This window comes from Diadema antillarum, unplaced genomic scaffold (assembly GCF_040938485.1).
Source record: "Diadema antillarum isolate AM-2024a unplaced genomic scaffold, OU_Dant_1.0 seq00000845_RagTag, whole genome shotgun sequence".
NCBI lineage: Eukaryota > Metazoa > Echinodermata > Echinoidea > Diadematoida > Diadematidae > Diadema > Diadema antillarum.
The window spans coordinates 341,308-409,666 of NW_027271719.1; the positions used below are offsets into that span (position 1 = coordinate 341,308).

The 68,359-nt window shown below is 37.9% G+C and overlaps 3 protein-coding genes across 3 annotated transcripts; 2 read left to right on the forward strand and 1 right to left on the reverse strand.

Moving 5' to 3' along the window:
• Positions 1-8,945: 8,945 nt before the first annotated feature.
• LOC139740240 (30 kDa spicule matrix protein-like) lies at positions 8,946-13,232 on the forward strand. Its single transcript, XM_071650822.1, has 2 exons — positions 8,946-8,964; positions 12,502-13,232. The coding sequence occupies exons 1-2, from the start codon at positions 8,946-8,948 to the stop codon at positions 13,230-13,232; spliced, it is 750 nt and encodes a 249-aa protein (XP_071506923.1).
• An 11,609-nt stretch (positions 13,233-24,841) lies between these two features.
• Positions 24,842-28,284, forward strand: LOC139740241 (30 kDa spicule matrix protein-like). Its single transcript, XM_071650823.1, has 2 exons — positions 24,842-25,072; positions 27,546-28,284. The coding sequence occupies exons 1-2, from the start codon at positions 24,954-24,956 to the stop codon at positions 28,282-28,284; spliced, it is 858 nt and encodes a 285-aa protein (XP_071506924.1). The 5' UTR covers positions 24,842-24,953.
• Positions 28,285-55,269: 26,985 nt separating this feature from the next.
• On the reverse strand, positions 55,270-56,471 carry LOC139740242 (trace amine-associated receptor 1-like). The gene has a single exon (XM_071650824.1). It carries the CDS (start codon positions 56,469-56,471, stop codon positions 55,338-55,340), a length of 1,134 nt encoding a protein of 377 aa, XP_071506925.1. The 3' UTR covers positions 55,270-55,337.
• Positions 56,472-68,359: the final 11,888 nt, after the last annotated feature.

Genomic DNA, 68,359 nt, shown 5'->3' on the forward strand with positions numbered 1-68,359 from the left:
GGTGGGGTGTCAGTGTGTGTGTGTGTGTGTGGGTGAGTGCGTGTGTGTGTTAGGTGACTTGTTTCTTGACAGGCGGAATCTTCAAAAAAAAAAATCCAGATAAGACGCGTTTTATTTCTACCAAAATTACACTTTCGACCCCTTACAATCTTGTATCAATTATAATTGAATTAATAATTGACTGTATTGTTGGAAAAATCATATAATATCATTTCCAACGCCCGCTCTACAGATATGCGGGCATATATAGAATATCACTAAAGGCTTTATGTCGCATAAAGAGAGATATCAGCCTATAAAAGATGCCTGTGCTTAATAAAAGTAATAACCACCGGAACGTTGCTGCTAAGATTTTACGTGCTTACACGTATTTACATGGACAGGCACGTTTATAAATCATTCAACCACCTTCGGTAATACTCTATTAAAAAAAAATCCTTGACCTAAAAGTAATCTCTTCTCGGGTCACACATCCGCCTTCGGCAACTTTTAATTAGATGCTACGTTTATAGGCAGGTCGCATTAATTATGAAATGATACAAAGAAATCACAGGGTTGACGAAGTTAGGCTAGACAATTATTCCTGATCATTAAACTTTCACGAGGATGTAACCACAAACGGACAAACACGAGCATCGCACTTGAAATCCGAAAGGGACAATGCCATAATAAGCGATGTATCCATGTGAAAAAAGGGAAAAAATTGTAGTAAAAATGCACAACATTTGAAAAAGAATATTGAAATACTTCAGCGGTTATGGAGAGTTATCTAAAACGAAAAACCACTGTGCTTTGCTAGGAACTCTGTTGTTCACGTCACAAGTAGTAATTAATGTCATTATGTGAACAAAATGTGCTACATTTTGATATTGTCATGAAGATTTGAGCAACAGTTTCAAAAACACACCAAACTACTATTCTGCTGATATCAACTCCACGCACATTTTGCTTTGGAGGTTCTTGTCAACAAATCAAAGAACGAAAAAATATTAATAGAAATGAAATCAGCAATGGAGGCGTATTTATAAGAGGTTTAAATTGACAAAGTTTTAGAATTATCGACTACCATGGGCGTAGACGGGGACACAATGAGTCCCGCCCCCTCCCCTTTGATTAAGAGCTAAAATAAGATACTTTGTTTACATCCTCTACTTTTCCAATACCGAGTTCATGATCATTGATGTTTAAAGTCCATTTGGAAGCGCATGAAGTCCAAGGTGAAACTGCAATGTTGACTAAACATACTACAGAAACTACATTACGCTATACACTCATACTCATGGTCAGGTAAACAATAAACGTTGGTACGCAGTATTCCATCACATGTCACGTGATGGAAAGTAGCATTTTGACGATGCAAATTGTGTTCCAGCAGCTGAGTCAACATCTACACCAGATCAGTACAGGCACGTCCTCTCAGCGCACCCACACAGACTGACAGAGAGCAATGGACTCGCACGCACAGCGCGCGACCGGCGAGCTGTGTGCGTGCGAGTCCACTACTTGCTGTATGCGAGTCCATTGCGAGCTGCCTTTGCAAAGGGCTATCTCAGTTGTGACATACATAAGTATAAGTGATAAGTGAAATGACGTTAAATCTCGTGGTGTAATGAATAATAGATATATAATGTGGGCTTACTAAGGAAGCCTTTCCCTCAATTTCTTTTGTAAACATGACGTGTAACTGACTCTCATGCTGCTATTGCTTGATCATGAATCAGGGTGATATCTTTAGTTTTTCAACTGCTGTTGCCAAGATAGCATCAGTCTGTGAATATTGTTCATTACTAAAGATTGTCACCAGTTTTGCAATTGTTGAATTGCTTTGAGAATTCTTACCAGCGACAAAGGATCAAATGGCTTGCAATTAAATCTTGGTGAGAGATTAAGAGTTGGTTTGTTGTGGTTAAGAGATATCTGATGTTCAAAGTCATCAATAGAAAACTAGATGCAAAAAACATCTCCACTGAAATTCAGTGTAGGTCTTCTTCTTTTTTCTTGGTTTTTTTTTGTACTTTATTGATCAGAACAAAACATTGTCTTTTTCATGTCATATGGTATCTGGAGTCTTGACATCACAAAAATAAACATTCTACAAAGCAGTCAATGACAGTAAAAATACAAGACGCCTGGTCCCTTTTTGGACTATGCTCTCTAACATCGATACACTTTAGCAACATATACAACAGAAAAAAAAGCCTTTAGTGCAGAAATGAAATATCACCAAAAACAAAACAAGACAAAACAAAACAAAAGCCTAAAAGCACACACTTCAATTTAATAAGAAAAAAAAATCAAAGATGTTATTCAACGAGCTCATTGACGCAAGCTCCGTTACTTTAATAGATCATGATATTTCATTGTATAAAATGCAAAGATACGGTATCCTTGGCCAAACTTTAAACTGGTGTCAAGATTATTTACATATTAAAAACAGAAAGCAATATGTGTTTTAACGATCGACTGAATCTATTAGTCTTCCAAAAGTCTTCTTTTTTTTCATAAGTTATGATAGATTATGATAACAAACAAAAATAAGTCTACTCGTGATAATGGTGGTGACGATAATTATGATGATGATAATGATGACGACGACAACGGTGAGGATGAAAAGAAATAGAGAAAGAATTCACGCATTAGATAGCAGTATACTATCTACAGCAGCTTGATAGTGGACACAGGATTTTCCAGCCAGAGGTAAGGCATTAAAGGAACAATGCGATGCAAAATGTATAGTTGGCGTGTATTGATCCATAATACCCTTATCACCACCAATGTGGCCGAAAAAAATTATCTAGATTAATGCTTTTACATATTTTAATGATATTTCTACTATTTTTCTTCAGATTATTTGGATATGGGCGAAAATGAAATTTACAAACTAAACAACAACTTCCAAACCAAGATTCTGCAAGTGATATCATTTCTCAATCATTGCTACAAAGTAATATGATTAAGGAAAGATAATTGGAATACACCTTCTCTTAGACAAAGCATAACTTGCATGTTTCCGTGCAATTTCTTTTGTTAATCATATTAGAACGTTAGCAATAATTTACAGTTGATGCCACGTGCAAAATTTTGATTTAGAATTTTCTTGTTGTGGGTACAGGACGGTGTATCAAAGTAATCTTACGCAGAATAGTGGAAATGTTATCATATTGAAATAATATACATGGTACATGTTACGGTATTTATTTGGCCACATAAGTGATATTAAGGGACTAGTATCATGAATCAATATGACTTTAAGGGATGGTAAAATATTGACTGAGGTGAGAATTCTGCTTTTAACTTTTTGCGAGATATTTAGAAACTACTTTATGAAAATGTTAAGAAGCCTATACTGAGTATACAGTTCTAAGAGAACTTAAAAGTCTAATGAAAATCGGTTTTGAAATGGCTGAGACATCCAAAAATAAGTCAAACGAAGGGATCCTATAATAACAGGTGGGTCCAACCTTTTATTAGGATCCCTTTGTTTCGGATAGCTCAGCCATTTTGAAACTGAAAACAAATTTTCATGAAATAAACTCTGAATTCCTCTCAGAATTATCTACTCTTTTATATTTCATGAGAGATTTCTCATTATCTGAAAAATATCATCATCAAAAAACGTTGGAAACCTCAAACCCCGTCTCGATCGAAACTGTACCATTCCTTTAACATGTATTTGCATTTTATAGTTCCTTTGATTATCTTGAAAGGTACGCAGATCTTTAGCATGTGAAAATGAGGCGTGAGATCGAAGCCACGATCAATCTCTTATGACTGTCTATCTAACCCACATCAGTCATCTAGTTTGGCGCCAATGTGTTCAATACACATACGTTCAAAGCCACACATACCACAAGAATATTACCACATTTTACGTCCCCGGTTGTTGATTTTTTCTTGCCACGTCTTTGTAGACTACATGCAACACAATCTTTAAAAAAGAGAGAGAGAGACTTTTCTTTGCAGAGATAATGGGAATATGCCAATAGCAATTTGATAGCAATAATTATGTCCATACCAATGCACTCAATAATTCACACCTCCCCAAAAACATTGCAAAAAGAAAACCCTCGATAAACTCTTTGACAAGATGTTAACATGTTCTACACACACGCGCGCACACACACACACACACACACACACCCACAAACACACGCGCGCACTCGAAGTAACTCCCCCATCAAAATACTGCAACGTTTTAACGAAGAAAAAACACGATTTTAGCAAAATAATATAGAAGGGATAATTCATGGCTCGACACTAACTTTTTTGTTTGGTGGCCCGATGGAGCCACCAAAATCCTAAATTTCAAATTTTTGGTGGCCCGAGAGAAAAATTTGGTGTCCCCAAAAAACAATAAAAAACATTAAAAGTCCTTTTTTTTTAAATGAATCAAATATTTAAGTTTTATGATAGTGAGAATTAGAAGTTGGACATATCTACTCATAAATAAACTTCAACAAACTTGCAACACTCACTCTCAGGCACTCATTCAGTCCTTTTCATCCATCCTTTAAACAAATTTAACTGCTAATTTCCGGCGCAAAAAGTTACGAATTTATTGACATACTTTTCAAAAAATTTTGGTGGCCCGAGGCGGGCCACCAAATTTGCCCTTTTTTAAAATTTGGTGGCCCGACTTTCATTTTTGGTGGCCCCGGGCCACCGGGCCACCGTTAGTGTCGAGCCCTGGATAATTGTACATAATATATTTCTTAACTTCTGTGTAAATGACAATGGTCTGTTCATTAATGCATTTGTGAGAGCGCACATTCAAAACAAAACGGTCACTTTTTAACATCCACCGTTATTTTTTTTTCTTTGGGGGGGGGGGGGGAGGAGTGGATGGGGGTCTTTGAAACATTCGTTTTCTGATGTCTTGCTTGTGTTTTATCATTCATCCTTAGACCCTCTCCCCTGTACCTTTCCTGACACTTTTCATGTCGTTGTTGGGTTTTTTAAAGTATGGTGAACACAATTTTAGGGGAATGTTCAACTCTCCTATAACTGCAAAATACATTCAGTTTATTGAAAGAATTGATATCACAAGTTGTTACCAGCATTTAACAGCACATGTTGTGAACGAAAGTGGGATTCGTTGTGTTATGGTTGAGTGAGCCCGCTGTAAAGATGAAGGCAAGAAGTGTGTGCAGTGTTTAAGAATATTAAAGGGGGTCAGCCAATGGATAATCTAAAATAACCGTACTTAAATATTCACCCTCTGTTTTATATAGACCCCAAACATGTTTTGTGACTTTTGAAAAGTGACCGTGTTACATTTCATGTGTGCTAACTCATGCATGACTCAACAGATAACTTACATTTCCTACAGAAGTAAGTAAATAGGTGTAGAAATACCCTTGCTATATTATTTTTCTCGAAACCTGTTCTTTCAGAAGTTACGCCATTTGTACGCAGTTGCTTACTTTGTTGTTGTATATATTAGAACCTTTGTGATACAAACACATGAAAAGATGCACAAATGGGAATATGGGAATAAGAGTTAAACTACAGGAGTGGTCGCTAAGGTCAGCTTACCAGATCAACGAGGACTTGCAGTGGAGCACATTTGTAGATAAACATCCCCACAGCTTTCTTTTAGTACAAATCAATTAACACACACACTCCATGATACACACGGTGCAACTCAGTTTAGCAAGGCTAAATCATCAGATAATTATTCAAAAGGGAATTTGACCTTTTCTTATTCTTTTAAACAGATTCATATTCGGGCATTTTTTAATGAAATTATTTCATGATAATTTCATATGAGATAGGAGGAGAATGACAGGCATTTATACAACCTACATTATCAATCACATCGGTTGTACATGTTTTCCGAAGTTCACCCATCCCCTCATTCCTGTCAACGTGATAGGAAGAAATCAACTGCTGTTCTTGAGTTTGTCACGTTGACAATTAGTAATATCACGACATCCTTCAAGGTCATGACTTACAAAGTGCATGCGGGCTTTTTAAAGACCGGACGCCATCCCTTGTTCTTTGCGTCCTGCAATTTTTCACCTTTTTTGGAAGTGCGAATTATTGACAAGTCAATCTCAATTTCCCGTGTTCTCGTCAGACAGCTTGCTTTACAATCCTCGGTCCTACTCACACGACTTTCGGAAGCACGTATCAAATCATAATAATACTTTCCTATCATGGCTGCAAAAACGTTTGTGGATCGGTTCCATAGTGTATTGTAGCTGAAATATCACAACCCAAAGTGGCAAAATGGCTGTGTGACTATAGTCACCACAGTCACGCATAAAAACGTGAATAGCTGATGCATTTATTAGCATTTATCTATTTCTGGACATTCCCGAACTGAGTGCTCCCGATGGAATTAAAAAGCAAAAGACAGAATGAAACAAAGAAAGCAAACTCCATGGGGATTTCTTTACTGCATTTTAAACACAATTGTAATAAATACATGCTCACAATGTGTGTGTGTGTGTGTGTGCGTGTGTGTCTGTGTATGTGTGTGTTTTGTTCTTTTATTTTCCAATGTGTCAAACAACAACGTAAAAAAAAATGATGCCAACCTAACAGTCTCTCATGTCAGCGGAAAGAAAAAAACAAAACAAAAGCAAAAACAAAACCACGATTAAATGAATATAGTTTTCTCGTTATCTTTTAGGAATTTTGCCAGGGAGTAAAATGAGGTTTATTAGTGTGTGTGTGTGTGTGTTTTGGTTTTTTTTTCTTAATGTTATAGCCATTGCAACATAGGGCTACCATGAGATTGGCTGTTGGGTCAAGGGCAGCCAAAAGTGAATCACACTTATGAACCATTGCCCAGGTGCTGGAAACTTCACGGGTCGGGCACTTTATGACGTCATTGATTGGGACAGATTCCAGGGTAAGTAATCTACCCCTACAAAGTTGCCCTAGGCAGGGGTAAGAATGGGATGAGCATTCCGCCATACAAGCTCTCCCCAGGAAACTGTCCCCAGTTAAACAATGTTTTTTTTTTTTTAATTTACAAGAATTATACACGTCATATATGAGAAACTTCGTAACTTAACGTGCGTGTGTTTTTTTTTTGTTTTGTGTGTGTGTGGGGGGGGGGGGGGGGCGGTGACTGGGTGTGTATGAATTGGTGTGTGGGCGTTTGTCTGTACCTTCAAAATGTAAAAACGAAGCATATTTTGGTACCAAACACTTGGCAATTGATTGCAGGAAGGAGAAACTATCACAAGGACATCTAAAGGGGCCTCCATTATTAGCGAAACAAAACAAATAGAGTCTGAGCTATCATGGAAAGTGCCATCTTTCATAATATCTCTGTTTTGGGTAATAACCTTAAAGTACATCGACTGACAAATACAATGCAGCTGAAAACTTTCCCAAGAACTATCAGTGAAACTCCGTACTATATCCTGAACGAAGAAAAAAAAAATGGTTTCAAATAATTACCTCATCGCTGGATCAGAATGTCACTGTCCAGCTGAGGGTGGAAAAATTCTTAATATCTGGGGACGGTCTTTATACCCATTGAAGACAGATGTACGTTGACACACATATTTTTTCCCCATCTTCGACAGAAATAAAACAATGAATACTCGTATCAAAAACTTTGGCAGCGAAAGCATTGTTATCAAAGCAATCAAAAGATTACTGCAGTACAACAGTCACCAGTTCGGTTTTCTGATGCCAACAATGAGGCCAATATTTGATGAAGCATTACCATTGGGTTGAAGCATTGGAGAACCTTGTCGGTGATAACAATCAAGGCTAGGTTAAGAATACAGGATTATTATTAAAATATAGCGACAAAATAATAGAGCGTTGTGATCACTTTGCCAAACGCTCCAAATTACCATATTGCCATAACAGATTATTATGTCTCGTCACATTTAAGGAAATAATACGCATCATAGAGCAGAATTGTTTTGCATACAGCCATTTTCCACCTGGGAGCGAAAACAAAAAATGCAGGTCATTTTCCTTAAACAAAAGTGATTTCTTTTTCTGTCGAGTTCACAAGTTCGAGTTAAACTCTGAATAATTGGTAAATAATATATATCTGCCCTTCGAAAAATACGACAGGTGTATGAAATATAATTTGTGTTGATGAACTTGCGTGTATTATGTTTTCCTGAATTTTGCCACCTCGTGTGTATTTGTGATGTCTTCATATACTGTGGTTGTTTTTATATGAGCATGAGCATGAAAAATACAATATGGATATATCACAATCAAATAAGATTAGTTGAAATGTATATACACAAATAATCTTAAAAGGGGAACTGACATTTCACAAGTCACAACGAATCAGGCTTCATTCACGGAAAACGATTATTTCAAACTATTTTCAAGTTTAGACACCTCAGAGAATACAAACTCTTAAAATCAGGATACAAGTCAGTGCCTTTAAAAGGCATAAAGGGGAAAAGCAGATCCCTTGATGAACTTGGACAAATGGTAATTCTGTGATCACACCTGTCACATCTTAGGGTGAGCATGCGCACGTAGCATAGCAACAACTGAAAATGGGCTATACTGAATCACGAGAACGTGCCATTCCCCCTTACGGGACCTGGCTTCATTAAAATTAGGAGACGTTTGCTTCTGGCAACGCCAAGGATGTATATAACAGGCTGTGCTAAAAAGTATCATGGCGTCAACATAACGCCTGGGTTTTGAAGGCTAAGAGAGGAAAAATTGTGGGGGTGTGTTGTTGTTTTTTTCCCTGTCTTGGAGTCATATAAGAGCTGGTTTTAAGTTTATCCTCAGACAGTCTGACACCATTGGTGACACAAGCACGGTGATATATTTTGGTGTTCTTTTCGCTTGGAATTGTACTCCTGAAACTTGGATAGCTTAAAGCTCTAAAGTATCGGTTACTCCAGGAAACATGAAGTGCCTTGTCCTCGCCGGGCTCCTAGCCCTCTGTTCTCTTGTTAATGGGCAAGCCCAATCCTGTCCGGCGTTTTTCACACAAAATGGCAATAGCTGTTACCGGTAAGTAATTCTGTCACCATACATTTGAATTTTTAGTGAATTAATCCGTTTGTGAATGGTCCGACCTTTACATAATACCTTACTCTATTCTGACGCAATCAAGGAAACAAATCGACTCTGGTGGCATATTGCGGTATAGATTGTGTCATTACTATGAAATACAACTGTCAAAGATAAAACTATTCTTCCCACGAAACACATTGTATGTGTGTTTGTTATAAAAGTGTGTCGTGGATGAAACTTTCTGATTCATGCTACCCAGAAACACTTCAGCTCAGAATTTATGGTAGCATAGTGACAGGCTACATAGCAAAGTACACTCCAAGATATATCGATAACAAGTCCACAAAGTATAACATACGTAAACTGGTGCGACTGACGACATCAAGATATCTCCTGACTTATATGAGGGTGAACTGAAACATGTTTGCTTTGCACATTTTGAAATAAAATTGGTCCCCTGAAGAAATTATGAGCTGATTTCTGTTCCAGGATTGGTTGTTATTCTTCTTTTCTTCCCATATCAATGACCATCAATTCTCCCCTATTGAGTAAAACAAAAATTGATTTGGCATGAATCAAATGACTAATGATTGAATCTATCGCACATGGTGCCAGTCAAAATGAGCTGTAAACTGAAATCAAAATCGTTCGAAAATGTGGTTTTCAACTAAATAAGACTTGGTTATTGATTGATCAACTGAATTATCTTACCACCTTTTTTTATTCAGTGGGAATTGTTATCTCTTCATTTATCTTTATATTCTTATGGTCTATAAGGTCTGTTCTGGCCGGGCTAGCATTTACAAAAACAAAAGAAAAGCTGCAGACGAATTTTTCATTAAACACACAGCTGTGTTGCAGCTCATAAATCAAAATCGTTCGAAAATGTGGTTTTCAACTAAATAAGACTTGGTTATTGATTGATCAACTGAATTATCTTACCACCTTTTTTTATTCAGTGGGAATTGTTATCTCTTCATTTATCTTTATATTCTTATGGTCTATAAGGTCTGTTCTGGCCGGGCTAGCATTTACAAAAACAAAAGAAAAGCTGCAGACGAATTTTTCATTAAACACACAGCTGTGTTGCAGCTCATTGTGTTTATGATGAGGACGTTCACAATTACTACAGTATAGATGCTGACTCTTGCTCTCTTTACCGGTTATTGTGGTCGCGCTTAGGATGAATACAGATTACTCTTACTCACGTGAATGATCATTAAAGTGTACCAATATTCCCGAAATCAAATGTATTTACAGCTTTAGTACAGAAAAAAACAGCCATAATTCAACTGTACGTGATAGTCCCTGAAAGTAGACATATTATATCTCTACAAAACTAGTTGGCACTTGCGCTCCGCGCGTTTAATTTCTGCTCCGTAAGCGCCGGTAATGATGTGTGCGCGTTCTAGCTACACGGACACGTTTTACGAATGATGGAGATTCCATATCAATAGGTTATTGATTGAAGTACATTCACATATTGCATATCAATATCGTTCAAACGTACCAGGAAAAAAATATTGATAGTGCCGTCGTTTGATGGGGGAATCAACTTTACATTTTCTGTTTAAACCCCAAGAAACAAGACTCGGAGTGACAAAAAGAGTCCAATATTTTGCAGAAGGCAAGTTTCGAGTATGTATTACAAATACAACAAACATAATAACCAGGATGTTGGTACACTAAGCTTTTATTCATGACAGTCACGCTTTCCTCGTGCTCACATTGTAAATCTCGCCATAATCTTTTAATCATTGTTTTACTGTATTTATGGTTTTGTTCGTTTTGTTTTTGTCAAAAGTATTGCGAGCACAACTTTACAAATAAAAAAGATAATAACCGATGATAACTGTTGGTGAAAGGCCTCCGAAAGATAGAAGAAAAGAATTGGATTTTCGGAGAGGATGTTTACAAGAGTGCGCGTCATGAGACCGACACCAGCGAGTCATACAGCCTACGAGTTATACAGCCCACGAGTCATACAGCTCATGAGATCGTCACTAAGCAACCGAGACCCACGAGACCGGCACATTAAATACTTCGTTGTATCTGTCGAACTCGTGGTTTTTTTTTTTTTACCTAGTGTCGGTCTCATGGGATTTATTTGCCTAGTGTCGAACTCGTGGGCTGTAGGACTCGTGGGCTGCGAGACTCAAGGGTGTCGGTCTTGTGGGATGACCCCGTTTACAACTGCCATACTTTAGAGCTTCTTATCAAAGCAAGCCGCGTTACTTTTCGAACCACACCCCGCTGTAATTTTCTTCCCATTTCCTTGATCCAACGATTCTATAGTGACATCCTTCAACAATGTTTCCACTTTGTCACGTTTCAGCTGTGTTTTTCTACAGGATGTGGTTTCTAGCATTGTCGGAAATGAATCTATGGAGAAAAAAAAAAGTTTAGAAAAAGTTGCTTATTACTTCAGTTAGACAAAAATATCTGTGTGGTAGTGTTATACCACACAAATTTGCCCGAAAGAAGTAATGCCGGAATAAATCATTTGGAAACGAATTGCTGTCATGGTGCTATTTGCACGAAAAACTTGTGTATTCTCCAATGTCTGTTCATCCAAACGAAAATCATTAATACGGTTGGACGATACGAAGAATTGAGCCACAAACGTATTAGACATTGTTTTATTTCATAGTAATATCCAGCTATATATGAAAACTGTAAGTCAGTATTTTTATTACTACATGTTGTTGTTGTTGTTTTGTGTTTAGTGGCGTTTTCCATTCTCTTTAGAATATTTACGCCAAACACTGCTCTATAAATTTCTTTTCCTTTATCACGTTTTTTCCTTTCACAAAAAAAGAAAATATTACAATGAGTATCCTTGGTTAGCTGTCGGTACGTCTATTTGCCTGCTTACATATCTGGTTGTAGCTAGTCTTGTTGCATGCCAAGTTGAACTCTTGGCACATATTGCATGCTCTACAGCATACATGAGACTTATAAATATAAAGCGTACGAAAACATTATTTTCGAACGCTGTCGGGAATTATGTCTTTCCTGCAGTGAAATGAGAGGCAACATCAATAAGCAAACAATGACCAAAAACAAGAAAGACAATAAAAAACAGAGAGAATCGAAGAAGGTAAAAATGAGTACCGAAGAAGGTTACGTTGTTTTTCTCATATTTTTACGTACACACACGGCAATTATATTATCAGAGCAATATATGGTGTTTTGAATTGTGTAGACTCTATTCTTTTTTAATAGTGTATGGATAAACCATCTTTTAATCAGACTGCTGGTCATTTGGGCATTTGTTGGTACAGAAAATTGCTGATTGTCAATCGTGGAAGTACACACTTATACACCTAAAACGAAGACGATACTCAAAAAGCTAGTCAACATTTATTGAATCTCATACCCTGTACCTGTCGTATCCTTTCAAAATGAAAGTATTTATTTTGCTACACTATCCATGACCACTAACAATTCCAATTAATACGCTTAAGATTAGTAAATTATATCATACATTTTATGACTTCTACCTCTTTTTCACGTCTTTCAGATCTGCTACAGGTCGATTCGTCGACCCCACTACCGGAACGACCACCCTTCTAGAGGGAATGACCTTCCATGCAGCTAACGCTTATTGCAAAACCCTACACCCTAACGCGCACCTGGTCGTTATCAACGACGAAGTGGAGCATAAGTTCCTCTTCAGTTGGATGCTAGGTATAGAGCCCGTAGAGATGTGGATCGGTCTGTTCTACAACGTAACCGCCATGGCATTCCAGTGGGTGAACGGCGACCCATTACTGTACACCGCTTGGGAGCCCTTCTACGGAGAGCCACTGATCAGGAACGGTGGGGCCGCTTTGATGTTCATGAGCGAGGTTTTCACACCCCAGTTCACTCAGATGTTTGGCTATGGTTACGAGGTCAGTCATTTCTGGAACACGGAAGCCATCGACGAACCATTTCCGTTCATCTGCGAATGTAACATCGGGACGACGAACATTCCAACCACTACCGCAGCCCCGACAGCAAACACCACGGTGGACACCAATAGCACCACCGCCGCCAGTGGCCCCGCGACCATGGCACCTCAGGTTCTCTTCCAGCGAGAGCCACGGCCGATCCGTCTATCGGACTATCTCGGTTTCGGAGGACTGCGTGAGAGGAAGATTGATAACTCGCGGCAAAGTGGCAACCGTAACCGTCTCGCTCCTCAGGCCTACAAAAAGCTCGGTAACTACATGGGCAGCAGGTCACGGTACTACGGCTATGGTTACCCAGTGATGCCATAGGCTTTTGGCGTCTAAACTGGTTCAATTTCAATACTGTTCAATACCAGGGACATTAAAGCGGTTTAGATATGTTTATCTTACATCTTTTTTTTAAATAATCTTTCTGCATGATGAAAACTTTTTGAAACTTTCTCAGGAGACAATGTAAGAAGTGCTAGATTGCACCGTTTACATTGGCCAGGTACGGCAAAAACACACATGAGGGATATCATCTAGAATTACGCACTGCGCGGAGATGGACAGTTAATCCATTGATATCGAAGAAGACCGTCAATGTGTCCCTACTGCTTCAATGTAATTTTTGTCAAGTTTCTCTTTTTCAAGAAACTACAAAGTTATCGGGGTATATTGCAGAATTGTACATGTATTTGATCTTATGTTAATGCGAAGCTGTTCCCGAATAACATGCCTCTCATGCCATAGAAACCAGATTCGTTTTAATGTCAACATTTGTAATGTATGAACACTTATTTGACATTGGCTCTTTAGAGAATGTATTTTCTAAGAACTGTGAAGATGTCTTATATGTATATACCAACAGGCGATATTTTTTTAATCTATGCTGCTTGTGAATGATTAAACCGAAATATATATTGTTGAAAATACCATAAAAGTCATGATGACCAATAAATTGTTCACGATCGTGACTGTCCATCTTTTCGTTGTTTTTCTGCTTTTTTGACCAGGCGTTTACCACGGTATTGCACTTAGACTAAAGCACACAAATACAAACATACACACTCATACGCCCCCCCCCCCCCCCCCCCCATCGGACGCCTAGGATTTGGGCATATCTTTCAATAAACGTCTTTTCTTGTACATTATTCTATGCATTGGCAGTATACATATGAATTTCACTTCTGCTGTTGCGATTTAGTCTCGGTAACCTCAGCCATCAGCATGAACAGTAAAGGATCATTTTTAATACACTTTCATACATCACAGAGAGATTTAGTCTCGGTAACCTCAGCCATTAGCATGAACAGTAAAGGATCTTTTTAATACATTTTCATACATCACAGAGAGAGAGAGAGAGAGAGAGAATGCAAGCAAATGATTACACAAAATATATTTTCACCTTTTTGAGACTGTACTAACTACTTGCACTACAGAGAAGAATACGATCAAAATCTTACCTCACTTTATCCTCTTTCAGTGCTTTTTGATACAGTTAGTCACAAAATTCGTTGATTTTTTTTTTCAGTATCCTCGAAATAAATGTAATATTTGATTGCACGGACTTAAATGCAGTTTACTGGTATGATGTAATTATGTAGCTTCAAAGACCTATGCCATGCAAATGCATGTTGACTTGCATTGATTCATAAGATTGTATATTTGAGGTAAATTTCGTTTAAGAAAAGAACAGCGCACAAAATCATACGATTGCTTTCTTTCTCTCGTAGAATTGAGGGTATCAGTGGGAGTTGGATGAAGATGTTTACACGAGATGATTGGCTCAGTGTAGGCCTACTTTGTTATAGCTACCCAAGTTATACAAATACTGAAACAATGATCGTATCACGCCAACACATTTGTCAGTAAAAGTCATTGCACTTTAAAATCAATACATGTGTTTAGTGATGCGAAAAATTAAGCAAATACATATGAAGAATTTGAGGGAAATGTAGAGGACTATAAAGATAAAATGTTTTGCCGAAATGATTTTTTTCACTCATGAAATTGCCTTGTTTTGAGGCATTTGTAATAAAAATATCGTCTTTTGACCTTCACCTTCAATTAAAACAATACAGCAGTTTAAGAATTAGACATAGCCCAAACACTAAGACATGACATTTGAAAAAAATCTCAATTGATGACTTAGTGGATTGAATTACTGAGACTTTATGGCATCCAGACTCCATATTAAAGTAAAACAGCGCCAGCATAAGGAGTAAGAAAGAGTAACGGTAACAAACGTACGTGCATACATACATACTTCCAATACAGCACAATGCAATACAATACGATAAAATGCAATGCAATGCAATACAATACAATACAATATAGTACAGTACAATAGAAATCATACTCGGCAATACAATACAATACAAGTCATACGCGGCAATACAATATAATAAAATGCAATACACTCGACCATTCTGATTAAATGGGGCGTTTTCAAATTGGAAGCAGTTGGTTGCAAAGCTTCTGAGAGAGACAACTAAATGCGTTGGAATGTGAGAAATCACGAAGGTTTTATCCAAGTGTAATGGCGTGTGGGGTGCGTATGAGGCCAAAATGCTGTGGTGAATGCAGATGTCAGAATGGTTGGTACTCTGTCTCACCTCTTTGAAGATACGCGGTTAAATCATTATGCTCATATGCTTTGACGTATCAAATATGTTGCTGAAAGAATGCAAATAGGGGAAAAACGATCTTTAGAACGTGAAAAAGTATGTATAGTGTATTACTCTATATATACATATCATATATAATTATATATACATATATGTATTATGTATGTATACACGTATGTGCTTATTGTATATAAATATACATATATACATATATACATATATATATATATATATATATATATATATATATATGAATATACTCCATGTGAGATAATTGTACTGTGGAGAATGGCTTTAAAGGTAAACCACCGTGCGAGACATTAGATGGTTATAATTTAATTGTTTGTGATTAAATAGATTGAACAGGACGCATGGTTGGGTAGCGTTTTATTTGTCTTATGAATTCGACTTCAAAGTTTGCGATGAATTGAATTCAAGGAATGATCTCATAGAGTCTCTGTTTTTGGAAATATCCGTTCCACAAAGTAAGAACATTATAATTGGTATTGTTCATAGACCCCCCCCCCCCCTAGTTCTAGTTCAAATGATTTTTTTAATTATATTATGAATTTATGAAAAAGTTCTTATTCTAAAATACGGATATTTTTATAATGGGTGATTTTGATATTGATTTGATAAAAGTGATAACATGTCACAAGAGTTTATGAAACATTTTGTCACCCTCATTTTTGCCAATAATCATGAAAGCCACACGTGTTATAAATCATTCCGCCACCGTCCTTGATAATATCTTGGGTAATTCATTTAGATTTTTAGAATCTTCAATAATGTCATCTCATATGACTGATCATTTCCCAATTATGACTTGTTTTAATCTTAAGCATACGGTTAATAAGTTTCATGTTCCTTTAACCGGACGAAGAGTCACACCAGGACATTTAGCTAGCCTTGGTGCCAGCTTAGAAAGGGCTGATTGAACTGGTATTTGTGACAACGATGATGTAAATGTATCATTTGATAATTTTGTTAGAGGTAATTAATAGATATTTAGAAGGATATATTCCCAAATGAAAAAAGCAAGTCAGTTAATCATAAAACATCCCCCAAGCTTTCATGGATTTCAAAATCCCTTCTTATCTTGATAGTAAAAACAGGTTAAATTATAACTTGAAAATAAGTAAAAAAAAAACGAATAAAATGACTAGAATGAAGAATAGAAAAACGTACATCGTATACAAATGTTTTAACTAATGTAATACGATTTGAAAATAGGAAATATTATGCGATTTAGTTAGAAAAATACAAACATGACATAAAGAATACATGGAAGGTATTGAAGCAGGCCATGCGTATATCAACAAAAAATCAAGTGTTACAAAAATTCGATTTGATCATGAAATTTTTAAAGATTCCAGTCACATGGCCAATATTTTTAATTCTTAATTTGCAATAATTGGAGAGAATCTGACAAAAAAGTACCACAGTGTGATACACATTTTTCAATATCTTTATGTCAATCGAATTCTGGTTCTTTTTTTGTTTGTTTCAACTACGAAATATGAAATAATGGATATCGTCACTGCAATGAATGATGAATGCAGTCCAGGTTATGATGATTTAAGTAATTCTATTTCAAAGGGCATTATATCTTCAATTGCGGATCAACTCGTACATACCTCTATTTTCAATAAGTCTATATAATATGGTAATTTTCCTGATCAAATGAAAATTGCCAAGGGTGTCCCTTTATTCAAAAAGGAGATGATCTTGATATAAGTAATTATAAACCCATTTCTTTACTTTCATCCTTATCTAAAATTAGAAACATTAATATTGACAAGAACAATTAATTTTCTTAATTTTCATGTTTTCGCAAATTTTCAGTTTGGGTTTCGTCGGAAACACAGCACCATTCACGCTCTTTTGAAGTTTATTGATAACGCCGCGCATGCTATAGATAATCATTCACATCTTGTTGGTATCTTCCCAGACTTCGCCAAGGCCTTCGATACAATCAATCATGAAATTTTACTTCATAAATTGTCTCATTATGGCATACGGAGACGGCCTTGGGATGGTTCAGGAGTTACCTGCAAAACTGAAAACAATATGTATCTCTGAACAAGATTAACTCAAGTCTCAAATTTATTCGTAGTTCCCCTCAAGGTAGTTTATCAAGACCTTTACTTTTAATAATTATATTAGTGTCTTTTGCAGATCATCTGACATACTCTCATTTACTAGTATACGTTTTGCTGATGATTCAAATGTTTTCTTTTCCCATCAAAACCCAGTTACCCTCGTAGACATCGTCAACTCTGAATTGAAAAACGTGACTCAGTGGATACGAGCTAATAAATTATCACTCAATCTTCAGAAAACTAAGTAGGCCTACATGCTTTTTAGCAATTCCATAGAAACATTAAGCACGGATCTTATTTTGATGCCACTCGATTAGAACGTGTATCCCATATAAGATTTCTCGGTATTACAGTGGATGATAAACTTTCGTGGCAACTTTCAAATAATTAACATAAGTAAAAAAAAAAAAAAAAATCAGATGATATTGGTACTATTAAAGGACTTAAGTTTCACATTCCGTCTTCTTTTTAATGTTGTATTTTTCTTTGATGTATCAATTACGGAATTTTAGCGTGGGGTAGCACCTATCAAACTTTATTGAATAAATCATTGTCATTGCAAGAAAGTACTTCGCTTTGTGCGGTTCCGCCATGTTCCCATGCAGATTCACTATTTACGAAATATGAGATTTTAGAAATTAAAGATTTGTTATTTTTTTTAACTGGGTCAGTTCATATTTAACTACAACACAAATGCTCTTCCCAGTATCTTTAATTCAATGTTTCCACGAACTCAATCTTTTCATGATCATCCCAATAGACGTTCTAATGAGTTCCATTTATACCCCTCCTGAGAACCTTATTAGCTCAGAAAACGTTTGTATACACCGACCCTAAATTTTGGAATTCATTAAGTTCTGAAATAAGAAATCATCCGTCGTTATATATTTTTAAGCGTATTTTTTTTTAAATTCTCGCTGAGATATTTATTTTCATTACCTATACGGGTTACAGCAAACATAAAGGTTCATCATCAGTCGTTAAATTCATCATTAAAGCATAGGAAAACGGCATTACTACGCAATGAAATGCGGCATCTTATTTGCATAATTCCTGCACAGCTGCGTGCAGTCATCAGCTGTCCGAAGTACCTCCTAAATCCCCTCCTCCGTTTCTCTTGTTCAGCGTAAAGACATTCTCTCTCTTTCTTTCTTTCTTTCCTTTCTTCCTTTCATGTTGTTTTTGTCCCATTCCTTTCATTCGTATCCCCCTCAGTTTAGTCATGTCATATTGTTGTGTCTCTGCTGTTTGTTCCATTTGTTCTCTATTATTTTGGTATTTTCTAATTGCAATTACAGGAAGTATTTTTGAAAAAAAGTTCTTGAGTGGTTCACATTTTACAAACATTGCTTTTTATTGGACCTCTTAGTTTTCTTTCCCCAGTAAACATAACTTAGTATTTTCCAATATGGATGCACATCTCTATTTGTTGACTATCGCTTTTTTCATGCTTTCTTATAATGTATATAATATGCTCATGATATTCCTGCTTAACTCTGTGTTATGTTTCGTTGGAAGAAAAATGAGAATGAAATAAATAAATTGAATTGCACTGAATCGAATTCAATTGACTTGATTTCGATATTTCACACATTCATCATTCATATAGTTAATCGATCCACAACTTGTTGAAGTTGTGGTAGTTGTTATTGTTGTTGTTGTTGTTATTGTTGTTGTTGTTTTATTTTTTTAGGTGTGGGAGGGGTAGATAATAAACGGTTTTGAGCATATTATATTGGACATATTTATGTCCTTCTACTTTCCCTACCACCACCATGAACTCTTACTTTCATCATGTCCAATGCATATCCCAATCTCCATTTTAAGATCATTACGAGTATACTAAACACTGGTAAACACTACATAAAATCACAATGAAATGCTATGTTGTTATAGTCAATGTAGGCCTAAATCAAATCACCATTAATATCTCATTGACTTGAGTTTATTTGACTTCTCTTTTCTCGTTTGGGGGGGGGATAAAACTGTCTTAAAGGGGATGGCTAGTAACTGATCAGTGAGATTCAGTGGGAATGCTGGGGGATGATTGTTTCAGTTTTGGGGATTCATTTAAAAGTACGTTATGTATCTATTGTTATGTGAAAATGTTTGCTTTTAAATGCAGTTTAATGTTTCCAGGTTTATAGCATGCCTGTATACAGTGACAGGGCATTATACTGCACATTACTTGAATATGAGACCATGCTGAAGCAAATAATTTTCACACGAGAATAGATATATAATGTACTCTTAAAATGAATCCCACAAGGATTGGAACAATCATCCCCCAGCATTCCCACTGATTCCCACTGATCAGTTACTAGCCATTCCCTTTAAAATCTGAATCTGGGACTGAAACAAAAATGTGCAAGTGGCATTCTTGGAAGAGTGTGTTTCTCTCGTGTGTTTGTGCATTGGAGTTAAAATCCGAGTATATAGTGAGATATAGGCCTATTGTATACAGTAATTGTCAGGAAAGGAATATATTTGTCTCGAGTGTTTATATAACCATTGATTTTGTACAAAAGTTCGTTAGGTCAATGACACCTCTGTTGGTTAGGGTATTCCAAACAATTATACAAAAAGAAAATAAGTTGTTTGGATTCAGTTATGCCATACGACATCATTGTGTAAGGCCGTGTCACACCTTTCCGGGCAAGCTACTCGGGCTTGTTGCGAGGAGGGATTTTCCAGCACGCAGGAGAATTTCCCCGGGCGAACAAAAATGTTTGCGAGTTTCGTACTTGTTTCTTACCTACTAGACGCGTGCTACTTATCTTCTACTTGCGTGTATTCCGTGGAGTTGCCTGAGAGGTGCTGCTGGTAAGGGTCACCTACTGGTGTTCTGCGTGTACCTCTGAGAGCTAACCCCCACGACTCACTCGGAACAAGTTTTGAGCATGCTCAAGGCTTTGTCATACCGTATTTGGGGAAGTTTCGCTACCCTGAGCTCTCCGCAGTTGGTCCATACCTGACAGTACATAGCGAGTATCTCGCCTGTAGTTGCTCGGAGGTGCGCACGCAAGTCCCATTTAACCGCAGCCAAGCTTTGAGCATGACCAAAACTTTTTTCCGAGTGAGTCGCGGGGATGCCCGGAGAGGTCCACGCAGAACGCCAGTAGGAGGCCCTCAGCAGCAGCACCTCGCAGGCAACTCCCACGCAGGTACTTCGCAGTCCCCGTATGCATCCAAGATAATGACATTCTGTGGGACTTCTGCCATTCCTTCACAAGAATTCCTTCACTGAGTTGTCAGCACCTACGCGACTTGTACACAGTAGAATGTAAGTAGAACGCATCCAGAAAGTAAGACACATGCTCTGACTCGCCCAAATCCTTGTCCGCCCTCAGAAATTGTCTGGTATGCTGGAAAATCCCCACAAACAACAAGCCCGGAAAGGTGTGACAGGGCCTAAACATGGCTTGGGGGACAAAGATTTGCGTGCGCACCTCCGGGCGACTACGAGTGAGATACGTGCTAGGTACTGTTATGTGCGGGTCATCTGCGGGGACCTCCGAGTAGTAAAGATTGTTCTTCATAAGGTTCTTCATAAGGCTTGCCCGGAAAGGTGTGACATGGCCTTGGTTCAGGCGAGCTTATCTGGCTGTGATGTAATAGGTTAATGATATTCAGGAATATGATTAGGTGCTAGAGAAGTCTTAATTTCGTAAGTAGAAATAGTTTGCTTTGTGAGGAGAATTTTTGAGGCATACTTCTGTCTGAGCCATATGTTAACTGATTTTTGTAGGTTGTGCATATGTACTGACGTTAGGGAATGATTAAGGAGAGGAACATTTTGGTTAGCACATAAAACACATCAGTACGGGTTGCAGTCAAAATCCACAAAGCTTGAATCAACGTTGGCGAGCAAAACTGTCATGCTGGGGCGACTACCGGAACGAGGAACGAGCGTCGCTATCTGAGCCACACCTACTGAGCCGCACCTGCTGAGCCACACCTGCTGAGCCACACCTGCTGATGACTTGCGGTCTACCGGACACGACGCCGGCGCTATACCAACTACTGATTGGGGGGGGGGGGGGGGGGGGGGACACGAACCCGGAACCCAGAGCAGCAAAGCCAAAAGTTTCATGTTTATTTATATCTTATATTGTATTTGATATTTTCATATAAAAACTCCAACCTTGTACCAGCAACCAAAACTCGATTACTAAAAGTGTTGATTTAAATCTACTTGATTGTTTCGATTTGAATGTCTACGTGTCAAAAGAGCAGAGTAAATAACAACAACAAAAAAGAGGATCGCCCATGTGACAGTCACATATAGAGTGTAATGAGGGTTTTTAGTGGTTCCTTTGTATTTGATATATAGTCAAAACGGATGTGATTGGAATTTGAGTTGTGATTGTGCAAGAAAGAAAGAAAATCGAGCACCACAGCTGTCACCTTAATGTCATGAAAAAAAAAAGAGTTTTGTCCAGTAGGGAAGCATGATGTATAGCGTATCATTCCGTTGCTTATTCTGTGCTTATTTACGTCGATGTGACGCAATTTGTGAAACTGTTGCAATAAGAGCAACTCAGCCCATGAATTTCATGAAGTTGAATAATTACGGAGTACCCACTGCATGTTACAAGGATTAGAACCAGCACTGGCTCTCGAGCGGAAGCTCTCTGCTTTAGTGGATAAGACGGTCCTGTCCGATGATCTGGAGGTCGTAGATTCGATTCCTGCCTGAGTATGTATGCCCATGATTTTTATCATGGCTTCTGCTTAACACTTTACTAACTTGGAGATAGAGAAATTTGTCAATTCTGAAAGCTGCAATAAAAACTTCAAGCTGGGCTACCTCACATTTTGGTGGGTACAGTTTCGTTTCCAAGCTTTGAAAACGTTTGAAGCAGGCAGTTGAAAGTGAATTAATGAAAGATTAAAAAAAAGAACATCTGATGAAATGAAAAAAATCATCTTCAATTATTGGATGGCCAATAGAAGCATTTTCGCAAATGCACACAATGTGCAAAAGAAACATGTTGGGAACAAAAATGACAAATCAGGCAATTATCAAGGAATGTCTAAGATGTATGGCTTATTGAGTATCCGTGATATTATATAAGCATATAGAAGAGATTCCAAAATGATTTGCGAGTGGTTATGTCAGTAAGTCCAAATTGTATTTTGTTTTCTCGAAAAATGTAGCCTCTCCTTTACTGATTGAGCCTTCGATATAGTAATTCAGTTGATCGTGACTGAATTCATTCCAAAGAATATTTGAAAAAGAAAATCCAAAGCCTGGTGGAATATTGCGTAAGACAACATAACTTGTATTTAGCTGTGTTCAGAAGAAAAAAAAAACAAAAAACATTGCACTTCATTTGTCTAAGACAGAGAGTCGCACAGACTTACCACTCAGCAGTGAAAATAATGATACCGAAATCACTCTTGTAAAATATAGAAAAGTTCCCAAGATCGTAGAAAAATTGACAAATGTAGTGCGTAGGCCGAGATAATCACGTCAACTGAATGAATCATTGGGCATGGAATCAGTAATATTAACATTACAAAATGATAATTACCCTGTATTTTTTCTAAATCATTGCTGCCGTGTATTCACAAATAAATCTTCATCAAAATAAACAACATCAAGGTATTAATGATATTTGACATCTACAGGAAGTACTGGATGACGCTGCCTCTTGAAGTCAGATTTGATACAAAGTCAACGCTTAAACGGGGATCGTTATAGGAAGGGCATGCGTTTAATGAGGAAGTGTCCAATTAAGAATAATATATTATTGCAAACAATTGCTAACCTACCACCACGGACCTTGTCTTATCGTTTGGCTGTTTGAATTAAGAGGTCCTAAACAATGACTCCTTCGGTCCCTTTCAAGTGTGGCCAGATTTTCAGGAAAGTCCGATTCAGTTTGTCGGAAGATTGCTCACTGGTGGCTGGTCAGTATATAGCTTCACCTGCTACATGTTACGCCACGTTTACAAATAAGATATCTATGATGTCATATCATTTCGATTGATACCAACTTGTTTAGCATTTCCACACATGAGTTTATGTGGTTGGTTTTTTTTTTTCATCGGAGTGTAGAGTTTACTCTACACCCAGGGCCCCGTTTCACAAAACCTGTTATCAGTGATCACAAAACCTGTTATCAGTGACAACTGCCACATATCTATGACAAATTTGCTCTCAGCCAGTCAGATGCAAGGATTTCAGTAGCTTGTCACGACTATGACATCTTGTCACTGATAACAAGTTTTATGAAACGGGGCCCAGGATTACACATAAAATAAGTGTTGTGATGAAGATCCGATTCGTGGTACACCGTGTTGACTTTATGCTCATCCTTCTCAATCATAACCTATCCTGTGGCTTTGTATCCTAAGCAACCCCCAAATCACGAAAGGAAGAAAGAATCTATAGAAAAAGGGTGTTTACTAGTTTTTTATCATTAGGTCAATTTTTTTTTTTGTATAAATACCCTCATTAATTCCTGTGCCTAAGTCATTGGTTTCATTAATATCTACAATGTTATGTTATCATCATACCTTATATGCAAGAGCGTTGTTAGATATCAAATAAAGTGAAAAGAAAGGAAAAAAGCAATTTAACGATTTGACGGAACAATTAAATCATTTTTTTTTTATTAGGTAGAGTATTAGAAGATGAAATAAAAATCGCACGGAAATCAGCTTTTGTTTGTTTGTTTATTTTTGTGTGTTTTTTAAACACTTTTGGAAAACTCCATATTAAGTTTTGATATACAGATTGTACCTTTTTCCTTAGACTTTTGATTTACTATGTTTTTGATAAACTTGGATAAAATGGGATAAGGACTTCATAGGTTGATAATTGCCTCTCATTTTTCTGTGTCATCTGTGATGCACAATTTGACTTGTTAGACGGCCTATTATTCGATTATGGCCATCGGAAGTCATCAAACCGAGTTAATGGTCACGTGTTTGAAACGAGCATGCTTAAGTTGGAGAGTAACCAAGAAAGGAAGGACCACAATGAGTCACCAAGACGTGAGCCTTGCTGACGCGCGTAAAGATCCCGCACACCCTGTCTGAGACGTTTCGCTTCAATTGCACTTCAGAAGACTTAACTTTCAGCCATAAACAGTTGTCTGGTGAGGACATAGCGCCTGGTTTGAAAGCCTAGAGGAAAGTGGGGGTTTCCCGAGTTGCGGCGTATAAAAAGGCTCGTTCTAACTTTCTCTGTAGACAGTCTGCATCCGTGAGTAGCACTAGAACAGAGATAATTTTGTTTGCCTTCTGCGTTGGATCTTAAGTAATTTGGATAGCTTAAAGCTGTAAAAGTTTCGCTGACTTGTGGAACGATGAAGTGCCTTCTTCTTGCCGGGCTCCTAGCCCTCTGCTCTCTTGCCAGTGCCCATATGCACGCAGGGGAAACGTCGTGCCAAGATTACTTCACATATTTCAATGGCAGCTGCTACAGGTAAGTATTATTTCACCATAAATGAGCATGTGAACTTGAGGTCTCGTCTACTGAGTTTTAGAAGAAAGAATTTGTTCCTGTCGGGATTCTTCATAAATATTTTGTGCTGTATGTTAAATACAAATCTGATCAATAATACAAGTAGGCGTAACTGCTTTGACAGAGGTAAATGAGAACCTTTCTTTCTTTCTTCATGCAATTCGCGAAAAAGCGAAAAGCGGCGGAAAACAGCCATCCAGCGGAAGAGAGAAAGAAAATGTAAGAGTGAACGCTTGTTGATGGTTCAGAATTTATCTTCTAACTTTAGTTACCCACTCTTAAGGCAATTTGGGCACTCCTGAATAAAGAAAAAAAAGTACATTTTGCATGCTTCTGCGTATTTCAGTTCAATTAATTTCTGAAGATTACACTTACGCCCGAATTTAGTGAAGTGCAGATCGTTCAGAAAACGGCACTGAAAACACGTTGTTCTATCATTTGTGGTCCGCCGACCAGACACACGGGAGGGCTTGTGCACTGACTCAAATTAGACATAATTAGGACATAATCATGTTTGGAGTCCCTATATGCATTAACGTCGAGACCTCGTCACAAAGAAAACCCAAATACCATGCAGTGCTGTCCAACCTCATATAGAATTTTACTATTTAGCTGTTTCTGTTTTTGATTTGTGTCGTTGAAAAAAGAATAATATAAAGTAATATGATAATCGGGATTCTACGAGATAAATCCGCTTCGGGCAGATCTATAACGATTTCTATCTTGTTTAGTCCCTTTTCATAATCAAAAGCAAAAAGACATATAATATGTAATTGTGGATCTACTGGCCATCACCCTTACTTGCTCTATTTGTTTAAAAAAAGTTAATTGTATTTACTCATTGTCTACATAGTGTGTTGATATGATTGTTAGAATTTTTAAAAAAATAAGATGGTAGAGATGGATCAGATTCTTTTCCCCTTTTGTAGAACTCCTCCTGAAAGAAATAAAGAAGACGTTTAAGATTTCGTTCTCCGTTCCAATTAAACGAAAGACGCAAATGTTAACATTTCGAGTATGTTGCTGTGCAGTTATCATTAGTTATATTTGCTGTATGTAAGAGGAAGTATGTCCTGAGTTCTATCAATTTTCCTCCCCCGAATTTCAGCAACGCGGTAACTCTGCATTCTCTTTCCCATGTGTGGCCAAACTTTGATTGTGTGCTCCGTATTAGCGCTTGAAACGTATGTCTTGGAAACTGCGCTACTTTATGGATATTTGCACGTAATCGTTTTTGACAAAATGTTCTCCTTTGAAACACAGACTATATCCTAAGAAACTACGTACTTGAAGTATGTTGCACTCCTGCAATTTTATTTTTGATAGTCCCTGCGATCCAAATGAATGTTGACCTCTAGTGATTCCTTTCGTTCCGTACATAACAAAATCACGAAATACTTCATGAGCAGACATATGTATTTTCTTAATTTTTTTCTGCACCATGTTAAGCCCCACCTAAAAAAAAAAAAAAAAAAGGTCCAGATCATCTTTATCCTCATTTTTCAGTGCTGATCATCTTCCCGTAACGTGTAAACATGAGCTGAACAAAATAGACACTTATAGATGTTTTTATCTTCATTATCTCCGTCGCTATTTACTTTACTAACATCAGCATCACATCACGCCTTTTTTTTTTGCAATTGTTTCCGGACAACTATTTTCATATGGTAAATATATGATGCATTTTTGAAGTATTCAATAATTTGGTTACACCTATGTACAGACGAAAAGACACAACATGATAAGTCAGCATGTAATTGGATTGCAGGGACGTACACTGCGAGAGTTTCGTTTTGTCATTCAAAAAGACAAAACATTTATTTCAGCCAAAATGGATATTGAATTTCTATGCGCAGTAATTTCACTTTCTTTTGATATAGGTCCGCAATATCGAGTCATTCTTATATCATGAATGTGGAATAATCTTTGTGCAAATTGATGAACTATTTAACAATCTGCGATTTGGCTGACCGACGTTGCGTTACTATTCACGATCTATATATAATTTTTATGCATACTCCTCGTTTTGTCATATAGAGATTATTATGAGCTCTGTAATGCCTCGAAAAATCAAGTATCCTTAATAAGTCTAATACAATGCAATCAAATGTTTGTCGACTAGTGTGGCATATATCTAATGTCCAACATGGAAGAATCAACTTGGAAAGCACAATGAGACATGCAGATAATTGTATGTCAAGTTACATTAGATATGTCAAGATCTGTTGTGATCTAAACGGTAAAGTTAGGTAGTGTCACAATTTTATACAAGATATAACACGCCGACATTCCAAACATTTGATTTATACGAATATGGGCCTTGACATGTATGATTGTATGTATATAAAAAAAGCTTTAGAAATGATGAGCTGGTAGCTTAATTCATCTTACTGTTTACTCGTTTGTATTCTTGTCTTCTCGATCCCATTAATAGACTAACCCAAGGCGAGTACTACGATCCCGCAACTCGCTTCCGCACTCGTCTTGAAGGAATGAGCTTCCACTTGGCTAATCGTCACTGTCAGACCCTCCACCCAGACGCGCATCTTCTCGTCATCAACGACCAGCCGGAGCATGAATTCGTCTTTAATTGGGTCCCAAGTATAGACCCTCTTGAGATATGGATCGGTCTCTTCTTCAACGCAACCACCATGCAGTACGAGTGGGTGAACGGTGACCCAGTACTGTACACCGCTTGGGAGCCGTACTACGGAGAACCGCTGATCAGGCAAGGTGGTGCAGCCATGATGTTCGTGAGTGAGGTCTTCACACCCCAGGTCACCAGGTTGTTTGGTTACGGTCTCGAAGTCAGCCCCTTCTGGATCTCGGAAATGGCCGACGAGCCTCTGCCGTTCATCTGCGAATACTCCCTCCTGGAGGCCACCGAAGCACCAACAACGAACACCACTGACTTCAACAGCACCGCCATGCCACCTATCACCGGCACCAGTGGTCCCCAGACCATGGCGCCACAGGTTCTCTTCCAGCAAGAGCCACGGCCAATTCGCCTATCGGATTACCTTGGCTTCGGTGCACTACACGAGAGGAAGATTGATAACTCAAAACGAGGTCGCAACCGTAATGTTGGAGCCCCCCAGGCCTACAAAAAGCGTGGCAACTACATGGACAACAGGAGACGAAACTACGGCTACGGTTACCCAGTGCTCCCATAAGCTTTGGCGCCTAACTGGTTTTATGTCAGTGCTTATATCAGGAACAATCAGAGATTTTAAGATGATTTTTTCTCATGTTTTGTATTCGTCATCTCTGCTGCAGTGGAAAAGAATATTTTACATTCTGATCAAAGACTGTCGCTGACATGATTCCATTAACTCTCTTCATTAGCCTATGCACACTGTGCACAGACCATCCTCTTGAGATCGAGTCGCAAAGATTCTACAGGAAATTGGGACTATCAAGTTGATTTTGTTTTTCTTTTCAATATTGGAGAAGGAAATGTTTTAAAGATTTTCTCATGAAGGAAATATGTTAACAGGAAGGCCTTTAATATGATTTTGTTATGTGTATAGAATACAAATAGCTATTCAATTGTGTTACTATAAATATTCTTTTATTTTTGGAATACTATGCCAATTTTGATGACTAATAAACGTGTTGTACCGTTGTAACAATCTGCCTATAATATTGTGTGTATCTGTTTTAACTTTGCAAAATATGCATTTGCTGAGTCGGTGCCGGGGGTTTGATGTGTGTGTTATGTATTTAGAATTTAAGATATTACAATCAGGGATTTGATGGCTTAGGTACAAAACCGGCTTGTTTTTCTCGAAAAGATGAAATAAGATATATTTCTATCTTTTTAATATTTTTCTGTGTCGACGTGCAATCGGATTAAGCTTTGTAGTCTTCTATGTCACCAAATAATACAACTGGTTGTAATGGTTATCTTTTCGTATGATTTTCTTGAATGGCTCCTAATTTTGAAAGGGTTATATTTTCATGAAATCAGTTTTAGAAAAGTGGAATATGGATGTGGGCCTTACTCAGAACAGTATTGTACCAGTGTGTGTGTGTTTGTGCATATATATATATATATATATATATATGTATATATATATACATATATGTGTGTGTGTGTGTGTGTGTGTGTGTGTGTGGGTGTGTATGTGTGTGTATATAATTACATTATATATCCTGCCTTTTTCGAGCTTAACATTTACGTACATGCTTGGTCATCCTTTTCTTGATATTTACACTAGAAATTTTAATTTCCGCTTTCTCAAGGCACAACAACCAAATTAATCATCCTTCATTGTGCTGTACATTGTTTGAGAAAAAACAAACATGTTGTAATCATTCATATCACTTTGTCATTTGCGTAGATAATATTCAAACTGCTACAATCATGAGAGGTGCATAAGACCAAAATAGTTGACTGAGCGGCTCGCTTTGATCATAGGGAAGTCTCGTATTGTCCTACCAGGCCTCCTTTTACAAATAGTTATAGCATCATGTGAAGATTGTTGATTTTGTTTGCGTACAGGCCTGATGCAGTCAACTTCAGTATCAAATCTGATATGTTGAATCAACATGATTATTGACTGATCTCACAACAAAGGCAAAAGATATATCTGTGTTACAAACTTATTCCCTGAGCATGGTGGTATATACATCTACTTGCGACAGGCTCGTAGTGTATATACATTTTAGATATACAAGGATAGAAACAGAGAGTAATATGAAGATATATATTATATATATATGTTCATATAACTCTGTTTCTATCCTTCTATATCTAAAATTCGTATCATACAGAACATAGTCAAGACAATCATTTAATAAGATGGATAGAATTCTCTTGCCTCTCAAATGGGATGCAAAATGCGGAAAGAAATGCAGACAAAGTTTTTAAATCATTTCAAGCATTGGAAGATTGCAAGAACTAAAGGTTGGTATAAAACACTTTCCATTTTCCCTTTGAAAGAGACCAGCATATATAGCAAGCAAGCTTCGAGTTTTGAAATACATGGGAAAGGGAAAGAAAATTGAAAATTTGTTAGGTTAGTGCAGTCTGAATATGTTGTATAACATCAAATTCGAAATGTGGCAGTGGTTGCACGCAAAATCTCCGGACTTTTAATGACACACACCTTTTGTTTTGGGGTGTTTTTTTTTTCAAAGAAACTATCTCGAAAAAGTAGTAGGAGAATGACGTAATAGTTGTTTTTGAAATATCGGCTTTGAAGTCTGGAAGTTTCTATTGTAGAGAGACATTCAATTATGGATTTCAAAGCCCAGAGGAAATTTTTCATGTTAACCAAACAAAAAAAAAAATGCTGAAAGTTTATAACTTTTATGAAATTTGGACATGAGGCAATTCAAGTATCAAACTTCCGATTTTGTCAAAAGTATAAAATATCTTGATTCCGACCAAATAACCTCATATTGAAGATTTCTCAACTTATGAGCTTTAGACACATCCTAGCAAAAGGATGACGGGTTACAATAACTCGAATGATTTCCTTCGTCAATGTCTGGGTGAGTCAATGGGTTTTCAGCGGCTTGAGATTCGTCTTTGCAATAATGTGTTAATTTTTTATTGACACGTCATTGCAGGGAGTACATTAATTGTGTCATGGGAAGATTGGGCAAAGATTTGTCAAATTTGTCTATACTAAAGAGCAGAAGTTTATGAACATTACAACCCGCAGCCGAGACTTAATACGCAAAATCTATGCAAAAAGCTTTTAATTACTGGTGATGTTAGGCGGCAGGCCGCGTATATCCCAGCATCTGACAAAGTACAACTACCGTCAGTTGCCCGTCGCAGATGAGTATCGTGGCTATGTGGTTTTCCTCACTCAAACGCAACGCCCCGTCAAGCCACCACGTGATCCCATGACGTCATATCAATCATCTTTCATCTTCTTTCCTTTATCCCTCCAAAATTAGTCGCTCTACCATATTATTTCCTGAAATATCCTGACCACATCAGGAACGCTTGGGTTGTCAAATATCAAACGTCTTTGCTCATCTCATCAACTTTAGCTCAACTCAGCTGAGTCATTAACTTCTTGTCTTCAATTTCCGTTCTCGAGAAATAAACGGAAGTCACACTGAAGAAATGGATGACAAAAGGTTCTTTCTGTTCAGATTTTCACCGTTTGTATGCCATGGGCTATTAAGGTGGGGTCAACCTGCACCCGATCGGCACCTAACATTCCTTACTGTTTCCATGTTGCCCTTGGTATGGAGGATCGGAAAGTGATGATAAAAGAAAGAGAAAAGTTGGGTCTCAGGCCTCATGTGCCTCTTTAAGTGACCTTTAGTGACGTCATTTCCGGAACGATCTTGTAGCGAAATGGGGGAAGAAATGATATTGGTACTATCGTAATAAAGTCGTGTCCATGCCTTTATAATTCATTGATAACCCAACATTTTGATATTTAAAGTTTCCTCAGAATATGGGAAATATAATGCAAAACAAAGTTTGGCAATATGACCCCTTAGGTTTATATTTGCGATATCATAGTGAGGCGACTGAGTCTATGAATACGTATTAATGATGGTCCTGTGCAGGTTGTATTTGAACCAGTTTGAACCTGTTCATAGTCAAGACTATAATACACCAAATACTGTAGCTATCGAATAGAACAGAAAGAGTTATAAGAGCTCCACATATCGATATGTTGCAATGTTGTAATATACCGAGATTTTAACCGAATTATTGAACCCATGGTACCTCCTATAAAACATGCAGGGCGCATCCACGTCTTGATAATGTAGACGAAAGGATTAGAATTTAAAGCCGTTCCCGTCCTGAAAATAGAGGGCTAAACTGGAGTAGAATCAATCATTATGATACATCGCGCGCGCCTGATAGGATTAGCATGAACGACTGAGCAAAGTTTAATCTCTTTCTTTCGATAAGGATTACAGCCATGTTTCCTAAATGTTACCGGCTTACTCATTAAAACGGGAAGGAGAGAATTTGCCTCGCCAGAGAAGAACATTTCTCCAAAATGTCTCTGTGTGTACGTATCTGTCTGTCTGTCTGTCTGTGTTTATCACATTTTTTTTTCAACCAAGCGTGTGTATAAGCCATAAGGAATATTCATAATCATACAACAAGCACGCAGACAAGATTTATTGTATCTTTAAAAGTGCGTACTCTAACCATTGACATCTGTAATGGCAAATCAAGGAGCCAGATATAAGCCGACCATTAAATCCTGGGTAGAGTGCATATACCATTTCATATGCCGGTATGATACACTATACATGTATGTACGGAAAATTGTTGGTATCGGTAGCGTCTGCAATGCTTCTTGACGATTAGAGTTTGAATCTATCTGTCAGAATCACACACAAAAGACACAACAAGCAGACTGGCTTAAAAGACCTTATTACGTCTTATGTCTTTCCTGATCCTTTGTTTTCAGTTTGAATAAGCTGAGCTGCTCTTCAAACAAAATGTCTTTATTGCATTAAAGTGAGGCTTTAAAACAATGAGGCTTTAACAAATAATGAGATTGAAAAGAAATGTAAAAGCTAGTAAGGAAAAAAAATAAAACCTGTAAGTTATCGAATTCGTCAAACTCATTTTCTTCCGTATACTGTAGAATCACAATGAACAAACTATTTCGGGAACCAACTTACAAACATGGTCATAGAAGACATTTATTGCATTTAGATTCATATTATAAAAGACCTGACATTTGTTGAATTTCAGTTCACAATGAATTTCCTGGATTACAATTTTTGTACGCATGAGTATTCAAACGGTTATTAGAAATGTAGCATTAGAAATTTATCAAGATTAAATCACATCAAATTGAATTAAATCAAATTCGATGGTGAGAATTGTTTACATTATATCGATAAATGCATAATTCAAGCGCCTGTTTGCACCACTTTTACAGTTTAGACGGCAAAATTTCGAAAAAAAATTAGCCAATCAAAAAGTTAAGAAGTCTCTTTAACCTGGTACACTGCAAATCAAAATGTTTTTTTTTTTTTTTTTTTTTTTTTTTTTTACCTGTCGAATGTTGGATAGGTAAGAATGAAACGACCTCTGTATTCACTTCACAGGGATAAAAGGCAATTAATGGCATGCAAGGGCCCCATCGTTAATAAGCCCGAAATAGAAACACGGAAATCTATTGCCTGTCTCACCGAGAGAGAATGTTCGAACCCACCATGCGGGGCAGTGATCAATTGAATGAAGAGAGCATTGGAGAGAGAGAGAAAAGAGAGCAAGAAAGAAAATGAGAGAGATAGAAAAGAAAGAGAGAGAGAGAGAGGGTGAACTTTCAGACAAAATATCAGATATTATTTAAGGAACTCCCAGAAGTATGACTCGCAACAGAAACAGGTTCTTCTTATTGAATTTTTGCAGTGAATCATACATCTTCACTCGGGGGCAAATCGCCGGATGGTTTGACTGAAGTGCCTAGATGTCATCATTAGAGTAAAATTCCATACCATGAGTAAAAGAATTTCGAGCTTTACGTATTTTCATACAACAGTAAAATTGAAGAGAGGCAAAAAGAGTGGACCGAATTGAACGTGTGCGCTTATCAACCCTTATGCATTTATTGATAGATTATTATTACTTCTCTAAACATCCTCTTGGTCACATTTTGCTCCATGAGTGCTTACTCTCGTTTTCTAGACATAGATGATCTAAAATTGATTTATTTGATGTATAAATGACAGACTAACTGACTTGCTGACTGATTGACTAACTGACAGACAGACTGACTGACTGACTGATTGAGTAACTGATTCATTGACTATCTGACTGACAGACTGATTGACTATTGACTAACTGACAGACAGACTGACTGACTGACTGGCTGACTGATTGACTATCTGACTGACTGATTGACTGATTGACTAACTGACTGACAGACTGATTGACTATTGACTAACTGACAGACTGACTGACTGGCTGACTGATTGACTATCTGACTGACTGATTGACTGATTGACTAACTGACTGACTGACTGATTGATTGACTGACTGACTGACTGATTGACTATCTGACTGACTGATTGACTGATTGACTAACTGACTGACAGACTGATTGAATAACTGACAAAAAGACGGACAGACTGGCTGATTGATTAACTGACTCATTGACTAACTGACTGACTGAACGAATGAATGAATGAACAAATGAATGAATAATTGAATGGATGAATGAATGAATAAAGGGATGAATGAATGAATGAATGAGTGAATGAATAAATGAATGAATGACACACATTATCATGGATATTACACGTTATCTATATCTGTGCGCAAATTTTCCGGACATTTCGATATGCGGGAAAAAGGGGTGGTTAGAAAAAGTTCTACTCCCTGGTCTGGAATACCTACTAGTATTCTTTAGTATAGACGAGAAGGGACTTAACAAATAACTTCACCCAAAATACATAGCACAGGTCAGCGATATTTATAGTAATGTGCCTGTAGGTTTTCCAAGTGATTTGACAGACTCAATCTAAACGAGTATGATTCTGAATAAGTAATTCATCGTGATAGATTTAACATGGACTTAAAACTGCACAGGCTTCAGATAAAAACTGATATGAAATTATTCTTAATGTTAAAAAATAACTTGTAGTATATCTTTCTTACGCCACTATGATTATATTGGGTCAAATCTACACTTCACTGTTTAATCGTATAACTTTCATAACTTTGAGAATGCAGAGGATATCTTTTATACACTTGTACGCATGATAAATATATATATTTAAAAGTCGCATTGTTGAAATCTGTTAGCAAGATGCTGCCGAGCAGATGTGGGGTATATCCTGGCAACTTCTTCAGACTTCAGGCTATTTTTAACTCCCCTTATCCCTCTTGCCAACCTCATTCGGAGCAATTCAGAGCGATCAGATATGGTATTTTAAAGTAGAACTATCATGAGCTGCCAGTAGAGATCTCGATCGTAGCAGGGAGGCCCTGATCGTAGTAATCCAAGGAGGAAATGTAGTCCTTTAATTAAAGATATTCACACACTTCGCTTTTGGCAAATGTTGGCTATTACCATGATCACCGAAGAACCCTCCTTAAAACTGATGACATGTGTGTCTACCGGGTTTGGTTCTGTTTTTTTTTTCCTCTCACAGGGGTGGCAGAATAATCTTATCTGATCAAATACTACGAAAGATAATAAGTTGATAAGCGTGACCTTATCTCCTGGAAAATAATATGATCATTTAGATTCTAGAAAGAGTGGCCGTGTTCTTGTTGATGGGATTTTTTAAGTTCGATCTCAAGGAAGAAGGAGAATTTTGATAAAGGCAATACGGAAGTCCGTATCATTTTGGTTGACAGCGAAGGTTAATAGAAAATGAAATGTTAATGGTCAACATTCTGACGTTGTATAATGTAATTATGATAATAATTAGCATTATTATTATTATTATTATTATCATTATCATTATTATCATTATAAGCATTGCTATTATGATTAGCATTAACATTTGCATATTCATTATCATCATCATTATCACTATCAACATAAAGTTTGTTGTTAAAGGGATAGTACAGTTTTGGTGGAGATGAGAATTAGGTTTTTAACTTTTTGCGAGATACCAAGAAAACACTTATGATATAGTACAGAACATACCATTTTAAGAGGAATTAAAAGTTTATTTGATGAAAATCGGGTTTGGAATGACTGAAACATCAAAAAACAAAGTAAAACAAAGCGATCCTAATAAAGTGTGGGTCCCACACTTTATTAGAATCATAATTCTTTTTTGATATCTCAGCCATTTCAAAACCAATTTTCATCAAATAAACGTTGAATTCCTCATAAAATTACATGCTATTTCACATTTTATAAGAGGTTTCTCATTATATCACCTAAAAATGTTAGAAACCTGAAATTAGGTCTCAACCATAACTGTACAATCCCTTTAAGGTACGTATTGAAATATTCGTTAAGTTTGATTTGGGCATTCGGGCTTTAGTCGAAGATTAGTTTGTCTGCTTTTTTTATATCTGCTATGGTAATGTAATTTGCCCTTTTTCTTTTTTCCCCTCAGAAGGGGACTGCACACTACAAACTCTGCTTTTTAGAGGTCCCCTCCATTCCCAGCAATTTTTTTTTCTGTCTTTACCATAATGATACAACATATATTTGTATCTTTGTTGATAATTTTCCTGCGTATTTATTACACGTCATCATGTTCATGGATTTGTTGTACTGATTTCCTGACATCTGTATATACGAACATTTCATTGTGTTCCTAATTATTTGTTTGTTGGAAATGAAATAAATCAACTTGAATCTGAATGCCCGACTGCTTCGAGAACGATTTAATCATCTTTTTTTATTTCTTATTTTTGTTGTACTCATAACATACTTTCAAATCAAATGATAACCCGAGTTGTTATGCATTGCAGATTGGCAACGCTTTGCATAAAATGGGAAGAACAAAATCATCAAAAAATTAACGTAGTTGTTGATTGAAACAGCAAACCTTCCCGCACGCAGACGCAAACCAAACGTTCGTGGTTTCCTACAAGCATGATATGCTCATTTTACACGGATGTGTGTAAAGTGTAATTACATAATCAATCTCCGCTAAGATATTGTTGATACGTACTATATCAACCGTTTGACGCACTCGTTGCCCATTCTAATATCGCGCTGAATAGTCTAGGCAAGGTAAGGCGGGGCACGTCGTGCAGCGGACACGAGGGTGCCAAACCTTGCAAAGTGTTTCCAATACATGTACAGCTAGCCTCCGTCTAAGGCCTCTTGTGAGATCGTCGACTTTAAAGGAAACCAAAACCCAGAGAGAAATATGGATTGAGTGAAAGCAGCAGCAGCATTATAGTAGAATATATCAGCGAAAGTTCGAGGAAAATCGGACAATTGATGCAAGATTATGAAATATAGAAGTTTTGTTGGTTGGAACCACTGGATAAGGAGACGACTTGAGTTCGTGACATCATGTGTGGACAACAATGTAAAGAAAATTCAACATGCTTTCACTTCCCTAGGACTGCCTAGAGTAATGAAAGAGCACTTGACTAACCGTTTTTAGAAAGCAAGGGGAATAATTACTACCCTTAACATAATAACTGTCAGTATCAAGTTGATGGAATGATTAAATTTCATTAACAAATTAATTTTCGTGGATTTCTCTTTATATTTTTGTTATAAGCTATTGTTGTCCGCACATGATGTCAGGAAGTCTAGTAGTCTCCTTATCCAGTCATTACAACACCAAAACTTTAAAAATTAATATCTTTTGCATCGACTGTCCGATTTTCCTCAAACTTTCTCTGATGTGTTCTTAAATAATATTGCTGCTATCACTCAATTCACATACCTCTTTGGGGTTTGGTTTCCTTTAATGGGGCACAACGTTGAAACGTATGTAACATTGCCCCCTCCTTCTTCTCTCGGTCTTTTCCCCCGTCTTTTCCCTGCCCGTCAAATTTGATTTCCTCTCAATCGCGTGCACAGCCTTCACTGACAGACCTTTGGGGAACAGAGCAGTTTCTGCTGTAAGCTCGAGGGCGGTGGAGTCCGTAAAGGATTAACCTTTTCTTCGGGATTTCCACTAATTCCTCGGAAAATGGCTCATCAAAGGGAAGATACAGCGCGGAATTCCGAGCACCTAATTCTCTGCGGCATTGTGCTTCCGTCAAAAATTGTGCCGGATAGAACGCCATCTCGTGGCGGGTTAATCGACCGCTCTGGGTTCTCTCATTTTCATGTCATTTCATAGTCGAGTCGTCAAAAAAAGTTTTCACGATTAAATCAAGGCAAATTTCCGCAGACAATTCAATGTACTTACGTTTTATTTTCCAATCTAAGTATTAAGCTTTGTATCTGATACATTTATCAAATGCCTTGTGTTATTTCAGGTAGAAAGCCACACATGAAGTTGAAGTCGCATTGCGCTCTCTTAACACAAGTTGTTCGTGTATAATCTTTGACTAACCGAAATCGTTCTATGAATGACTTTAATAGATTCTGTCCATTCATCCGTGTGGAATTAAAGCCTCAATAAACACCGGTAACAAACTGTTGCTGGATTAGCTGTGGTGTCTATGCTTTAATGTTAACTTCACTGTCATTGGATCGACAAACATGATTTCTTACTCAATGTTCTCAGATTAAAGTTCTGATCAGACCGAATCATTCAAAAACTTTTACTTGAGGGGATGTTGACTACTATCTTTTTAAGTAGGGCTCGACATTAGCGATGGCGAGATGGCCCGGGGCCACTAAATAAATTGGTGTCGGGCCACCAAATTTATTTTTTCTTGGTCTGATCAGGCAACTATGATTCAAAATGGAGTTTTAGTCTTTTTTCGGGTCACAACATATTTATCTTGTTCGGACAACCAACACTAGATTTCAGATTTAACGATTTTAATGGCCAATATGGGTCACCGGACAAAAAAAAAAAGTTAGCGTTGAGCCCTGTCATAAGTATCATTAACGTTTCCGATAATGTTGATAATTGCCATTGTCCTGGAAGAAAAAAATAATATATTACATCGACACCTTTATTTTTTCTCTCATATTTTCTTTACAACTTGTCGACAATGATTGACGAAAGAGAAATTTATCAAATTCTTTGGCTCTGTCTCCCCTTCTTGTCCTCGGAATATAGTTCACACGCCGACATGATGACAGTAATGGGATACTCATGAAACACTGACGAATCAGAACTTGAAAACGGGGGGTGGGGGTAGCAAACAAGAGCGCTCAGGAAAAGATGTAAGTGATCATGTTTGGATTTTTTATTCTAAATCAAAGAAATAATGATGACAGTCCATGAGAATGACGAGCCCTCATGCCTATTTTTTGATGACACATCATCTTTATTGGCACACGCCTGTTCGCCAGAGAAAAGGGAGAGTACAAGTATATAATTCCATTAAATAATGACTGCCAAGTTCGAGCACAGTGGGTGGACATGAGGTACCAGATGTAGAGCGAGGGCATAGTCATTGGTTCTCTCGGACCATCAGCGGTCAAATCTATTCTCGGCGCTCGAACCGTCCGCCATTCTGACGACTGCTGTATGCCATAAGTGTTTGGGAAAACCGCAAAACCGAAGCAACGTTCTCTCCCGAGCATTATGATCGTGAGCTGATGCTCACAGCTTTCAACTGTAAAATTCACATACAAAATTCTTTCGCACATGCCCTTGTTTCTGTTTATGTCGTATTTTAAGACTTTGTTGTTGTTTTTTCGTTACTTTTTCTTCTTTTGTGTGAAGAAAACAATCTTGCCACGGTGTTTATATAATATATACATGTATATATATATATATATATATATATATATATATATATATGTATATATATATATACATATATTGTTTGTTTGTTTGTACTTTGCATAAGTTTATGTTTGTAATATTGTATGCAAATTGTTTGTATTTTTAACCTGTGTGGACCCCTCTGAAAACCAGCCTTTTGCTGACGAGAGTATTGCACCCCATTAGTGGAATATAATAAATGAATTGAGTTGAATTGAGCTCTAGTACTATACGCAACTTACACGGCCAAGATATCCTTCTAATATGTATTATTCTTCCATCAGCCTTGTGGTCACTGTATGAATAATTATATTTTATTTATTTACTGAAAAGACGAATAGAGGGGCGGGGGATCTCTGCTCAACAAAGTGTTGGCATACTGACAAACGTAAAGATGCATTTTCTGGTTTGGCTTTATATTTTCCTTCCTTTATTCCTGAATATCAATACTTCACTATTTCCAATAGAGCTGTGTTTAGAGATGTCTTTGTTGATGTATTTGCCATGGTTTTCCTTTTACGAGTAGGTATACAGTTTTGAACTAATGTGTAAATTCCTTTGTGAAGCAGGCCACTTCAGAACATTACATATACGGATGACCTGTATAAATAAAGAATTTTGTTATTTGATATTATGGTGTCACCTCTCATTGTTGATGTAATTCGTTACCTGAGAACCAGCAGGATATTTGGATTGCTTAAATTTTATTGATTCATTCACCTGCGAGGTTCTCAGCCAAGATTATGTTACATTGATATTACGTATGTTAAATGCAAACGTGTAGGCACTGCAGGCCTTACACACTTTCAGACTCGCATCCACTCGTCAACTCAATAATTGCCTCTGAGCTTTGAATATGAGCGCAAACATTCACCCTGAAAGAAGTATGCTTTGAAAAGTTTCATGCATGTTGACTTGTGTTAATTCATGATACCGTAATCATTTACTTATGTGGCCATTTGGATATCGTAATAATGATGTTCCATATATCTTATAACATATATTGATCCACGATTTTCATCAGAGTCCTTGGATAAGCTCACAAAAACACCCCCCGACCCAAGATCCTTCCAGCGACATCATCTGTCAGTCATTGCTAAAGTACTACACTGTAATATGGTAAGCAATTGCTACCGGGATGCCCCCTTTCCTAGACTGAGCGTAAGTCGAATGTTCCCCAACAGTATCTTTTGTTAATTGTAAACTTGGTAACATGAAAATCAAATACTCATAATGTACTTTGCATGATTTTTTTTATTTGCTTGCATATTGTTTATCGAATGATCAACGTTTTACAAGCTCTGCTTTTTTGTATATTATATTCTTTCTGTTACTATACAGTTTATTTCTATCCCTGCAAAGTATGCTAGTGATTCATTCATTATCATGTTCATTCATATCCACATACACATTACATTATATTCATACATGATTTTTGTACGATACTTTATGATATGCTTTTTACAGATTTATCATAATTATTGTATTTTTTGCTAAAACGATACAATTGCCAAATATTACATTTATGTATTATCCTCAGTGGATATAAAGTATGATTAAATTGAATGGAGAGTAGAGTAGCTAGCCTATCTAGGGGCACAACCGGACATGGGACTCTGTAATCCAAGACATCATGATTGAGAATCCGCAGTTTTATCCACTTAACTACTTCAGCTTCTATATGGCATGCGTAATTAAGTTTGTGCATGCGGAAGGTGGGTCTGGAACATGGACAGTTTGCAGGCATTAGAGAGAAAGAGAGGGAGGAATTTGAAATACCAATAGTTACAAACTCTCTTAAAACTCTCTTGACATTACTGTGTTTATAAGACAGTTCATAAAGAAGATGAATTTATAAAAAAGTTGGGAGGGTCAAAATGTAGTAAAAAATTTCGTGTTTTTTTTTCGAAAGCATGGTGGAATCAGCGTAGTTCTGTATATGATTTCAACATTAGCCCATTTCAAAATATGTCGCAATGTCACAATAAGGAGGGGCAAGAATTTCTACTTACAGATAATGAAGGGAGGTATTCTAGCCGTAATTAACGCTCACCATGAATCAGCAATATCACAGACAAACAGCAAAGAGCTTTAATAAGGAGGCCCTTACCATCATAAAACGTGCATTATACTGAGTGGAGCAATGAATAAGTCAGGAAACTCCTTTTAATCAAAGCACGTAATAACCCCTCCCCTCCCTCCCACACCCCACCCAACTCCATTAGTGGTTTGCACAGTCATTCGCATGTCAGAAGTTAAAGACACGGCCGTGACAACCGATTTCCGAGATGTGTTATTCTCTCTTGAATACGTACATCACTCCCTTTAGACCAACATTTATGAGATACCATTGACATGAAAGATAATCCAGTTGCTGCAAAAGTAAAAACAACTACCCCCTCCCCCCCCCCCCACAAACACAGAAACACTGACACACAAAGTGACAAAACGGGATACATCTTTTAGAAAACGGGATACGTCATTTAGAGTGCATGAAACTGGACTATGTAATGATGAAAAGATTATGACCTTTGACCCTGTCAGAACCACTGCCTCGTAATACCATTGACTTTGCACATGCAGGTTGCAAATCGGTAATAGCAGATTTAAGTATGCTGTCTGAGATAAGGTGTCGTTTACGCGCATCTTAATCAGCCATCTTGGTCAGGCCTCTGTGATGTCATTTCTGCGGATCCTCTTTAATTTTGTTTGCGCGAAAACTTTTTTTTTCCTTTGGACTTAAAAACATAGACCTTACAGTCAGATGATCAACATGCCCGTCTTTTAAACTCGTCAATGGGAACCTATTTTGGGTGATTTGCTTACAAACAAGTTGGCACAGTCACCCTTCACATTATTTTCCCCACTTCCGCTCATTATTTTTATTTTGTCCTACCTCATGTTTCAATGGCTTCATCAAAGTGGTATTTCACCTCTCTCCCCCTTAACCCCTCCCCTTTCTTTCCCCGTCCCCCTCATTTATCTATCTATCTTTTTTGTTTTCGTTGTATCAAAGTACGTTAGGAGTATTCTTTAAATAGAGTGTTAGAAATTGAGAAATTGATAGGCCTATGTGCACAGCACTGTCATTTCAGTGCAAAAGATAATTATATACACATCACGTCTTAGGAAGGTGTCGCTACAGCTACCGTTTGCTTCGTATAAAGAATTCAGAAATATACAAGGGTTAACAAAATGGGAAATACGTGATGATTATGAACGTTTCTTATTTTTTTTTTTGTTATTGACTTATGTCCCTTCTGTTATATCAACATCATCACAGTGCATCAAAAATTACTAGTAAGCAATCTGCGTATCGACTGAAAAAAAAAGAAACAAGATATTAGATGCAGCGAATAAGAACCTGCAGGTGGGAAAAAAAAGATTATCTTTGAGCGACAATAAATAGATTTCTATCTTACAAAATTCTTTGAAAATAAGGGTCACTTAAACTGTTTTGATACAACTTCACAAACAAGTTATTCATAAATGTTTTTGAAAAACAAGGGTCAGGTATGACATAACAATTATGACGTCATACGTAGATTATGACCCGTTGTTTGTGGATGCCGTGACGTTGAAGGTAAATAGAAGGAAACGCGCGTGCCAAAGTATAAGGAGCTTGTTACAATCAACCACAGCTCGGAATATCCTTGGGGCGGGATAAAAGTGAGTCACAAAAAGGGTTAACGTGGTCTACCACGATGTTACTTTATTTTAGTCTCCTTTTAGGCTGTCGAGCTTCCCTGTGACCATCCTATAAAAATCCCCGAGAGATATAAACTCCATCACACGACAATTAATGCAATTCGTCAGTCCCCCTTTCGGCTTGGCTCCTCCATGTTTGACATATATCTTCTTCAGTGTTTGCCTTCCTCGGTCACTACTTTGCTAATTCCTTACATCCTGCTTGGTATTAAGTCTAGAAATAACCAAGAGCCTTAATGCCAGTTAATTGTTGTCCTCATCCGCCGACACCTTGTCCCCGTCTCATCTTTATAAATTCGTTTCCTCCTCATCCTTGATTTTACGGCCTTACCCTCTCGATTCTTAAGCCCTATTTGCCAGACATTAATCGCTGCGATACTAAGCTTGTAGATATACAACTAATGATACGCAAAACACTCAGGTAAGCTTGCCAGGTATAAGTTGTGCTTGCTCGCTGATACATCGACCTCCAATAAATATATCCGCCTACACACTCTCTTGATTCTCTCAATTTTTGGAGGTAACTTTCATATCATGCCCGACTTTGAAGGCTACCGATACTTTAACTGTCTACCGCCGATCTTGTTGACCCCATTTTTCACATAATTGTGGTACACTGCTACTGAGATACATAAGTGCTGCTGTTCAACTGATGTAACTTTTTTTTTTCAATATACGCTCTGCAACTGCCAGTGCTATAACTACGACAGGAACTGCTAAACCGCTGCTACTACCATCGCACCGCATCTACCATCACTTACTTTACTAGTTCTATAGTTACTTCGACAACCACTGATGCCATATCTGTTTCAGGTGTCATCACATAATTACGGAGAACAACGACACCTATACTTGTCTGATATTTCAACTTTTACGATATTACATCAATTCCGTGGCTGCTCTGCTGCTGCTGTATTACATTATTCTAGGGTTAATTCTACACATTATACAGATGTCAAATCCTTCACCAGTGACAACTGATATCGTAACTTCGTTTGCTAATAACTCGGTTATTCTGCACATGCAGACGCAGCTAAGTTATACATGACTATAGAAAGTCACAGTGTGAAGAGCATTTATCGCTTTATCGGGATGATAAAATCAATATTTGAAAACCCAATCACTTTCACTCTATGTTTTCCGTCATCGTTCTCCGTGTGAAAGAATGTCGATGTATATGATATGCACAGAAAAGCATACCTCTCAGAGGAGCCGCCTATAACACTAACTAAAGTTCACCTTCAATTAAACCGGACAGTGTGGGCAGGTGGTCATCATTATCACCGGTGTCCTAGCGTGACTGGCGCAAATTAATTCTGATTAGTTATGATCCATACCAAATTTGCGCTCAGCCATCAGTTGCTTGTTTAGCGCCCCTGTGGGTGTCAATTTGCGGCTTGTTGTCCCCCGGAAGTGCGTGGAAGGCAGTGTTCAAACTATTTGATGAGTGATCTTGATGCTTTGCCCATGACGTTCGGCTGTTTCGTGTTTGCATTGGAATAAGAACATTTGCGCGACTATATTTTTGAAGATGTTCTTATAATAATAATTATTATACGGAAATACCCCGAAAAGAACCACCAAGGAAGTATTTTTTCCACCAGGAATGTTGAAATCAGTTACATTTCATGAAAAAAAAAGAGAAGTCTTGTATTACACGCTAGTGACGACACAGCCTCAGGACTGTATCCGCAGTTCTTGATACCTAAAAGACACAATAATGTTTGACTCACCGATATGAAACTGCATCTCTTTTACCTCCCTGCTTTAAATCAATATTTTTACTTTGTTGTCTTTCATTAATCAAAATAATGATTCAAAATAACTTTATCTCGGGGTATCTGACACATTTACAATTCTCTTTCTTTGGTTTGTACACAAGCTGTTTTAAAATCCTTTGGCCTGTGATTTACCACCTCCAATCCCTTACCCCTTTAAGTTACAATAATGACCATTTTTGACCAATATCTTTTATTGTCCTTGCAGTGCAACCGCTATCAATGCAAGCTCACAATTCCTTACGGAATACGCGAGATTATGAATATTTTATTTCATTTATTACACTCCATTCATGACTTACAACTACAAATATAACAATGTATATTGAATGCGTGTGGAATCAAATATAGTTAAACACAAAATGCAGAGAGATAAAGGTTTCTTTTTTCATCTCTTCTCAGTAAATTCGGCTCACGCAGGCTTGCCGATGAAAATCTGGAATTCATTGATCTATAGCTGATTAAGCCTCTTCGTATTCGCACGGATGAAATGTGATACATTGTATCTTCTATTCCAACTGAAACACTCATGGCGTTTTTTAGTATGTGTTGAATCGAATACATTGCACGTAGGCGCAAAATAATGGGTTACCGTTCGAAATAATGTGCCCTCTTTTCCATTAAGTCCGTGAGTCATTTTCTGAAGTTAGAATTCGTTTAGTCCTGGGGACCGTCAAGACAATAGATTGAGGGCCTTCCGCCTGTTCTTATACCCAGAGGCAGCAGTAACTCGAGCCCTTCACCTTCGATTTTTTTTTGAAAGTTTGGTAAATTTCTTCTTCTTCTTCCTTCTCTTCCCCACCTCTCTCTCTCTCTCTCTCTCTCTGAGACAGAACATTTATAGAATAACACACTTCCTTTGGGGATCACATACCTGAAGAAAGAAATCTTCGAAAAACTCAGAGAGACAGGATCTCCAAGAAGAACGAAACTTATAGCGCCGCATCGCTCCAACGCGAAACACTCATCGAATTACGAGGGAGCAAAATGATATAATTATAGGGATGATGTTACTGTCGGGGGGTCACCAAGAGGTTCTCGTTTTTCCCTACAGCCAACCCCCATCAAACACCTGTTGCAGTGATAATGCAAAAATAATATATATAAAAAAGATGCACACAACATAGACAACAATAAAGATTACATTTCTCTTTTTCTCTCCCCTTCCCAGCGTACAAGCCCCACCTCCGATGAGATGATACCAGGGTAGTCTACCGCACTTTTATGCTCGCTGACTCACTGGGCAGGAACCGAGCCCTCGCCACAATCGCTCACCGAGAGACGGGGCTTCCTCTACCCCAGCTGACTCCTGGTCAGAATTCATTCCGACACTGCGAACATGAACTCGGATCATACACATACACGCGGCGATATGATCAACATGGTTGAGGTTGACTTGAAATAGAATCCCCCTTCAAAGGGAAGGTTACCCTCAATAGACGTCAAACAATCAAAGCTCAGTGAATACAGATTGATGGAAGGCAACTAGTTATGAATGTTTCCACCATCCAAACTGTTCATGAATCAATTAACCAGATGTCCGTACACCGACAGTTCTCCATGAGATTGTTTCCTCAAATACTTTACACGTTGTGTCATGATTCTTTTCCATAAATGAACGTCCCCAAGGAAGGACAATGAAATTTTTTATTGCACCTGCATGCTCAATCCTCCCTCTCTGTTACTTTGTATACTGACCTTGTACATTGCTATTGCCTTTTTGATCTGATTGGGGGATAAAACCAAAAATTCTTATGATCGATTCGTATACTCTATATTCATATATAACTATTTTTTTTTTATCATGAAATGTCGCTAGTTTTCTGTGAACAAAAATGTGTGATGTAATATCTTTACAAGACACAGTCAATACCTTCATGCGAGGTCATATACGGGGTCATTATTTGAAATTATTTCGTACAAGGCTAAAGGAAAATGACGCCAATGAGAGTCATATAACCACCTGTTACTCTTTTAAGATGTCTTATTGTGGCTTAGCTGATAAGACCACGGAGTCAAAGTCTCGAGGTGGGAGGTTCGAGTCCATAGCAGCAGTACCAGTGACTTAAGGCTATTCATCTTCTGCTCATTGCAAAAGGAAGGAAACTGCAAGCCGGCCCTATTCTTTCTTGACTTTAAGAATTTAACTGCTTACCTTTTGGAAAAGTAAAACAAGCCCAAACTCATATAATTAATGAATTAGCAGTCACAATGACGTTCAAATGGTACTTGTTCTTCCTCTTTCTGCTCTGTGTCTAATCGCGATCTCTCTATTAGATATTTAGTATCTATAACTTTAAATGGCAATATTTTAAAACGACATTAGATTCTCACTCAATTTTAAAGTCAAAGAGAGATAAGTGCAGCAGCATTTGAAACTGTCAAAGGTGAGAAACTATCAGAAAACGAGGGTAGAGCGCCTCAAATCTAAGGAAAGGCGCCATAATTTTGAATGTCGGCTACTAATCTAATTACGGCGCCTTATGGGAATCTGAAAATAGATGTATTGATCACGAGACCACGGTGGTTGGGGGGGGGGGGGGGGGGGGGGAGGGGCGGGAGGGAGGTCCCGGAAAACTCATGGCTCTATGTCTCGGTTTCATGTTTGTCTTGAATTCTCATTCACATTACCTATTTTCTCGGAGGATTTCGGTCTTGTGTCAGGGCTTGTATCTTCTAACACAGCGTATATGCTAGTTAGTCTTAGCTTCACTGCAAACGAGATCATACTATGTAACGTAATGCGTATGAATCGTATATGTAATTTTGTCTTTTCGAATTTAAATCGGAACTACCTGGAGAGAGATGAACTCAAGGTAATAATTATTAGTGAGATCCCAGCAGTTATATTGTCTGTATGTACATACGTAATGAAGGGTACCCGAATGAATATTTGAGGACGGCGTTCTTTCTGTTTCACATGAGTGGGTTGTGTCAGTGTGGACCCATCGTAGTTTGGCGGCATCTGCAAACGTCATTCTAGTATAAGTTAGAGTGTCCTGTTATTCAAGATGGTTTGCGTCATTGTCAATGACCTATTTTTGTCGAGGTCAATGACTAGGCTATTAATGACGTCACCACTGAAACATTGACAAACACTTCCGTCGTTTCGAGCTTTTGATTCTGGGAAACAGAGGATTTCTTGAAATGCCCTTTCTTTTCCCAGAAGGAGTAGGGGATTTGCACCGACATGGATAAGATTTGGACAAGCACTGGATGGGGGGGGGGGGGCGTGGAGGGGTGATGACAAGTGACTCTGACAGAGCTATTACTCATAATTATCAACGATTGAATCTTGATTCTATTGTTCCCGCAACTTTCATCTCTCCCCCTCCCCATGCATGTTACTCTCTTCCTCTCCTCCCTCCCCTCTCCATTTCTTCTTCTTCTTCTTCTTCTTCTTCTTCTTCTTCTTCTTCTTCTTCTTCTTATTCTTATTCTTCATCATCATCGTCTCCTCTCTTTTCTCTCGCTCTTCACTTCATCAAAGAATGGTAGCCTTGATCAGGTTAAGAACAAGTAAAGGATGCACTCCAGCAAGAACTTTAACTTGGCTCTGCCCGAGTCCGCACTATTGACGAATGTAATCTGACTATGCAGGGTTGCTGACCAAGACCTGCTTGAAGCGTTTGTTGTTGTCATCTCCCGTCTAAGAAAAAGAATAAAATTATCACTAAATCGAAATATTTTCTAACTTCTGTATATAGATCTTTCACTTTTCGGTATACAAGTACAATATTACTGCTGTATAAATATTATATAAATCACATGTTTATATAATAAGAATGATGATAATAGTAATCATCACCATCATCATCATCACCACTATTATTGCTATTGTTATTATTATTATTATTATCATTATTATTATTATTATTATTATTACTATTATTATTATCATTGTCATCATCATCATCATCATCATCATTATCATTATCATTATTATTATCATCATCATCATCACTTTGTCATTATTAGATATGGAGACAGTGTATATGATACATTGTGGGGCTCAACGAAAAACGACAATAAACAAAGATGAAATTTTGCCAACTGAGCCGCCCGCTGTGATATTTGCTTGTAGGAAGAAACATTCTGAGCATACAGAAAAAAAAAATGTGGTGTGACAGACAGGATACAGGAATCATTCCACTCCATAGAATCATTCCCCTGATCCTGCTGCCCGTGGGGAAACCAAACGCCCAAAATCCGATTTTCACTGTTTGATACCCTTTTCGATGTAATAAACAGTACCTTTTTCTATACTTCTTTTCTAATTATAGCTTCGTATTTATACAGTACCAGAAAGCAATGGTTTAGGATGAAGGACCATGCACGCAACTAAGATTTATTTGTTTATTGTTGTTTTTGTTGCTGTTGTTGTTTTCAAAGTAGAAAACATGGTCAAGCAAAGCATGTGCCTACTAACATCGAATCCCACAAGGACACATGAAAAGGTCAGCTTACAGGCAGCTGTCTTCAATGCAAGTTTGTTTTGAAACGGCTATTACCGGGTAATTAATGTCGTTACGATTGTCATATCAGGACTTCGATGCCGCAGTTAACTGCTAGTCGCGGAGTTAATTAGGATGGCATTAGGAGGCCGTCTGCCGGAAAGGGAACTGTCGTATATTAACCCTCTGCATGCTACGTTAATTCCCTGTCTAAAGGTCTGTGTGTGTGAAATTTGTGCACATTTCACTCATTGACACAGATGAGATAGGGTGAATCGGTTCGGGTTGTTGTTTGTTGTTTTCATATGAATCGCCCGGATCAAAAAATTAGGTTGTTGTTTGTTCTTGTGGATCAGGAAATTAGATATTGTCTTTGCCTTTCCGGACTGTACAGATGATAACAAGCCACAAATGGTCATCATAATATAACGTACATAAATATCTGTCATTTACTTGCTTTCCACAAAATCTTGTTTCACATTTTTCTCCGTACACATTTAGGATTATGCTGGTACTCAAACAGATGTGTCTAGAGATAACAAAAAAAAAAATGAAGGTTGAGTTATTCGGACGTTATAAGTCAGCTGTTGATTCAATGTCAGTAGATTTTATGTTTACCCCCTGGGACCAATGAAAATCCATCATGCTGGATTTACGTTCAAATTATATATATATATATATATATATATATATATATATATATATATATATATACATATACAGTGCGAAATTCGCACTGTCATCCCTGATGAAGAGGAAGGATCCTCGAAAATTCGGATTATTCAATAAAATCAAGATTGGCATTTAATGCATTTCTCTGTTGTGACATTATTATTGCTATATATATATCTTTACAACATGAGAAGAGAAAGCTTGAATTCTAACATAGATACGCGGAAATAATCCAAAGTCATAGTAGAGCCTTTTTTCTTTCTATACAATAGAATCATGGCGGTCAAGAAGACATACCCACATTAATAATCATTTCCTTTCATAAAAGTTCTCTTTAATATTCTGACATACCATGTTACTCTATTCATCGCGTTTGACAGTTTCACAGTAACACAGAAAACACTCGAAATTGAACGATTGAACAGTTGCATGCCCACTTCAGCTGAAGATATTGAAACATCGAGAGATAGCGAGGAAAAGCAAAAAAGTTCAAAAAGACAATCATAGGCATAACAGTAACATAACAGCATGACGTAGCGATACAATCGACCTTAGCATGAAACAGTACTGTCCGTGTTCTATAGTTATCAACGTTTGTTTCTCATTTGCAACGTCAAAACAGTGGTGGCGCTAGACTGAAACAATACTCGTGCAAAGAACTCCCACTAACACTTATAGCCAACAAGCCACTTCGCAATAAGCCAGTTCGGAGTTAGCTCATGGCACATTGGTATCATATACGAATGAGCTTTCTTTTTTCTCAGTGTGTTAAGGGCACTTCACTCGTTTTCAAAGCCACATAATGCATAAGATTTACGTAACATTATTTTGATGCAATTCATCTATTTTGTTCAAACAAAGAATAGATTTGAGTAAACCAGATGACCAGAATGATCCGTCGATAAAACATGACATTATTTTGCATTGAATGTATTAACAATCTCTTTCTAGTGATATTGCCAAATACCACTTTTCCTGTCAGGTGGATGCGCTGGCTAGCAGCAATTATAAGGATTGCATGAATATTCATTACATTACAGATGCCTATCCCAGTGAATTTAAAAATCAACATGCCTGATGGTATACAAATTGAAATGTCCTTTTTTCCTGCTCATACAACGCAGAGTGGAACTCCGAACTGACTTATTAGCTCATGTGCACATCGGCATACCGATGACCTTTCTTTCTTTCACACTTGGAAAGGTCCTTTGGTCGTTTTCAAAGCGATATAATGCATTATAGATTTGCCCGACGTATGATATAACAATTATCTATGTTAAAACAAGATTGCAAGAATGGATTGCGAAGACCAGATAACAAGAATGGTCCATCATTTCATTGTTTGTAATTGAATGCCTTAACACACTTTTCATCAATATAATAAACAAAAACACAGGCTTGATCTCGGCTGGATGCGTTGGTAAGCGCCATCTATAAAAAAAAAAGCAAATGATCATTACCCCACGGATACTTATCTCAATGAATTTAAAACCAAAATGCCTATTGGTATGAATGATCTATTAACGTTTTCTGCCCGTTAGCCAACTGAAACTGGGGGCTGCATTATAAACCATCTGATCGAAAATTCAACTTAAGCATTTAAATTTAGGTTTAAGAAGTTTGAGTGTCTGATGAGAGTGGATGTACTCTCTTAAAAAAATCGAGTGAAAATATTCACTCTTAAAAGAGTGAATACAAAAAAGAGCGGATTTAGAGTGAAATTGGAGTGAATTTTGAGTGAAAATGTTCATTTTCACTCGTTTTAGAGTGACCTCAAGGATCACTCCAAAATCTTCGAGTGATCCTTGAGGTCACTCCAAAATGAGTGAAATTGAATATTTTCACTCAACATTCACTCCAATTTCACTCTAAATCCGCTCTTTTTTGTATTCACTCTTTTAAGAGTGAATATTTTCACTCGATTTTTTTTTAGAGAGTACAGTATACACTTCACTCTTGCTTTCATTGTGTGTTTTAATTGGGTAATATTAATTACGATCTCCACCTATATAAGTGTGGGAACTACTCTCAGTATCGACTAATGATGAGTGGAAAACACATTAAAGCGTGTAACGACATAGATGCATACACGTAAGATTGTAAATGTGTTCGAGTACCCTTGAGTGAAACTCCGCACTCCACCATCTGGGTTAATAAGAAGAAAATTTTTAATCCTTTCTATGCCAGGGATTTTGGACAGTACGTACAGTGCCATGGGATTTCCTGTGCCAATTTAACAAACAGAATCAACAATGTATGAAAAACAAACAATGGGCTAAACATGAGAATGGGATATCATGCATGTGACCTTGTCACAGTTTCAGATCTAAGATGTTCAGTTGATGTAGAAGTCCGTCATTTATAGAACGATTTAATTTTTCAGTCGTTGTTATAGCTTTAGGTAGTCCTTCGGTTATGGAACGAGTTCATGTATTAGGGGGCTCAGCAAACTACATCGCCCCCCCCCCCCAAAAAAAAAAATAAAAATAAAGGAATTATACAATCAAATAATACTTGAAAACATATCAAGAAAGATGAAATAAATCAGCAATTAGCGTGCCTGTTTCAAGACTGAGCTGCTGAACAATCACAATGTGGAATATTTATGTAGGAAAATATGAACAGACGTAAACAAAATAAAACTGACCAGAAATGAATATGATTTATTATTTGAAAATTGTGCAAAGAAAATGAGATTCCATCGCCATTTTCTTTGCTCAATTTTCCAATGATAAAATATGAACAGCGTATAGACACTGATTATCCTGATAATAATTAGTGACATCAAACTTATTTGTGAATCAAATGTGGCAAAGATGGCCGTCGTGGCCTCATGACTCTCGTATTGGTTTCGGTGTGAAAATGCAAAATCTCTTTTTGTCAAAACTTCAGTTGCTATACCATTAATTTGTCTGTACAGTGTGTGTTACAATCTAAGATTAATTCGCTGAGATAGATGTAACAATAATCTCCTTTCTTACGAAGAAAATTAAGTTATGACTTGCATACAGACCAGTAGGCAATTTGAGCAGCCATGATATCATCTAAAAATGGTGCACTAACCAATAAGCGATTTGAGCTGCCATGACATCATCTTCAACAAACCAATAAGCGATTTGAACTGCCATGGCATCATCTAAAGATTTGTGTACCGACCGTGTTGAAGATTGAGCTGCCGTGACATTATCTGAACATTTTGCGTTACACACCAATAGACGATTTGAGACGCCATGACCTCCTTCTCTGAAGATTTGCGTATATAATCTATTTTTGAGAATGAGCAGCTATGACGTCATCAGAACATAGTGTGTATAGATTCTATCAACATTTTGGAGATTTGAGCTGCGATGATATCACTTTATTTAATCTCCAGATGGTAACTGCTACCGCAGCACTTTTCCTGAAAACAAGTGGAGCTTTTCTAATAATACACATTGATACTGTTCCGTTTAAAAGCACACGAACCGGAACCTGAGAGGGCGCTGTTTGATACAGTGCCATCTGTACATAGAGTCTCGCCAACTCGGCTCAAAAAGGTAGCAAGAGGGCAAGCAGGTGACAAAGGAATACACGCCCTGTTGCTATAAGCCAGTTCGAGGTTAGCTCATGGATACATTGGTACAAATGACCTTCTTCTTTCTCAGTTGATTAGGCACTCCACGAGTTTTCAAGCTAGAGAAGGTATTTCAGCTTACCCGACGTAACAATTTTAATGGAATTCATCAGTCATGTTCAAACAAAAAATGAACTTGTGTAGACTAGGTGACCAGAATAATCCACCGATTAGCACTTTGGAAAGCATCCATTTCATTATTTTGCCTTAAATGTATTAACAATCTTTTTCTATTGATATTGTCTAATACCACTTTTGCTGTCAGGTGGATGTGCTGGCAAGCACCACTCATAATATTCACTTGAAAATATCATTACATCATAGATGCTTATCTCAGTGAATAAAAAAAAAACAACATGCTCTGCCGGTACAGATGACCTTTTTCTGCTCATGCTCAAAGTGGAGCCCCGAACTGGCTTATTAGCTGAAGCTGAGTTGGCCAAAATCTGTGTATAGATGGCTCTGGCGTATAGATGATGGCCATTATATTATATTCATCAAGATGAACATGTATCGTAAAGCTTGTGAACTGTCAATCAAAGCAGATCGCTTGTGCTTATTTAATACGTGAGTAGGTTCAACCCCGACTAGTCGTTCATAATTCGCCGTATCATCAATCGCGATAATAATCCATATGGTATACGTGTATGTTTGACTGGATCGATCATATCGCGATCTAGTCTTACGCTAACACAGCAATCCGTTTAGCACTACCGTAATTAATGTACCAAAGTACATGCAGTACGTGCTAGAGGCGAGTTTCCGCGGCTTGCATAGAAAGAAAATTCAATTATCCTTTAAAGGCATAATCTACCATTTGCAGATGAAACAAAAACCCAGGATTAGTGCTTTAAAATGGTTCTAGAATGTGAGTTAGGGACAGAAACAACCACTGTAAAAATTTGAATCCATATAATCGACGTTAAGTATTGTTAAATACACAAAATGTAAACAATAGTTATTATAAGAATGCTTTCACAGTAAACCGTCTACAGTTATGGTTGAGAAAAACACTGATATCTCCTTATATTTTAGGCTTTATTGCAAAAATCTTATATGGTAGGATGTTTTGTAATTCAACAGACCTATACATATGCATCAAATGTGAAAATCTTGAAAATTTTTAAAATCAGTGCTCCCAAAGGTATACAGGACCTTTAAGGATCCGTAAATAGTTTAATCCATGCTCAGAAATTAAGTGTAAGTCCATGCAGCAGCATCCTCTTGAATCCTGGTCTGTTTCACATTTTTTTTCCCTGTTATTCTTGTTCACAATAAACACGACAAATTAATTTTGTTTGCCGTCGTGTGGTCAAAGCAACATCAAATTGTTTTTAAAAAATACCCTTACCACGTTCCAAATCAGATTCTAGTACACAAAGTCGCAATCAAATTTGAATTGTCATGATAACTACATTCCAGGCAATGTCCTATTAAGCCATGTGTATAACATTAGAGTATTAGGGCCTACGTATTATGCCACATGAAGAGAGCTTTCACTTTGCAGAATGTGACAATACTTCTGGCTGCCATAAAATATAATCTATTAAATGCCGATTCCATATCAAATTCACATCACTCAATGTTCCAGCATGAGTTTTAGTTTCATGACTACTTAAACCCAGTATCTCTAATTCTGGAAGTGTTTACTACCTTCCATAGCAGGTAACCAAAGCATTAAGCAAGCAACTTCACTTTCGGACATTTGACACTTGAATTATCCAAGACTATTTCAACTGTTTGTCCGTTCTGACAGAATGTAAGCTTATATTGGAGAGGCTTGCTCTACTCTCAGTTTGTTCATAGTCTAGTTTTGACGCTCCTTCACTTTGATCGCGGCTGCCATTCTCATCTCTTTGTGTCTTTGTCATTGCAATGTTCTGTTGTTCATCCCCTCTTTTTAGGTGCACCTGCTGCTTGTAACAACGACGGCAGATCAAATCTTTCAGCTTTTGTCGCAAAAAGTTGTTTTTCCAGCCGTATATCACAGGATTAGCAGCGGAATTCAGCGCTATGAAGAAAAATGCTGTCTGGTTCATGATAAGAATTCCTGTGTTTCCAAGTTCTTCCCTCGACCAGAGCACACCGTAAATGACATACACAGTGTACGGCGTCCATGAGATAACGAAGCACCCAACAATCATGAGTACCGTGTAGGTAGCTTGGATGTTCCGAAGTCGTTTTCGTTTTCTTTTCCTCCCGATGTTCATGGCGCGAAAGTGGCTTTTAATCTGATTGACCTGTCTTTTAGCTACGCGCCACATATACAAGTTCGACGTGGCGAGAAATATGAGGATGGCGGGTACAATAACGGCGATAAAAATTTCAAACTGTTTGATCTTCTCTGTCTTAGAATACAGGTAAGCTCCACCCCCACAATAGCCATTCTTCTCTTTCTTATTGGCAGGCGATTCGTTTATACTCGTGATCCAAACGTAGAGGTATCCACAAGTCACACAGACTCCAACTAACCAGACCGTCACAAGTGTGGCAATTGTGCGCGTTTTCGTCACAAATTCCTGATACCGCAGCGAGCAGCATATTGCGATTAGTCTCTCTACGGTGACGACAATCTGATGCATCACTGACACCGCGCTCAGTAGGTAAGATGGCGCCAAAATGTAAATTTCCGTCTGACAGTCCGTTTCGTTGACTTTGGCGTCAGCGTAGAGCTCACAGGTAACCGCTACGCTACCCTTGAGGAAGTCAGCCAGTGCCAGACTGGCCAAGATGAAATTTGGTGGCGTGTGGAGCCGACCCTCCGAATACACAGACGCAATAACGCCAAGGTTACTAACGACGATGCAGAGGGCAAGTGGTACGAATGCCGCAAGTAGGATGCTGAAATGCTGCGCATCCATGTTCTAGTTTTCGGAAGAGTATCAATAGCGATTGGAAATACAGTGCACAAGACCGCATTCGGATGACATTTGTCCAGCAGACTGACACCTCTGAAGCCATGGGTATGTAGACAGTGCAGTCACATAACTTATGTGACCTATCCCATTACATCCTCTCCAGACCACATGTCACCTGTCTGATGATCGGTATGGAAAAACTCTGCTACACATCGGAAGATTTGTAGTAAGATGAGAATGAGTAGATTATAAGAAGATCGACAGAATTCACACAAGGATTTTTCTTCTTCTTCTTCCCTGGATCAACAGTTTTCCTTTCGTCGAATCAGCACTGTCATCCGAACCTTACTTCCTTGTATCGATGAGCAAGCTGAGCGAATGAAGCAAATGGGAAGTATGGAGGGTGGGGGTGGGGAGGGGGAGTTACTGAATGTATGATAAATGTGGCGGTGGAATATGTAAGACTTCTGCAGAACATGTGTGTTCATGCGAAAAGATCTCCAGTAGTCATGTCGCCAAAGACTCCGAAGAGAATAAAATTTCATAGTACTTTACGGGAATCTCTGCATGGCATCATGTACACATTAAAGAAACAAACAAGAACAATAGAAACCAGTGATTACAGTTTTTACAATCATTGCATCTAAGAATACGTTCAGCCACTCTAAAACGTTAGGCTCTAGTCACGCCATCAAAACCTACTTTATCATTGGCGTTTAGTGAAAGGATGGTAACGCGAGTATCGACGATCTAGGCTTCCCTATGGTCCCTGATTGTAGATCTGGGGAATACCCAGGCAGAACACTTTCAGAACGCACTTTTGATGTCTTCCCCAACGCGTACCTGGACAGCTGTACTTGCCTCCTGTCTCCTGTGTTATAAAAACCAACTGCATGTTACATTAAATGAGAATGTACATATAGTGTAACACCATCCGGTCAGTATTATTTCCTGGTATTTCTAAACTCTCTACAATCTGAGTTTGACCTCGAATGAAAAAAGAGAGGAAAGGAAAGGAAAGAAAGAAAGAAAGAAAGAAAGAAAGAAGGAAAGAAAGAATAAAAAAGAGAAGAAAGAAAGAAAGAAATACACACCTTAGAACACACCTAAAGAAACAAAGTAATTCCTCGTACGTGAATGTAAGTGGGGAAAAGGGGAGGTGATGTGTATTAATCACTTTCTCATAAACATTCAAACTACAGACCTATGAGGAGTTAGAAATAGTGTCGTTTCACCACAACCATACGTGAACATTAAGGAACATGTTTTCGTATTTTGAAAAAAAAATACACAGGTTTTGAGAAATTGGGAGAGTTTAGGAAGAGACAGGCAGATTGTCGAAGCGGTATTGAGACCAATTCTCTCATTTAACATAAAATCAAAGGGGATGCAAATATTAAGAAGTCGATAAAATTGAACTGTTATCACAGACGATTTTTATGGTGTTCCGTGTCTTCCCCGGAAAAGTAAGTGAGGCCGACGACGGAAGTGGGCATATAGGAGTGCTATGGCTCACGTGTTCATTTTTGTCGTGATACTTCCAACGCAGAATATGCTCGTGATGCAAAGTAGCTTGTAAGATCGTAGTATTACTTTAATGTCTGATGATGCCACGTACATTCAATCTGTGGACAAGACACTAAATGGGTGATGGTCATGGATGAAAACGGCAATTTGACGACTGGATTCCAGATGCCCTATATCAATTTTGTCCGTCGAATTCCGCTGTGGGTGTCCCATTTCCCTTCCAGTATCATTCGTATACATCCCTAACTGTTCATGAATACCAGGTGATGATTAGTTGATTGATGGGCTATTTACCACAGAACACAGAAAGACAGAGATTGAAGCGCATATACATGTAGTTTCAATAGCCTCGCTGCCTTGATGATAAGGGTATATACAGAGTCACAGAAAGGGACAAAGTCGAATAGGTACTGACTGTAACGTCGTAGAACCAATTATGTCACAACCGATCACAATTCCAAAACAGAAAGCATCATAATGATTATCATATGAGCCTGTTATTCTCTCGGTTGACTTTTGTCATTGGGTGAGAGGTCCAGTAGAATGCTCTGTAACATTGTTCGGCGATCGGAGCTAATTTAGTCACCATCCTGCATAGCTCATAGTGTCATACACACCTAGCCATGTTCATGGCCGGTTGTTCTTTCTGCAGACTAATCAAATGATTTTATCCATCGCAATTTCCGGTTCTTAGTGTATACGTCAAGAGTATAGTGTTTTAAGGAGCACCACGCTAATAGAAATGACACATTCTACACCTCATTGCTGTTCCACATGAAACTTTGTCCAAAGCATTAAGCGGGAAATGCATAGTATCAGAAACATGATCCAAGAACATCGACAGAATATATGAACACTAACATTTACGACGGCACGGATAAATTTTGTAGTCAAAGTAGTCGATGCCGTGACACAATCGCGTGCTCAGTTTTCAGAAAACACTGCAGTAACAAGGTTGCCAATAAGAAAGTGGATGCACGAGAAAAATGCTTTTGGTCCTCACCTATTTTCAAGGTGCCTTGAGCTCTGTGTCTGCCGTTGTATTCATCTTCTTAATCGAGATTGTCCGATATCGTGACAAACATAATGGACTCAAGAGTCCAGGTTTCAAATATCTTTGGGTGGAGCGAAACTCTTAAGCACTGAGTGCTCGAAAGCTAAACTCGTCGAGTCTGCATACGTGCCGTCAAGGAAACAGCATTGAATATTATCTGGAGTAGAGTTAGTTCATAGTGTTGACGTAATTTATTCTGAGGAAGAAAACTTGTTTACAGAAGAATTTTTGCAGCAACATCAGGAAGTCTGGAGCAGAAATTGCCTTTCTCCATACAATCGAAATTTATGGCTATCAGGGAATATACTTTGATATTACTTGATATAGCTACATTTACTGGGGTTTCTCTGCGTGTGTATGTATGTGTATGTGTGACTCCTTGCAACTGTAAGTCCCGTCCTCAATCATATTCACCGAGTAATAACTGCGACTGTTTTCTTCACTTTGATTCAACATCGCTCATAGCTTCTCAAATCTTCGGCGTTATTAATCTGTTTTTGTTTTCATTTTTGTGACGGTCAAAGGGTTAATGATACTATTTTGTTTTCGTGCTTGTTCAATGAAAGTAAAGAACAAAATAAGACACATCACTCCCACAGCTGTCGGTAAGTCTGGGGGCACACCATCACGTATCAAGAAATTTTCTTTTAGTTTCGATTTATTCAGGGTTTCTTTGCTTTACCACCATCCCAACCCCCGCAAGTACAAGAACTGATAGCAATCATCTACACATGAATATAATATCAGTTTGCACGCATGCGGACAGCGTTTTAAGGCCGTATCACACCTTTCCGGGCAAGCCTTGCGTGCGACTTGCAATGAACAATCTCGGAGGTCCCCGCACATGACCCGCACATGACAGCACCTAGCACGTGTCTCACCCGTAGTCACCCGGAGTTGCGCACGCAATATTTCTATTTAATTACCCGCAGCCAAGTATAGGCCCTGTCACATCTTTCCGGGCAAGACACGCGGGTTTGATGCGTGTGAGGATTTTCCAGCATACTGGACAATTTCTCAGGGCGTTCAAGGATTTGGGCGAGTTTTGTATGTGTCTTACTTGCTGGACGCGTTCTACTTAAGGTCTACTTGCGGGTATTCTGTGTGACCTGCGTGCCAGGCGCGTGGGGGCTGACAACTCAGTGACGGAATTCCTCTGAAAGAAAGGCAGAAGTCCCAGACAATGTCATTATCTTGGCCGCATACGGGGACTGCAAAGTACCTACGTTACAGCTACGAAGTACCTGCGTGGGAGTTGCCTGCGAGGTACCGCCACTAAGGGCCTCCTACTGGCGTTTTGCATGGACCTCTGCGGGGAATCCCCGCAACTCACCCGGAAAAAGTTTTGGCCATGCTCAAAACTTGGCTGCGGGTAAATCGGACTTGCGTGCGCACCTCCGGGCAAGTACAACGGGTGAGATACGCGCTAGGTAGGCCTACTGTCAGGTGCGGACCAACTGCTGGGAGGTACGGATAACCAATTTTTTTTTTTTTTTCCCGCAAGTCAACCCGCAAGGCTTCCCCAGACACGGTGTGACAAGGCCTTGAGCATGCTCAAAACTCGTTCCGGGTGAGTCGCGGGGGTTTGCCCTCTGAAGCACACGCAGAACACCAGTATAGAAGGCCCTTACCGGCAGCACCTCGAAGGCAACTCCAACGCAGGTACTTCGCAGTCCCCGTATGTCACTCGTAGCTGAAAATGGATCGATTTCAAAGCTCTCACGCAGGTCACACGGAATACACGCAAGTAGCAGGTACATAGCACGCCTCTAGCAGGTAAGAAGCAAGTACGGAACTCGCCAACATCCTTGTCCCCCCGCAGAAAATTTTCCTGCGTGCTGGAAAATCCTAACTGGCAACAAGCCCGCGTAGCTTACCCGGAAAGGTGTAACAGGGCCTTTACATCAATGTAATGTTTTTCCAGTTCCTTTGCATGATAAAAGCATATTGTGTAGTTGAATAGCACGTACGTGTATACAATCTGTGCTTCTGTCTGTAATTCTGTGCGCGTGTGTTTGTATTGACACGAACATGATTCGCATTTACTCTTCATTTTCTAGGCCTATCTGTTTCTCCTGCCCTCTCTCATGAAAATGAGCTCCCATAAACATTTTACGGAACTGTTTTGACGCATTTCCCACGAATATTAGGATACATTCAACGCCGTGACATCCAATGCTGTCTTGAATATCTGCTTAGCTTACATCTCGTGTTTCATTAATTTGCGTCTGTATTGCAATGTACTAATCATAATACATCTTTTATGCTCCAAACATGCGTTTAATTTGTTTCATGATTGATTTGAACTGTTTCGGACATTCTATACGTCATATATACGTGTCATTGCAAAATTATTGAGGTATAATGAACGCAGGCGCGGGTTATGCGCACACTGGCGAAAGAAAATTATAAAATAACGCTGAATAGTATTTTGAGAATAGAAAATGTTTCATGTTTTAGATTTCTTTTTGTCAGAATACTCAAGTTCAATAACTGGAAACACAAACATGTCTGAACTTATTTGAGATTGAGGGCATATTATCTTTTTCATTTTTTTTTTTAACGAATCACTTTTTTCAATTACAGAGATTGACAGGCTGGATATGCTCAACTCGACTTTTAATTCATTTTAGTTGTTATATTGATTTACATTGTGATTTATGATTTTTTTTAACGAATCACTTTTTTCAATTACAGAGATTGACAGGCTGGATATGCTCAACTCGACTTTTAATTCATTTTAGTTGTTATATTGATTTACATTGTGATTTATGATTTTTTTAAAATGTTTCAGACATTCCCTGATGTGCTTTGCTGGGAATGCTCAAGGGCCATATTAATTCTCCTTTACTTTTTTTTTCTCCCGCCCGACAGCTCAGGAAACCATATCAGATGCCTGATTTTTTATAATATATAGGCCTAATTATTGTATTGTTCTTCGGAAATGCCGACTAGAATATAATGACAATGCTAACGACAATAACAACGATAATGATAATAACAACAATACCGGAAATAATTGAACAGCTGACGTTGTCATTTATTATTGTTATAAGCCAGATCCGGGTTCCGCTTTGCGCATGAGCATAAAAAGGTCATTTGTACCTGCAGGTATGCTGGTTTTTAGATTCACCAAATAAGCGTCTGTGACATAATGTTTCCATGTGCAAGTTCTGTTTATAATTGACTTCATTTCCATCGAACAAAACGAAAAAATATAAGTCAAGGTATACATTCATCAATTCATATCGTTAAACAATCATATAACGAGAAGACAACGCACGCCTAACAAATTGTACCACCAAATGTCATTCGTACACAGACACATGTCAACACTTGACAGCAAGCCTTGTATTTGACAATATTGATAAAAAAAAGTTTTTTAACGCATTCGATGTAAAATAAGGAAATGGATGATTCCCCAATGTTTTGATTGATGGACTATCACCGGTCACAGGTCTACGCAAGTTCAACCTTTGTTTTTAGCATATTGAGAAATTCCATGGATAATGTTCCATCGGGCAAGCTTGTGCATTACACCGTTTTGAAAACGAATGAAGTATCTAAACAGTTGAGTAAAATAGAAATGCCATTTGTACTAATGTAATGTGCACAACTCCGACCTGCTTATTTACTGCTACCGTCATTTCGTTTCTTGAGTGTGTAAGGATACACGAGACACAAGCCATTGCCGGTAATAATAACATGGCTAAATAATTGTCCTAACACTATACGTTGGGGGCGCTATAGCTGCTTCGTCAATTTGCTGCTGCTGGTTTTGGCTTGTGCTCGAGGGCATTAGTCCAGTCAAAATAGGGTTTCACCCACCACTAATTGCAACAGTAGGAATTCCACTGCAGTGCATCTTGTTATGGGCTCCGAAACACCATACTAAAAGTCCCAAGAAATCCAGTGGGGCAAATCGGCTAAATTTGCATAATATGCAAATTAGCTCCCATAGTTATAAAGATGCAGTGTTTCCATGAAAACTAGACTTTTAGGATTCAGATTGGAACACCGAAAGTGTTGAAACCTATGTTTGTAATGTCAGTTAGTGCGATGCAAACATTTCCATGCACATTGTGTGGACCTCATTTGCATAATATGCAAATTAGCTCCCATAACGATAAAAAATACAATGTTTCCATGGAAATTAGGCTTCTAGGTTTCAGATTGGAACACGGAAAGTGTCGAAACCTATGTTAACAATGTCAGTTAGTGCGATGCAAACATTTCTATGTACATAGTCTGGGCTTCATTTGTATAATATGCAAATTAGCTCCCAAAATGATAAAAATACAGTGTTTCCATGAAAACTATGCTTCTAGATTTCAGATTGAAACACCGAAAGTGTTGAAACCTATGTTTACAATGTCAGTTAGTGCGATGTACACAATCAGACCCTCAATCAGACCCTCATTTGCATAATATGCAAATTAGCTCCCATAACGATTAAAATAGTGTTTCCAAGAAAACTATGCTACTAGGTTTCAGATTGGAACACCAAAAGTGTTGAAACCTCAGTTAGTGCGAATCAAATATTTCCATGTACATAATCTGGACCTCATTTGCATAATATGCAAATTAGCTCCCATAATGATAAAAATACAGTGTTTTCATGAAAACTACGCTTCTAGGTTTCAGATTGGAACACCGAAAGTGTTGAAACCTATGTTTACAATGTCAGTTAGTGCGCTGCAAATATTTCCATGTACATAATCTGGGCCTCGTTTGCATGATATGGAAAGGGTACCGAGCGAACGGAATATTCAAATGCTTCAAAGCGCCCGATATGAGCATATTAAGAGTGTTCAAATGTGATATTTCAGTTTCTCTTCACCAAAAATAAACTCTACAGCATTAGTAACCTAGCATGAATAATATTACGCAAATTACAATTTTGTCATCAGACAGATAATGATAGCTAATCCATCAATTACGTAGAATCAAAGTACGAAATTAAACAAGTGTCAACATCTATATCTGCAATTTTGTAATGAATGAACTCTATTTGGAGGGTGATTTATTCGAATCTTGATGATTCAGCTCTTGCATCCTTGAGGGTTTTGAGATATTGAAGATAGCACAGTCAAAGGAAACCCTGTGGGTAGTGACCAAAGTTACCCCATCGATCATATTATCGACACGACCAATTACAGAACATGCATCAACCAACGCGATTTCGGTTGTTCTAAGCGTACATTTTTTTTTTAAGTCGTTCGGCCGTCTAGCAAAGACTCTTTTATTTCCATGAAATAGAATTGGCACTGACAGCGGAGATATTTTTCTACAATGTGTATATCTTTTTGAATAAAAGGTGGTGCACAGTCAAAGCGACTCGCAGGGAGGTACCCAAATTTATCCCTATACCCTCACGGCCCGGTACAAAACATAATCATACGCACGTGAATACAGCTGTTTGAAGCGAAAAAAACTCTATAACGTCCTTTTTGTTTCATTTATCCATTAAAATTCAGTGAAAGTTATAGAAGAATTATTGTTTCACAATATCTATAAGGTAAAAATAGTTCACATACAGGGCAACCACGTGGAGGGTACCCAAAGTTACCCCTTCCAAAGGCAGTCTAAGACATGCAATGATCATGTACCGACGCAAATACATAATTATGTTCTATAAGTACATGCCTTTCAACAGTCCTTCTGGTCCTCTAGCAAAGAAACTTTTATTTAATGAAATTCAATGAGGTTAACAGAAGATATATTGCTCTGCAATTTTGACTTACACTGACATAGTTAAAGTGGTGACCATTCGAAGGGAGCCTCCTATATGGGAAGTGCCCACATTAATTGCCTCTATACATGACCTTATAACGCAAATACCAACGCAATCACAGTCGTTCAAAAAGTGCATGTCTCAAAAAGTTTTATGACTATCACTTGAGTTTTATGACTACGTATAAATATTTATAAGGTGCTATACAATCATTGTACATTCTTTTCATCCTACATAGTTTTACGCACCTCATTTTCTGTTCCAAAAAAGTGATGTCTATTGTCGAAAAATGAAATAAAAATTGAATTGAATAATTTATTGTATTGAATTTAATTCCTGCCATATCAAGACACTTTTATTTCTATAAAAATTGCCGGGGTAAAGATAAAATAACAACATTGATCTACAATATCTATACAGTACAAAGGGTTCACTTGCAGAGACCACCTTGTGAGAGGTGCTCAAAGTAACGGCAGTGAAAAACGTGGTACAATATACAACCGCGAAAAATGTTCCATGGGTACATGCCTCTGAAAAGTTCTTCCGCCTGTATAGCACAAACGCTTTTATTTTCGTTAAAATGCAATTAAGGTAATAGGGGACGTTGCTTTACAATATCTATTTTATCAAAAAGGTGGACATTCAAACGCAAGCCCTTGGGAAGTGCCCAGATACTCCTACCCTGACCGTCGTGGTCCCAAAACAGGTTAACAAAACATGCATTATATGCCAAATCAAACTCAGTTGAACATGCATATAGAAAGTCGTTTTGCCGGGTGGTAAATAAGACACTTTACTTTTCATGATTTTTGAATGGTTAAATAGAGACACTACTTTACAATAATCATATAGTCAAAGGGATGCACATTCAAACGCAACAGAGTGGGATGTGTTAAAAGTCATTTAACCCCCAGGGCAATATAGGAAACATGCACTACCACATAGCACGAATATGTTCCAATATACCATGCCTTCATATAGTCGTTACGGTTGTACAGCAATTGCCCTTTTGTTTTCAAGAAATGCAATTTAATTACAAGAAGAAAAATTGCTCTACATTAACTATATTGTCAAAAGGGTGAACAATTATCCAAAGCAATCCCTTAAGAAGTCTTCCAAAATTACACCTCCGCTCAAGCCTCGTAATTACAACGCAAGGATACTATGAACGCAAATACCGACGTTCTTTCGTGCATGAAGTAGTTCCGGCAATACTGTTACAGTTACACACTTTTATGTCAGTGACTGTCGTGGAAATGATAGAAAAAGCATTGCTTCACAATATCTATGCAGTGAGAGGATGCACATTAAATGTCAATCCTGTGGGATGTGCCCCAAAGTACACCACCCTCGTGGCAATATAGAAAACATTGAATATCATTAACGCGAATACTATGTGTACCAAACGTACATGTTTTCAAATTTCGATCGCGCCGTACATTAAGGGCACTTTTGTTTTCAAAAATATGTTTTAGTTAATAGAGGAGACATCGCTCTACAATATCCATATTGTTAAAAGGGTGAACATCAAAAGACAATCCCTTGGGAATGGTCCAAAGTTACATCTACGCTCATGCCCCCTTAAGACAAAACACAGATATTAGCAACGCAAACACCATTGTTCTATAAAGCATGTATGGTTTTAAAAGTAGTCCCGGCAATACAGCAAATGCACTTTTTATCAATGAAAATTCATGGAAATGATAGAAGAGGCTTAACTTTACAAGATCCATACAGTGAAGAGGATGCACATTAGACGACAACCCTGTGGATGTGTCAAATAATATTCCACCATCACGGCAATATAGAAAACTTATTGTCATAACAACGGGAATATATATATGTTCCAAACGTACATGTTTCTAAAATTCCATCATGCCGTATATCGAAGGCACTTTTGTTTCCAAGAAATGCAACTAATTAATAGAGAAGACATTATTCTACAATAACTTTATTGTCAAGAGGATGAACATTCAAAAGTGATCCATTGGGAAGTGTCCAAATTTACACCTACGCTCACGTCCCCTTAGTGCAAAACACAGATATTAGCAACGCGTATACTGTTGTTCTAGCGTGAATGGTTGTAAAAGTAGTCCCGGCAATACAGCAAATACAATTTTCATCGATGACGAGTAATGGAAATGATAGAAGAGACTTAACTTTACAAGATCTATACAGTGAAGAGGGTGCGCATTAAACGGCAACCCTGTGGGATGTGCCAAAAAACAACCCACCCTCACAGCAATATAGAAAACATATAATATCATAATAATGCGAATATATATATGTTCTAAACGTACATGTTTTCGAAATTCGAAATGCCTTATAGCAAAGGCACTTTTGTTTCCAAAAAATGCAACTAATTAATAGAGGAAACATTGCTCTACAATAACTACATTGTCAAAGAGGTGAACAATCAAAGGTAATCTCTGGGGAGGTGTCTAAATGCACGCCTACGCACACCCCTTTATTACGAAGTACAGATATTAGCAACCCAAATACATTTGTTCTAGCGTGAGCAGTTTTAAAAGCAGGTCCGGCAATGCAGAAAATACACTCTTATATAAATGAAAAGTCACGAAAATGATAGAAGAAGATTTGCTTTATAAGATGTACGCAATAAAGAGGGTGCTTATTGAAGGTCAATCCTGTGGCGTGTGCCCCCAAAGTGCCCTTTATTCACTTGGCAATATAGAAAACATATAATATCATATAACGCAAATATATATGTTCCAAACGTACATGCTATCAAAATTCGATCGTGCCTTATAGCAAGGGTACTTTTGTTTCCAAGAAATGCAATGTAATCAATGCAGGATACATTGCTTTACAATACTTATATAGTAAAAAGGGGAGCACATTAAAAGCGGCCCCTTGTGAGGCGCCCTAAGTTACCCCCTCAACCCCGCGTCCCCTTATGCAAAACGTGCGTTATGCCAACGTGAGTACTGTTGTTATGAATGTACTCTTACAGCTACCGCTAATTTGCATTTTATGTAAATTATTTTTGCATGACCAATTCGAAAAGGCATCCATCGTGTTCATTGACCTACAAAATGTAAGTTTATACATTTAAATCTTTAAAATTGGATAACGGGAAGCTAAGATCTGTCAATTTTCTCTCATTACAGGTGCTAATTTGCATATTATGCAAATTTTACTATTTTGCCCCACTGGATTTTTGGGGACTTTTAGTATGGTGTTCAGGAGGCCTCAACGACTTGCACTGCAGTGAAATTCCTACTGTTGCGATTAGTGGTGGGTTACCCCCTAAAAAGCGCTAGATTGACTGGACTACATCCTCAGGTCACTACAGATGTAGATGGAACCCTGACTAGACTTACCAGGTATCATGCCCGTTACCTAATCTCCTTTGTTAAAGAGCATGATTCAAAATGAAAAGCAAAGTAACAGAAAAATAATATGGACGTTCAATAACGACCATTAATGATGCTAATTATGCATAATAAATAGATGATCACAAATCCCAGATTCTTGCTGTAATGGTCGACTTTTTTTTTTCTCCACGGAATTTTTTTTTTCTCCACGGAATATTTGCTGTTAAGCGTGCATTTC

Excerpts from the sequence above, each read along its gene's own strand:
- LOC139740241 (XM_071650823.1), top strand. The coding sequence starts at position 24,954 with ATGAAGTGCCTTCTTCTTGCCGGGCTCCTAGCCCTCTGCTCTCTTGCC. Across the intron at positions 25,073-27,545 it reads TTCAATGGCAGCTGCTACAG|ACTAACCCAAGGCGAGTACT; the intron begins GTAAGTATTATT and ends TCCCATTAATAG.
- LOC139740242 (XM_071650824.1), bottom strand. The coding sequence starts at position 56,471 with ATGGATGCGCAGCATTTCAGCATCCTACTTGCGGCATTCGTACCACTT.